At 39.7% G+C, this 61,126-nt stretch overlaps 3 protein-coding genes across 3 annotated transcripts in view; 2 read left to right on the forward strand and 1 right to left on the reverse strand.

Moving 5' to 3' along the window:
* The window catches only part of LOC128690226 (ribonuclease H1-like), a 14,540-nt gene extending 7,932 nt beyond the window's left edge, over positions 1 to 6,608 (forward strand). Inside the window, exons 4-6 of the mRNA XM_053778796.2 lie at positions 2,687 to 2,778; positions 3,365 to 3,537; positions 5,971 to 6,608. Of these exons, the coding sequence (XP_053634771.2) occupies positions 2,687 to 2,778; positions 3,365 to 3,537; positions 5,971 to 6,057 (352 nt within the window). The 3' untranslated portion in view covers positions 6,058 to 6,608. The remainder of the gene's footprint in view (positions 1 to 2,686; positions 2,779 to 3,364; positions 3,538 to 5,970) is intronic.
* A 22,128-nt stretch (positions 6,609 to 28,736) lies between these two features.
* On the forward strand, positions 28,737 to 46,775 carry LOC128690225 (ribonuclease H1). Its single transcript, XM_053778795.2, has 6 exons — positions 28,737 to 28,894; positions 32,273 to 32,472; positions 36,301 to 36,520; positions 40,475 to 40,566; positions 45,251 to 45,423; positions 45,840 to 46,775. The coding sequence occupies exons 1-6, from the start codon at positions 28,767 to 28,769 to the stop codon at positions 45,930 to 45,932; spliced, it is 906 nt and encodes a 301-aa protein (XP_053634770.2). The 5' UTR covers positions 28,737 to 28,766; the 3' UTR covers positions 45,933 to 46,775.
* A 2,419-nt stretch (positions 46,776 to 49,194) lies between these two features.
* LOC128690224 (zinc finger protein 593 homolog) lies at positions 49,195 to 57,918 on the reverse strand. Its single transcript, XM_053778793.2, has 3 exons — positions 57,690 to 57,918; positions 51,443 to 51,543; positions 49,195 to 49,854 (listed from the first exon to the last, which is right to left on the reverse strand). The coding sequence occupies exons 1-3, from the start codon at positions 57,783 to 57,785 to the stop codon at positions 49,638 to 49,640; spliced, it is 414 nt and encodes a 137-aa protein (XP_053634768.1). The 5' UTR covers positions 57,786 to 57,918; the 3' UTR covers positions 49,195 to 49,637.
* Between the last annotated feature and the right edge of the window lie 3,208 nt (positions 57,919 to 61,126).

The following is a 61,126-nucleotide window of genomic DNA, read 5'->3' on the forward strand; positions in this document are numbered from 1 at the left end:
CCCCCTCCCTCCAACCTTTCCTAGGCCGACCCCTACCCCGCCTTCCTTCCACTACAGACTGATACACTCTTGAAGTCACACTGTTTCGCTCCATTCTCTCTACATGTCCGAACCACCTCAACAACCCTTCCTCAGCCCTCTGGACAACAGTTTTGGTAATCCCGCACCTCCTCCTAACTTCCAAACTACAAATTCTCTGCATTATATTCACACCACACATTGCCCTCAGACATGACATCTCCACTGCCTCCAGCCTTCTCCTCGCTGCAACATTCATCACCCATGCTGATCAGGCATATGGTCACTGTCTTGAACACTATGTGCTTAATTGTCCACTTATTGAAGAACACAGAGACAGACAGTATAATAACCTATGTGACATGTCAAGATATCTTATTAATGAAAATAAGACACCAGATATACTAAGCAAATTTCCTAAATTTGCTTGTAACAGATAAGTGAACTATAGATATGTAGATATAAATCCATATGTATTCCTGTTAACCCTTTGGGGCCTAGTTCCTAGGCCTTTTGTGTATCCATATGCTCTCGCGCTACCGTCCACAGGATGGATATGGGGTGCACAATAAACTAGCCACTTCGGTGGCAAAATCTAAAAAATCTAATCCATGCTTCACACTCGTATAAGAGCGTTGGTAAAACTATACTCGCATACATTCCCCTCTTTGCCTCCAAGGACAAAGTTCTTTGTCTCCACAGACTCCTAAGTGCACCACTCACCCTTTTCCCCTCATCAATTCTATGATTCACCTCATCTTTCATAGACCCATCCGCTGACACGTCAACTCCCAAATATCTGAATACATTCACCTCCTCCATACTCTCTCCCTCCAATCTGATATCCAATCTTTCATCACCTAATATTTTTGTTATCCTCATAACCTTACTCTTTCCTGTATTCACTTTTAATTTTCTTCTTTTGCACACCCTACCAAATTCATCCACCAATCTCTGCAACTTCTCTTCAGAATCTCCCAAGAGCACAGTGTCATCAGCAAAGAGCAACTGTGGCAACATATATTAAACAACCACGGTGACATCACACATCCTTATCTAAGGCCTACTTTTACTGGGAAATAATTTCCCTCTTTCCTACATACTCTAACTTGAGCCTCACTATCCTCGTAAAAACTCTTCACTGCTTTCAGTAACCTACCTCCTACACCATACACCTGCAACATCTGCCACATTGCCCCCCTATCCACCCTGTCATACGCCTTTTCCAAATCCATAAATGCCACAAAGACCTCTTTAGCCTTATCTAAATACTGTTCACTTATATGTTTCACTGTAAACACCTGGTCCACACACCCCCTACCTTTCCTAAAGCCTCCTTGTTCATCTGCTATCCTATTCTCCATCTTACTCTTAATTCTTTCAATAATAACTCTACCATACACTTTACCAGGTATACTCAACAGACTTATCCCCCTATAATTTTTGCACTCTCTTTTATCCCCTTTGCCTTGATACAAAGGAACTATGCATGCTCTCTGCCAATCCCTAGGTACCTTACCCTCTTCCATGCATTTATTAAATAATTGCACCAACCACTCCAAAACTATATCCCCACCTGCTTTTAACATTTCTATCTTTATCCCATCAATCCCGGCTGCCTTACCCCCTTTCATTTTACCTACTGCCTCACGAACTTCCCCCACACTCACAACTGGCTCTTCCTCACTCCTACAAGATGTTATTCCTCCTTGCCCTATACACGAAATCACAGCTTCCCTATCTTCATCAACATTTAACAATTCCTCAAAATATTCCCTCCATCTTCCCAATACCTCTAACTCTCCATTTAATAACTCTCCTCTCATATTTTTAACTGACAAGTCCATTTGTTCTCTAGGCTTCCTTAACTTGTTAATCTCACTCCAAAACTTTTTCTTATTTTCAACAAAATTTGTTGATAACATCTCACCCACTCTCTCATTTGCTTTATATGTATATTTTTGTAAAAATGGAGTGAGAATGTACAGTATTATCATCATATCATTAATTACACTTCATCTCTCAACTCTGGCTGTCTTTCTATATATTTTCCTGTCTGACTGTAGTTAGTTTCAATGAATGTATAACATAGATTTTTATAACTAAATTATATGATTTTATTATATCATTATATCAATCATTTCTTTCTTTCTTTCTTTCAATTCACCAGTTGTATCCCACCAAAGCAGGGTGGCCCAAAAAGAAAAATGATAGTTTCTCTTCATAAATTTAGTCATGTATACTGGAGAAGGGGTTACTAGCCCCTTGCTCCCAGTATTTTAGTCACCTCTTATGACATGCATGGCTTACAGAGGAAGAATTCTGTTCCACTTCCACATGAGATAAGAGGAAATAAATAAGAGCAAGAACTAGAACTAGTAAGAAAAGAAGAAAACCCAGAGGAGTGTGTGTATAAATATACATGTATATGCTTGTACATGCATGTGTAGTGTGACCTAAGTGTAAGTAGAAGTAGCAAGATGTACCTGAAATCTTGCATGTTTATGAGACAGAAAAAAGACACCAGCAATCCTACCATCCTGTAAAACAAATTACAGGCTTCTGTTTTAAACTCACTTGGCAGGATGGAAGTACCTCCCTGGGCAATTGCTGTCTGCCAACCTACTACCTAGGATCAATCATTTCATTCTGCTTAAATTTATTTCAGTAATGTGAGTAAGCCGGTGAGGGGAAGAGCTACAAATAACACGGCAGAAATTCAGGCTGCTACATGTGCTTTAGAGTTGTCAAAAGCTTTAGGTAAGACTAAATGCAGTATATTGTATTTCTAAAACTACCTTGCTGGTAACATTTCCCCATGAGAGCATTTTTTCCTCTCATCATTTAGCATTTTCCTCTCAAACCATAAGCTGAATTGTTTACTAGTCAACAAGTTATTCCTCCCTAAGTATTTTATCACTTTTCCCTAGTGTTTTTCCAGTATTTTTGCAACTGCACCTGCAAACAAAACTGGCTTATTAATATTTTTGTTATGTATTATTAGTGTATTATATTCACATACAGCAGACATGTGTGGTTTTTGGGATTTGATGAACTGTTGGAGTGTGACCAGGGTGATATTTTGTGAAGTGATTCAGGGAAACCAGTTAACCAGACTTGAGTCCTGGAGGTTGGAAGTACATTGTCTATATTCTCAAGGACAGTGATAGTGACAGTGTGAATGGTGGTCAAAGTGATTCTTTTTCGAGTCATCTTACCTTGGTGGGAGATGGCCAGCGTGTTTTAAAAAAATCACAAAGTGCTAAGCCCATGTGGGTCATTCAACATTGCACTATGAGAGTGACTAACTTTAAAATAGCTCTTAGTATAGTATTCAAATTTACAGGGTTCAAAAAAGTGGCAGTACACACAGACTCTCTCTTCATGATTGACTGTATGACTTCCTGGCTGAAGAACTGGAAGAAAAACAACTGGGTGAAGAAGAATGGAGACCCAGTGAAGAATAAGAATGATCTCATTGTTTTAGATGCAGCCAGTGAAGGATTAGCTGTAAAATGGGTAGGTATTAACATGGTTGGACTTCTACAGCACTCAAAATCCACAGCATGTTTAAATTTGGGTATAGTAGTTTATTTGTGTGCCATTTAGTAAGTAAATGCATGTCTGATATACATTACAGTAAACCCTCCATAAAATGGACTAATAGAAAAGAGCAAGTGGCTGGTAATGGCATTTGCAGTGGATAAAGAAGAGATTGTTTTGCTGTGATTATAACAATGATGGATAAATCTGTAACCATCAATCTTCGTCTAACTTAAACCAGTTCTGTCTTAAACCAGTTCTAACTTAAACCAGTTCTGTTCTGTCTGGTAAATACAGGACTTTCTAAAATATCTTCTTTAGTCACAGTTAACAAACTCACACTCAGTATTAACAAGACCTATATAATGCTTGGGAACAAAGCAAAAGACATTCATTTAAACTTAAAGATAAACAATACACCAATTGATAGGCAGGATAAGAGTAAATTCTTGGGAATACACCTGGACAGCAAATTGAATTTCAACACATCCAGAACAAAAGTATGCTCTTATTTTCCCCCAAACGTCCCTGCTCGCCCTTTACTGTTCTTTAATCTAGCCATACCTTACCCGTGGTATTAGTGCATGAGGTCAGCCATACCTAATCACCTTAAACCTGTTGTTAGTCAGCAAAAATTAGCTCTCAGAATTATTACTCATTCAGGCTATAGGCAACACACCCCGTTGTTCAAGAGTTTAAATTTGCCTAATGTGCACAATAGTTCCATTTACTGAGTTTTTTATGTCAACAGAGTATTCAGTACAAACATTAACCCAGACCTTAAACTCTGTCTGGAGAGCTGCAACAAAACACATGGACACAATATAAGGAACAAGTATCTCTGACATTCCACATATACAGCTCAACCTATTCAAAAGCTCCCAAAAATTTTGTGCTCATTGCCTAAAAAAGCCAAAAGTTCACTATCTCTCAACATTAAAAAAATAAAGAGTAAAGATTTTATTTCTTTATAAAGGTTACAGTGTGTAATTACAATTTTGGGCTGCTAAGTACAAAGAAAGCCACTATCATGCCACTATTAAATCTGTTAAATTTCACATTGACTGTAAATTTCATAATTTGACTTCAACCACTTCATAACATACAGGTCATTGAACTGATGTACACATAATTTCAATGTAATTTATTTGTAATTACCAGTTGAGTGTTGCACTGAGGAGTCTGTGGAGTCAAAGAATGTTATCCATGGAAGCAAAGAGGGAAAAGTATGAGAGTATAGTGATACTAATGCTCTTATGTGGGTGTGAAGCATGAATTTTAAAAGTTGCAGTGAGGAAGAGGCTGGAGATATCATGTATGAGGGCAGTGTGTAGTGTGAACATTATGCTGAGAATCTGTAGCTTGGAAATTAGGAGATGCAGGGTTTCTAAAAGTATTATCCAGAAAGCAGAAGAGGGGTTGTTGAGGTGGTTTGAACATTTAGAAAGCATGGAATGGAATAGAAGGACTTGGAGGGTGTATAAATCTGCAGTGGAAGGAAGGCAGGGTAAGGGTCTTCCTAGGAATGGTTGGAGGGAGGGGGTAAAGAAGGTTTGTGTGTGAGGGGCTTAGACTTCCACCAAGCATGTGCATGGTTTTTATGACAGATGTGCTGTTGGAGTGTTAGCAAAGTACCATTTATTACCTGGAGAGAGTTCCGGGGGTCAACGCCCCCGCGGCCTGGTCTGTGACCAGGCCTCCTGGTGGATCAGAGCCTGATCAGCCAGGCTGTTACTGCTGGCTGCACGCAAACCAACGTACGAGCCACAGCCCGGCTGGTCAGGAACCGACTTTAGGTGCTTGTCCAGTGCCAGCTTGAAGACTGCCAGGGGTCTGTTGGTAATCCCCCTTATGTATGCTGGGAGGCAGTTGAACAGTCTCGGGCCCCTGACACTTATTGTATGGTCTCTTAACGTGCTAGTGACACCCCTGCTTTTCATTGAGGGGATGTTGCATCGTCTGCCAAGTCTTTTGCTTTCGTAGTGAGTGATTTTCGTGTGCAAGTTCGGTACTAGTCCCTCTAGATTCAGGGAAATTTGTTAGCTGGACTTGAGTCCTGGAGGTGGGAAGTACAGTGCCTGTCCTCTGAAGGAAGGGTGGAGGTATGTTGCAGTTTTTTAACTGTAGTGTAGGCATTCCTCTGGTAAGACAGTGATAGAGTGTGATGATGAAAGTGTTTCTTCTTTTTCGGGTCACCACGCCTGGGTGGGAAACAGCTGTGTTAATAAAAAATAAAAAAAAAATACTAATTCTTCATTTGCAACCTGTCTCATTGTACTTATGATTATATTGAATTACCCAAACTGTTCATGAAAGTGCTAAACTCATTAGGGTGAGTCAGATAATACAGAGTAGAATGAGGTAGACTAACACATTCTTTACAATGCAGCTTTTGTAATTGTTTTTCAGGTGCATGTGAAAGGCCATGCTGGCCACAAAGGTAACGAAATGGCTGACAGATTGGCAAAGCGGGGTACCCGTCTGTACAAAGCTTAACCTTGACTTCATACACTTCCATTTTTAATTACAGATTACAAATGATTGAAAGTTCAAACTACAGCACCTTCCAGGACATGTATATCTAGTATCATATTTCTTTCTTTTATGCATTGTTTTCCACTAAGAAAAGAAGGCTCAGACAGTAAATAGATTCTTCATCAGTCGGTTCCCAGAAGAGCAGACTTCACAATATATAATTAATAAATAAAGCCTTTTGTATGCAGAATTGTTTGAATGGATGAGGTCAGTTTAATGTGACTATAATTATTATACATTTTCATTTATTCCACCACTTGATAAGCTGATTTATATTTTCTTTTGTTATTTTCACTGTTAAGCATAGGAGAGACTCCTTAGAGCATTAAGTTGAGGTTGATTAATATTTTGTTTTCAATGAATGAAATTAAGGAAATTTGCTTTCAACATTTTCACATGATACATTTTTTCACGTTCTTTGTTTGTGAACGATAGGATATTAATTATATTCTGTTGTCTGACAAGATGGCAGTAGCAGTTTGGAATGCTGTCACAATAAAATTAACCCTGCACTGAAATTTATTTATTTACGTATTTGTTTATATGAAGCACTAAACCCATTCAGTACAAGGGTACTGATTATCAGACAAATGTTTCCTAACTGTTCTTCACTGAGAACATTGGTTCATTAACCAATTTATTATTTTCAAGGGGAAGTGCTAAACCCATAAGGGTCATACAGTGTTTGGGGAATAGGAGGGACTTAGGTTCAGTCCAGGGAAAAGGAGAGCAGATCCATTTCCCTGGATCAAGAGCCATTCATCAACAGCATACCTTCTTAAAGGATGATCATCATATAAGGATAAAATTTATGTACAGTGGCACCTCGGGATACTAATTTCTTTCGTTCCAGAAGGATGTTTGAGTGCTGATACCGAACGATTTTGTTCCCACAAGGAATAACATAAATCAGATTAATCCATTTCAGACCCCCAAAAATACACTTACAAAAGCACTTACATAAATACACTTACATAATTGTTCGAGTTTTGAGCTGTTTCTTTCCTGAGGTACCACTGTACAGTATTTTCTTTCAACAACAAACTGGCCGTATCCCACCAAAGCAGGGGGGTCAAAAAAAAAGAAAAAAAAATCTCTTTTTAACTTCAGTAATGTATACAAAAGGGGTTACTAGCCCCTTGCACCTGGCATATTAGTCACCTCTTATGACACATGGCTTACAGAGGTAGAATTCTGTTCCACTTTCCCCGTGGAGATAAGAGGAAATAAACGAACATGAACTAGTAAGAAAATAGAAGAAAACCCAGAGGGGGTGTGTATATATGTATATATATGCTTGTACATGCATGTGTAGTGTGACCTAAGTGTAAGTAGAAGTAGTAAGATGTAGCTGAAATCTTGCATGTTTATGAGAGAGAAAAAAGAAATCTGCAGTCCTACCATCATGTAAAACAATTACAGGCATTCATTTCACACTCACTTGGCAGGATGGTAGTACCTCCCTGAGCGGTTGCTGTCTACCATCCTACTGCCTAGGAAAATTTATATATATATTTTTTATAACGCATCGGCCGTTTCCCACCGAGGAAGGGTGACCCAAAAAGAAAGAAAAAAAGCAAAAAGAAAGAAAATACTTCACCATCACTCATACATAATCACTGTCTTTGCAGAGGCACTCAGATATGACAGTTTAGAAGTACCTCCAAACTGCCAATATCCTAAACCCCTTCTTTAAAGTGCAGGCACTTTAAAGAAGGGGTTTGGGAACTGGTTAGCCAGGACTCAAGTCTGGCTAACCAGTTTCCCTGAATCCCTTAACAAAATATTACCCTGCTCACAATCCAACAGCTCGTCAGGTCCCAAAAACCATTTGTCTCCATTCATTTCTATCTAATACGCACACACACTGGAAGTCCAAGCCCCTTGCCCACAAAACCTCCTTTACCCCCTCCCTCCAACCTTTTTGAGGATGACCCTTACCCCGCCTTCCTTCCCTTACAGATTTATGTGCTCTACAAGTCATTCTACTTTGTTCCATTCTCTCTAAATGACCAAACCACCTCAACAACCCCTCTTCAGCCCTAAGACTAATACTTTTAGTAACAATACACCTCCTCCTAACTTCCACACTTTGAATTCTCTGCATAATATTTACACAACACATTGCCCTTAGACAGGACATCTCCACTGTCTCCAACTGCATCCTCACTGCAGCATTTACAACCCAAGCTTCACACCCATATAAGAGTGTTGGTACCACTATACTTTCATACCTTTCCTTCTTTGCCTCCATGGATAACATCTTTTGTCTTCAAAGATACCTCAGTGCACCACTCACCTTTTTTCCTTCACCAGTTCTATGGTTAACCTCATCCTTCATAAACCCATCTGCTGACAAATCAACTCCCAAATATCTGAAAACATTTACTTCTTCCATGGACGGTCCTTCTCTCCAATGTGATATCCAATTTTTCTTTATCTAAATCGTTTAATACCCTCATCACCTTACTCTTATCTATGTTCACTTTCAACTTTCTACCTTTACATATCCTCCCAAACTCGTCCACTAACCTTTGCCACTTTTCTTTAGAATCTCCCGGAAGCACAGTATCATCAGCAAAAAGTAACTGTCAACTCCCATTTTGTATTTTGATTCCCCATAATTTAATCCCACCCCTCTCCCCAACACCCTAGTATTTACTTTTACAAACCTGTAAATTGAAAAGTAAGGCAAAACCCAAAAAATTGTAATAGAAGGTTTAAATAAGGATAACCCAACACATTAAAAGTGTAACTTATTTCACTATCAACTGCAGTCTGGATTCTTGATGGTGTGTGTCATCATCTTTCTTTAGTAACCAGGTTCTGAGAGAATTTATTTACAATGCTGACTTGACATACTTAAAAATTTATTCTTAAGGTGTGCTACTAGTCCACAAGAAGTGTCTTTCATTATGTGGGCAGCATTGCTTACAAGAGAGGGCATGAACTAGCACCAGAATTCTCCATCCATTGGAGCAACTATTTTCTGAACAAGCAACCATAGCAGAGGAGAGAAACAAGAACCTGGTGAATATCAGGAAGTACATTTCTCTTCAGTCTCAAGGTGGTTGAGAAGTGGAATGATCTTAGTCAAGACGTCACAGAGGGAGGCTATACATGTATATATATTTTTAAGAACAGGTTAAGCTAAGGATGAAAAGTATTTTAAGGCAAGTAAAGGTTGGAGAGAGGGGGTAAAGGAGGTTTTGTGTGCGAGGGGCTTGGACTTCCAGCAGGTATGCATGAGCGTGTTTGATAGGAGTGAATGGAGACAAATGGTTTTTAATACTTGATGTGCTGTTGGAGTGTGAGCAAAGTAACATTTATGAAGGGGTTCAGGGAAACCGGCAGGCCGGACTTGAGTCCTGGAGATGGGAAGTACAGTGCCTGCACTCTGAAGGAGGGGTGTTAATGTTGCAGTTTAAAAACTGTAGTGTAAAGCACCCTTCTGGCAAGACAGTGATGGAGTGAATGATGGTGAAAGTTTTTCTTTTTCGGGCCACCCTGCCTTGGTGGGAATCGGCCAGTGTGATAATAAAAATATAAATAAAATAATGTGTACTGTATGCGTTTTTAAGGCCCAGCTCTATTGGACACTTAATATAGTGTAAACATGTTATGCTTTTATATGGATTTGAAAGTGAAAAAGGCTATTTTTTACTTTACAGTGATTTTCGCTTTACAGTAGTAGCCCAGAACCTAGCCTGCTGTGTAAGCGGGGCCCTCCTTTGTATGAAGGTACATACAATTGAGTTCATCAGGATGCAACACAACAGCAGTCAGCCAAAACTTGGAGAGGGGTGTATATACTATGCTTGTCATTAAGGTACGTTGGCCATCTCTGTGATCAAGACAAAATAGATCATCTCGTGCACTGTATAACATCCTTCATCCTTCTAAGAAGTGATTAATTCACTTTCTTCAGGGTTTCATGGGTAAATTCTCCCATGACTCATGGATGGTGTCTTAAAGCCATGGGACCAGGGTGATATCCTTTCCCTAGTAGATCATTATCTCAGCTCATGGGTTCTCAATGAGAGTTCACATCTGGGGAGTTCCTTGGTTTTCAATGGAGGTTCATATCTGGGGAATTGCCTAGTTCTCAATGTGGTTCACGTTCTGGCTAATCATTGAAGAAGGATACTTTACAGTCATGAAGCCATTGAACAACAGATTTTGTGGTGTGACAAGGCACATTTTTGTATAAAAACTTCCACCACACTGAGTAAAAGATTTAGGCATGTGATAACACCATTTTAGGTACATTAGTATACAGTGGACCCTCGACCAGCGATGGCATCGATTAACGATACATCTGACTAGCGATACATTTTCTCGCAAAAATTTTGCCTCGATTAGCGCTAAAAAACTCGACCAACGCTATTCGTTCCGTCTGAGACGCGTCCACTTCTGGCCAGTGTTTACAAGCCAGCCAGCCACTGCGGTCGCTTCCAAGCATACAATCAGAACATTTCATTTTATCACAGCCTTTTTAGTGATTGCACCTGCAAAATAAGTCACCATGGGCCCCAAGAAAGCTTCTAGTGCCAACCCTACAGCAAAAAGGGTGAGAATTACTATGGATATGAAGAAAGAGATCATTGCTAAGTATGAAAGTGGAGTGCATGTCTCCGAGCTGGCCAGGCTGTACACAAAACCCCAATCAACCAACGCTACTATTGTGGCCAAGAAAACGGTTCTTGCCAAAGGTGCAACTATGTTTTCGAAACTGAGATTGCAAGTGATAGATGTTGAGAGACTGTTATTAGTATGGATAAACGAAAAACAGATAGCAGGAGATAGCATCTCTCAAGCGATCATATGTGAAAAGGCTAGGAAGTTGCATGACGATTTAATTAGAAAAATGCCAGCAACTAGTGGTGATGTGAGTGAATTTAAGGCCAGCAAAGGTTGGTTTGAGAGATTTAAGAATCGTAATGGCATACATAGTGTGATAAGGCATGGTGAGGCTGCCAGTTTGGACCAAAAAGCAGCTGAAAAATATGTGCAGGAATTCAAGGAGTACATAGACAGTGAAGGACTGAAACCTGAACAAGTGTTTAATGGTGACACTGACAATGTTGTGAAACACTTTAGAAATGTCATAAAGGAACGGGAGGTACAGGCCTCTATGGGCAGATATGTTGTGCTACAAGAGGTCCAGTGACTCTCAAGCTGGTCCTAGTGGCATTAAAAGAAGAAGGGAAGTAACCCCGAAAAAGGACTTGCCACCTCAAGTCCTAATGGAAGGGGATTCCCCTTCTAAACACTAAGACCATCAACACACTCCCCTCTTCCCATCCCATCAATCATCACCAGATCTTCAATAAAGGTAAGTGTCATGTAACTGTGCATGTCTTCTTCAGTTTGTCTGTATTAAAATTAATATTTCATGTGTTAAAATTTTTTTTTTTCAATACTTTTGGGTGTCTTGCATGGATTAATTTGATTTCCATTATTTCTTATGGGGAAAATTAACTTGACTAACGATTATTCTGACTAACGATGAGCTCTCAGGAACGGATTAATAGCGTTAGTCGAGGGTCCACTGTTAGTAGCAACATTTTTCGAGGCTTCCCTGAACATGTTTTATGTGTGGGCATGTCGTGAAAACACTCAGTTGTAACCAAGCCTCATTTGACAAGACCTGGGCCATGACTATGCCAGCAAATCAAATAAAAAACTAAGTCTTCACTGGATGTTCACACACATCGCAGACTGCTATTTCCTTCCTTTGATGGCCTGCCCTATAATTCAAAGAACTGTGCAATTCTTTTGAATCAGCAACTTAATTTTGCCTGTCAGTAGCCAAAAATGTCTGACAAACTAGGGCCTCAAGACCACATGATGCAGGGAAACCATGAACACAAAACAGTCCACCACACAAGCCCAGAAAGCACTTGGAATGCAGCCCCAGTAGCCACAGGAAATCCTGAGACATCCTGCTTCGAGTTAACAGGCCAGAATTTAACCTGTCTCATTGATAAATGTACCAAGGTAGGCTATTGTTGGTGGGAGCTCCATTGTTGGTGCTAGGGAGGATAGGAATAAGACAGGGAAACATGCACCAACAGGGAATACATTCACAGAAACCCAAGGCAAATGGAAACCAAGCCTGGAGTTACCTGGAGTTTACCTGGAGAGAGTTCCGGGGGTCAATGCCCCTGTGGCCCGGTCTGTGACCAGGCCTCCTGGTGGATCAGAGCCTGATCAACCAGGCTGTTGCCGCTGGCTGCACGCAAACCAACGTACGAGCCACAGCCCGGCTGGTCAGGAACCGACTTTAGGTGCTTGTCCAGTGCCAGCTTGAAGACTGCCAGGGGTCTGTTGGTAATCCCCCTTATGTATGCTGGGAGGCAGTTGAACAGTCTTAGGCCCCTGACACTTATTGTATGGTCTCTTAACGTGCTAGTGACACCCCTGCTTTTCATTGGGGGGATGTTGCATTGTCTGCCAAGTCTTTTGCTTTCGTAGTGAGTGATTTTCGTGTGCAAGTTCAGTACTAGTCCCTCTAGGATTTCCCAGGTGTATATAATCATGTATCTCTCCCGCCTGTGTTCCAAGGAATACAGGTTCAGGAACCTCAAGCGCTCCCAGTAATTGAGGTGTTTTATCTCCGTTATGCGCGCCATGAAGGTTCTCTGTACATTTTCTAGGTCAGCAATTTCACCTGCCTTGAAAGGTGCTGTTAGTGTGCAGCAATATTCCAGCCTAGATAGAACAAGTGACCTAAAGAGCGTCATCATGGGCTTGGCCTCCCTAGTTTTGAAGGTTCTCATTATCCATCCTGTCATTTTTCTAGCATAGAGACCATACAATAAGTGTCAGGGGCCCGAGACTGTTCAACTGCCTCCCAGCACACATAAGGGGGATTACCAACAGACCCCTGGCAGTCTTTAAGCTGGCACTGGACAAGCACCTAAAGTCAGTTCCTGATCAGCCGGGCTGTGGCTCGTACGTTGGTTTGCGTGCAGCCAGCAGCAACAGCCTGGTTGATCAGGCGCTGATCCACCAGGAGGCCTGGTCACAGACCGGGCCGCGGGGGCGTTGACCCCCGAAACTCTCTCCAGGTAAACTCTCCAGGTATGCGATTGATACAATGTTATGGTCCTTGAAGGTGAGATCCTCCGAGGTCTTTGACGTTGACAGTATGTGCCTACGCACATACTGTGCACTTGGTATCTGCAGACATGGGAAATCTGGAAAAACAGACGGGACGTGCAACTATGACCACCCTAGAAAATGCCATGCCCATATGACAACAGGAAAATGCAAACTCCCTGTAAGCTTTTTCACCCCGAAATGTGTACCTCTTCAGTACTGGAAAGACTGTGCTATAACTTAAATTGCCAGGCACACCATCTAAAGGGGACAAAAAGATACAAAACATCCAGGCCATGGGAAAACCTGGGTAGCCACAGCCACTCAAGAGGGAGAGGTTTTTTAGTGCCAGGAAGAAAAAAAAACTGGCAGGAAATGGCAGAAATCGTACACCAAATCCAGTCATTCCTGGAGTGGAACCACAGTCGATGGCCTCCACTCCAAACCAACAGATACAGATACTAATGCCGGAAAAAAAATCCCCCCCCAGTACCAACAATACCACCAGTCCGATGACATTCTTCTTTGCAAATATACAGGGTCTAAAGCCAGCAACAAACAACAAAATACCTTTCATTCGTGGACTGCTTGCAGAGGCAAAGGCAATGTTCGCGGCTTTCACTGAGACCCACATAAAGGATCACTTGGACAACGAAATATGGATCCCAGGTTACAACCTATACAGATGTGAGAGTGAACAGGCAAAAGGGGGGGGGGTTGGCCTGTACATTGCAGAGTCACTTGTTTGCACAGAACTGCTAAATGCCTCAAATGATGTAGTGGAATTTTTAGCAGTAAAGGTCGAGAACCAAAACCTAGTCATTGTGGTAGTCTACAAGCCTCCGGATGCAACATTCCAGCAATTCCAGGAACAGCTGTTAAAAATTGACCACTGTCTGGAAAATCTTCCAGCTCCTGCACCCAACATCTTGCTCCTGGGGGATTTCAACTTAAGGCACCTAAAATGGAGGAATATAGCAAATAATATTGTTGCAGTAATAACACCAGGAGGCAGCTCTGATGAAAACTCACACTCACACGAGCTTTTAAATCTCTGCACAAAATTCAATTTAAACCAGCAAATAATAGAGCCTACTAGACTGGAGAATACACTAGACCTCATCTTCACTAACAATGATGATCTGATAAGAAATGTCACCATATCAAAAACAATATACTCAGATCACAACATAATTGAGGTTCAGACATGTATGCGTGGAGCGCCAGACCGACATAATGAGACTAGTCACGAGGGAGCATTCACCAAATTCAACTTCAATAACAAAAACATAAAGTGGGACACACAAATAACCCGCACATAAAAGACAGAAACTTACGACGACGTTTCGGTCCGACTTGGACCATTGACAAAGTCAATGGTCCAGTGTGACTTTGTCAATGGTCCAAGTCGGACCGAAACGTCGTCGTAAGCTTCTGTCTTTTATGTGCGGGTTATTTGTGTATAAAGTGGGACCAAGTAAACCAAGTCCTAACCGATATAAGCTGGGAAGATATACTAAGCAACACAGACCTCAACTTATGCCTAGAACAGATTAACTTGGTGGCACTCGATGTATGCACAAGGCTTATTCCTCTAAGAAAAAGGAGGAGTAGATGTAAAATAGAAAGAGACAGGCGCTCCCTTTACAGGCGACGGAAAAGAATAACAGAGCGGCTAAAAGAGATCAATATATCTGAAATGCGTAGGGAGACACTGGTCAGAGAAATAGCAAGCATCGAACTCAAGCTAAAGGAATCTTATAGGAGTCAGGAATCGCGGGAAGAACTAAAAGCAATAAATGAAATCGAAAGAAACCCAAAGTATTTCTTCTCCTATGCCAAATCAAAGTCGAGAACAACATCCAGTATTGGGCCCCTACTTAAACAAGATGGGTCCTACACAGATGACAGCAAGGAAATGAGTGAGCTACTCAAGTCCCAATATGACTCAGTTTTTAGCAAGCCGCTAACCAGACTGAGAGTCGAAGATCAAAACGAATTTTTTATGAGAGAGCCACAAAATTTGGTTAACACAAGCCTATCCAATGTTATCCTGACGCCAAATGACTTCGAACAGGCGATAAATGACATGCCCATGCACTCTGCCCCAGGGCCAGACTCATGGAACTCCGTGTTCATCAAGAACTGCAAGAAGCCCCTATCACGAGCCTTTTCCATCCTATGGAGAGGGAGCATGGACACGGGGGTCGTCCCACAGTTACTAAAAACAACAGACATAGCCCCACTCCACAAAGGGGGCAGTAAAGCAACAGCAAATAACTACAGACCGATAGCACTAACATCCCATATCATAAAAATCTTTGAAAGGGTCCTAAGAAGCAAGATCACCACCCATCTAGAAACCCATCAGTTACACAACCCAGGGCAACATGGGTTTAGAACAGGTCGCTCCTGTCTGTCTCAACTATTGGATCACTACGACAAGGTCCTAGATGCACTAGAAGACAAAAAGAATGCAGATGTAATATACACAGACTTTGCAAAAGCCTTCGACAAGTGTGACCATGGCGTAATAGCGCACAAAATGCGTGCTAAAGGAATAACAGGAAAAGTCGGTCGATGGATCTATAATTTCCTCACTAACAGAACACAGAGAGTAATAGTCAACAGAGTAAAGTCCGAGGCAGCTACGGTGAAAAGCTCTGTTCCACAAGGCACAGTACTCGCTCCCATCTTGTTCCTCATCCTCATATCCGACATAGACAAGGATGTCAGCCACAGCACCGTGTCTTCCTTTGCAGATGACACCCGAATCTGCATGACAGTGTCTTCCATTGCAGACACTGCAAAGCTCCAGGCGGACATCAACCAAATCTTTCAATAGGCTGCAGAAAACAATATGAAGTTCAACGATGAGAAATTTCAATTACTCAGATATGGTAAACACGAGGAAATTAAATCTTCATCAGAGTACAAAACAAATTCTGGCCACAAAATAGAGCAAAACACCAACGTCAAAGACCTGGGAGTGATCATGTTGGAGGATCTCACCTTCAAGGACCATAACATTGTATCAATCGCATCTGCTAGAAAAATGACAGGATGGATAATGAGAACCTTCAAAACTAGGGAGGCCAAGCCCATGATGACACTCTTCAGGTCACTTGTTCTATCTAGGCTGGAATATTGCTGCACACTAACAGCACCTTTCAAGGCAGGTGAAATTGCTGACCTAGAAAATGTACAGAGAACCTTCACGGCGCGCATAACGGAGATAAAACACCTCAATTACTGGGAGCGCTTGAGGTTCCTAAACCTGTATTCCCTGGAACGCAGGCGGGAGAGATACATGATTATATACACCTGGAAAATCCTAGAGGGACTAGTACCGAACTTGCACACGAAAATCACTCACTACGAAAGCAAAAGACTTGGCAGACGATGCAACATCCCCCCAATGAAAAGCAGGGGTGTCACTAGCACGTTAAGAGACCATACAATAAGTGTCAGGGGCCCGAGACTGTTCAACACGTTAAGAAACCATACAATAAGTGTCAGGGGCCCGAGACTGTTCAACTGCCTCCCCTCAAGGAAGGTTCCTTGATGTTGGTGAGGGGCTCTTGATTTAGGGAATTGGATCTGTGCTCCAGTTCCCCGAATTAAGCCTGAATGCCTTCCACATCCCCCCCCCAGGCGCTGTATAATCCTCCGGGTTTAGCGCTTCCCCCTTGATTATAATAATAATGTTCAACTGCCTCCCAGCATACATAAGGGGGATTACCAACAGACCCCTGGCAGTCTTCAAGTTGGCACTGGACAAGCACCTAAAGTCGGTTCCTGACCAGCCGGGCTGTGGCTCGTACGTTGGTTTGCTTGCAGCCAGCAGTAACAGCCTGGTTGATCAGGCTCTGATCCACCAGGAGGCCTGGTCACAGACCAGGCCGCGGGGGCGTTGACCCCCGGAACTCTCTCCAGGTAAACTCCAGGTAAAACCTGGGATGCCTTCCACGGTTTCACCTGTCATACATTAATGATAAGCATACTGTGTGTGTGTGTGTGTGTGTGTCTTTGTCTGCCTCTGGCTCTCTCTTTTTAATTCCTCAGCCATCTCCCACTCAGACATGGTGACTCTAAGAAGAAAGAGCATTCACTCAATCACCGTTTTTCCAAGTGTACTGATATCCCAGTCAGATTACCTGTACCCTCCAACTGCTACATCCCCATACCTTCTTCATAGTGCAGGCACTGCCAGTCACACCTCCAAGACTCAAGTCCGGGTAACCAGATTTCCTAAATCCTATCGTAAGTTACCTTCCTTACACTCCAACAGCAGGGCTGTTAAAAAAAAAATTGTCTCCATTCACTCCTCACTAACAAGCCTGCTGGATTTAAGCTTACACTCCTAAAAACTCAAAGCCTCTTTTACCCCTTCCCTTCCACTGTTCCTGGAACGACCCTTTCCCATCCTACCTTCCGCCCGACAATTCCCAGATATAAGCGCTTCCTTGAAATATAATAATAATAAAGTTTCTTTTGGGGTAACAGGTTAATTAACTCCCTCGAATCATACAGCTACAGAACTGTATCCAGCTAAAACTTCAAAAATACATTCAGTTTATTTGAATTAGGTAAAGATATGTTAAAAGCACTCTTATTTCCTTTTTTTTTTTTTTTTGTAAGTTGGGTATAATAAACGCTGACGCATGTCTCAAGGACTGCATGACCTCTAATGGTTAGAATTTTTTTTTTTTTTTTTTTTTATATTTTATTTAAAAACTGCATATACATAATACATTGTATTACTTACAAAACAAACCACAGTGAAAATAAATAAAAAGTACATACAGTGACCTTCATACCTCTCCGAACATGAAATTAAACACCAACATTACAAAATAGTCAATAAACCAACCACATCCACTGTAACTTTATAGAAGTACTTAGTATTGATGACAATACATACATACACATACATATATTTACTCATATATATATATATATATATATATACATATATATATATACACATACACACACACACACATACATATATGTTAATTAAATTAATATACAACTCAGATCGGTATACAGAACAAATACATATAGTTTACTTCCATGTCACAAGTACTTGGCTAAACAGGAGCACCATACCTAACACATACACCAGAATATTGAAAACCCAACCTTCCACATCCTTACAATACAGAATTTTATAAACAGAGCAAATACAATAATGAATATAGTATAAAATTAAAAACCATACTAGGTATTACAAAACCTCTAGTACACAATCCCGGTACATTTTAAGAACACCATAGATCAAGGCCATATTACAACCATATACATAACCCCACAACCATATACATAACCTATAAACCCTCCTTTTATAATAATCATTATTACCAGTGCAGACACAGCTGACACTTCTACCCCCCTCTCCCCGTTTGTACAGTCCCCGTTCTAAATAACATACATTGAATTATCCTAATGAAAGGTCATACCCTGACCTCATCAAACCTAAAAGTTGGTAGGGCTTGAACAAGACAAAAACACAAAATTCACAGACTAAAACAGATATGAAACATTACATTCCTAGACACATACACTGTAATAAGTAGAATTATATACACCACCAATATGATATCAAATATTAATGTTAACCATGAATTACAAACATTCAAAACATTTGCCTATAGTGTAGTTCACACTCAAATTACAAGATAATACACCACATGCCATAGTAGCGGTACAATACTAGGCTATGTAAATAATTTAAAGAACCCGAGACTTAAATAAAACCAGAGTAGTTATAAGACTAAGGCTGCTGTAATGTGCCAGTCCCAAAAGAACTGACACGTATCTCAGAAAAATTTTGTGTTGATACCAACGTGTCAATCTAATTACTTAAAAACGAGATCCTAAGGGCTCGGTATCCTGGCTTTCAAGGAAATTTTAAACCCAGTGAACATAACCATCAGGCTTAGAAAAGTAACCCTGGAAACCACACTTATATCTCACTATGACAAACATTCTCTTGAAACATGGCTTACCATCCATACCTAATTCTCACTACCTTCCTCTTACACACATCAGTTCCAGATAAACCAAAAACAACCCCCCCCCCTTTACATCCCCCCATAAGGAGACCACTCCTTTGTCCATCCTCAGGGACCCCGCCCAAGGGAACCCACAGTGAGATTCCTATAACCTTCCGGGAAACTTTTTTCCCAAGACGCCCCATAAACCAACTTATTCCTACACTTCGTCCTATAGAATCTGGCCGCCAACGCTTTTATCCTCATATCACCCCTTAATCCCCTCATTCCCCATGAAATGTCCAGATAATCCACTATGATATACATTATAGCCCTTCCTACATCCCTAGACACTCCCCCTACATCCAGTAGTAAAGCCCTTAAAAGCGACAAACGACCCCCCCCCAACAGTCTGATAACCCCACCCATCCATGATCTCACCCCCTCCAAGGAGGTACAAAAAAAAACCACATGAAACGCCGTTTCAACATCACCACAAAACTGACAAAAAGCCTCTTCCACAAATCCCATACTACGTAACACCTCCTTGGAAGCCAGAATCCCCATGATAAACCTATATACTAATTCTCTTACTCTAGCCGGTATCCGCAGCTTACTAAAATCTTTCCAAATAACCCCCCAATCATACGTTGGATACACGGCTACCCCTTGCATAATTCCTTGACCTTTCACTACCCTCACCAACCGTTTCACTTTGATTTTATCCACCTGTTGCACTGTCAATAAAAATCTCAACATATCTTCACAAACCCTCAATTCCTTCCCACTCCACCATTTACGTGCCTCCTCCATAACTCTTCCTACTTTGACGCCCCTCACACCCCCTTCCCTCATATACCTCCCCTTGATATATACAGCCATGACTCTCAGTCCTAAAGTCAACAAACCTAAACCCCCTCTCCGCACATCCGTCATAACTACCTCCTTACTTAACCATGCCCTCCCAAATCCCCACACAAACTTCAGCACCCTCCTCTGCATTTCCACAATATCTCGTACCTCTAAGGGAAAAACCTCTGCCACCCCCCATACCTTGCTATAGACAAGTGAATTTACCACCACTACCCTCTGATGTAAAGCTAAGTCCCTCGCACTTAAACCTCCTAGTCTACTTAAAACCTTACCCTTGACAGACTCCGAATTTACCCTTCTGCATGCCTGCACTTCTGCCAAATACCATATCCCACATACCTTGATTCTGTCAACCACTGTCCATCCTAACCCTATCCCCAAGCCCCCCCCTATCCAATTACCGACCTCTAGTAACCTTGATTTCACCGTATTAACTCTCATTCCGGTATTCATACCAAACATCTGAATCACTCTTCCCACCCTCCTTAACTCCTCCTTACCCCTTAGCATAACAGTAGTATCATCCACATACCCAACGATGCCCCCTTTGCACCCCCCTTCCATCTCCTGATTGTTCATTACCCTCTCAACAGACTCATAAAAAGGATTCTGCACACACGCAAAGAGCAGCTGTGACATCGGACAGCCCTGTCTCAAACCTCTCTCCATTGGTACACTTTCACCCAACCTCCCATTGACCTGTACCCTCACCTTAGCCCCATCATACAGGGTGTTCACCCACCTCACTACCCCCTCCCGAAAACCCAACCTCTCTAAGCAAACCCCTAAGAAATCTCTGTCCACGCAATCATAAGCATTCACCCAATCTAAACCTAGTATTCCCCCTCCCGAACATCTCTCTAGAAAATCCCTAATCACACCATGTCCATCCCTCATCCTTCTTCCCGGAATTCCCAACTGTCCCCTATGTAACACTAAACCCAACACTTTCCTCATTCTGTTGCCCAAAACCTTAGCAAAAATCTTGTAATCCGAGCACATTAACGTAATCGCACGATAATCATTCAAAACTCGGCATTCCTTCTTTTTGGGCACTAAAACCGTGACACCCGTTCTTTGTGATTTCCCCATCCTCCCACTATTTAACATACAATTCAAAACCCCCACCAAACAATGCCGTACACTCCCCCAATGATACCTATAAAAATCGTTTGGTAGTCCGTCTATGCCTGGGGTTTTACCCTGGCACATCCCAAAAACTGCCTCCTCCACCTCCTCTACAGTAATACTACCCTCGATTCTGTTACTGTCCTGCTCACTTAATACTCTATTAAACCCTTCATCCCCAAACCGTCCCTCACCCACTCCCCTGCCATCCCTCCTCCACTTCTCCCTAAACCAAAAATCTGCATACAAACTAATATTTTCCGTGGTGGATAGGCCTTGACCCTCCTCAAAGCCACCCCCCCCTGTACCTACCTCAATATACGCCAAGGTGGTCTTCGCCTGCCGTTCCTTAAACCTCCTTAATACAAAACCCGATGGCCTATCTCCCCTTAAGACATCCTCCAACCCTGCCCTAACTCGAATTGCCTCAAATTTTTCATTGTGAATTTCCGCCAACCTATTTCGCAAACGTTCCATGTCCTCACTCCGCCCCACACGTTCCTCTGCATAACAGTCATTTAACTGACCCTCAAGATAATTTTGTAGGCCATAGCTCCACCTAGCCATCTCCTTACCCCGTACTTTAAAAAATTTCCCTATTTCAACTTTAGCCCTCATTTCCCACCAATCCAGCAAATCCATTTCCATATTCCTAGTCTCCCACAAGGATTTCCACCAATCTTCAAACCCCGTAGGTTCATCCTTTTCCCTAAGTAGCCTCACATTTAATTTCCAATATCCTGCATAAACCCTCACTATGCCATCTACCCTCAAATCTGCTATAACAGCACGATGATCAGAAAAACCCACATCGATAGTCCTCACCCTCTCCACACCTATGCCCTGCCTAACATAAATCCTATCTAACCTTGCCTCATATCCCCTACGAATAAAAGTGTGCTCCACTCCATATCCCCTACTTCCCACCACATCTACTGCTCCAACATCTCGCAAAACATCCCGCAGGACCCCCAAAACACAACCCGCCCCCCTCGGAACCACATCACCCTTCCTAATGACACAATTCCAATCCCCACCAATCACCGTAAAAGCAGGTAAACCTCTCAAGTGATATACCAGAACCTCGCGTACAAAATCCACCTTCACTCTAGTGTTACTAGTTGCTGGCATGTACACACCTACAAAACTAACCCTCCTGGCCCCCCAAAACCCATCCACCCTGACAACCCTCCCACCCCCCCCCCTCCTCCCAACCCAGGATACGCAAAGGACTGGTCTCCTTTACCGCCACAGCCACACCTCCTTTCAACCTCAAAGCATCACATGTAAACAACCTATAACCTTTCAACAACAGCTCACATCCTAACCTATGGTTATGTTCCTGCAAAAAACAGACATCAATGCTAAATCTCCTCAAAACCCACTCTAACCATACCCTCTTGACCTCGTTTTTAAGACCGTTTACATTGAAAGTTACACACCTGAATTTTACAAGAAAGGCGGCTTACCCCTGTGCCGCTGAGGCTTACTTGGTCCTCCTTTCATAGGTCTCGGTTCTTCTCTATCAATCCCTCGTTCCTGCCCTCCAACCCCTCCCTGTCCCTTCCCACCTAGCTTCACATTGCCCCCCCCCTCCTCCCTGACTTGCCTTTGCAACCACAGCTGCCCACATCTTCTTCCCAGGCCTCTGCGCTGGTGTGAGGACCTCGTCCATGTCTGATGCCCCCGCTGATCTCTTGCGGGAGCTACCCTCTACATACATTTCTTCTTCAACCACATCTTCTTGATGGACCTCCACCACCACATTGCTCTCCTTTCGAACCTCACTCAAGTCTTCCTTACCCTGCTTCTGTTCATCCATCACCTTGTCATCACCTGACCTCACATCACTTTCCACACCAAGCACCGACTCTTCCAAAAAATCCTTCAGCACAGCCTCCAAAATCCCGTCCTGAGCTGACTCTGCATTATCTAACGGCCTGTCTGACGGCGATATTCCCTCCCCTCCCGTTTCCACTGGTAGTGTAACACACGTCTCCAAAACCACCTCTGCCCTGTCGACCTCCTCACTCCATAGGCCTGTACCCCGTCTTTCCACTTCATCCGTCATAACATCCGTGGCTTCTAATGGCGTATCCACAGCAGCTGTCTCCTGACGTCTAGGCTCCTGTCTCCTGGGGCATTGTGCCACCATGTGCTCATAAGAGTCACATAAACGGCACGTCTTCCTCTGCCCCGCATAGTGAACAAAAACCTGTGTTCTATGGTTACGCAATGTAACATATGATGGTATCGGTCTCCTCAGGGTCATTTTCAGTGTGCATGATCCTTCCGGCATCCCCTCATAAGGGCCGTCCCTCCACATTCCCATGCTCGTCGAGTGTACAGTTCCATAACCACTGAACACATCTTGGATGCTGTATGCTGTTGCCTCAAAAGGTACATTCCTTACCTTCACCCAAGTAAAATACTTAGACACATCATGCAAGCATACTTCCACTGCCGAATTGATACTCATCCGTCGTTCTTGAAATTCATCTACGATGGTAGAGTAGAAGTCAGCCCTCATGAACTTCACGAAGACCCTTGACATTCCATTCAGTGCCACACCATACAGCTCTTCGTTGGGGATGCCATAACAGTCCCTGATAATGCTTGGCAGGAGAACGTTCATCGTGTCGTTGCTTAAAGTTCCTCTAACCAGCTGAATGCAGACAGTATTAATGCGCCGGTACAGTCGGTCCGCCATCTTGGCGCTAATACTATGTTTTCCTCACCAGGTGGCGTGCAAGAGAACCAGTAGAAGCGTCCTCTCTCCCCGCAGGTCGAGAGACGAAATGTAGTGGTTAGAATTAGTTGTTGAGACTTCTCTAGCATTATACACTGCAGGTACATATTTTAGCTTTCCATCTATTTCTCTACCAGCTGTATGACCCTTATTGGTTTAGCGTTTCTTTTTTATTATAATATTAATATTCCTCTACCAAGATTTCCTTAATATTTGTTCTGCCACTGATATATATATATATATTTTTTTTTCAACAAGTCGGCCGTCTCCCACCGAGGCAGGGTGACCCAAAAAAGAAAAAAAATCCCCAAAAAGAAAATACTTTCATCATCATTCAACACTTTCACCACACTTGCACATTATCACTGCTTTTGCAGAGGTGCTCAGAATACAACAGTTTAGAAGCATATACATATAAAGATACACAACATATCCCTCCAAACTGCCAATATCCCAAACCCCTCCTTTAAAGTGCAGGCATTGTACTTCCCATTTCCAGGACTCAAGTTCGACTATATGAAAATAACCGGTTTCCCTGAATCCCTTCACTAAATATTACCCTGCTCACACTCCAACAGATCGTCAGGTCCCAAGTACCATTCGTCTCCATTCACTCCTATCTAACACGCTCATGCACGCTTGCTGGAAGTCCAAGCCCCTCGCCCACAAAACCTCCTTTACCCCCTCTTTCCAACCCTTTCGAGGACGACCCCTACCCCGCCTTCCTTCCCCTATAGACTTATATGCTTTCCATGTCATTCTACTTTGATCCATTCTCTCTAAATGACCAAACCACCTCAACAACCCCTCTTCTGCCCTCTGACTAATGCTTTTATTAACTCCACACCTTCTCCTAATTTCCACACTCCGAATTTTCTGCATAATATTTACACCACACATTGCCTTTAGACAGGACATATATATATATATATATATATATATATATATATATATATATATATATATATATATATATATATATATATATATATATATATGTCGTGCCGAATATGTAAAACTGGTCAATTAGCAAGAACTCATTTAAAATTAAGTCCTTTCTAAAATTTTCTCTTATACGTTTAAAGATATATATTTTTCATTAATGTTAATGTAAAAAATTTTAATTTTGCACCAAAAGAATCTTAGAAAACTTACCTAACCTTATTATAACAAGAACAATTTATTTTAGCCTAACCCAAATAAATATATTTTAGATTTGTTTACAATAATTTAACACTAAACAAACACAGTGAAATATATTTTTTTCGTTAGGTTCAGAATGATTTTGGCGAAATTATTGCATACACAAATTTTCGCTTGTCCTATATGGCAAGATGAGCGTTGCTATTTAAGCCAAGATCGCAAGTTCTGCCTATTCGGCACGACATATATATATATATATATATATATATATATATATATATATATATATATATATATATATATATATATATATATATGGCAGAATTTGCGATCTTGGCTTAAACGGCAACGCTCATCTTGCCATATAGGACAAGCGAAAATTTGTGTATGCAATAATTTCGCCAAAATCATTCTGAACCTAACGAAAAAAATATATTTCACTGTGTTTGTTTAGTATTAAATTATTGTAAACAAATCTAAAATATATATAGTTGGGTTAGGCTAAAATAAATTGTTCCTGTTATAATAAGGTTAGGTAAGTTTTCTAAGATTCTTTTGGTGCAAAATTAAAATTTTTTACATTAACATTATTGAAAAAAAATATATCTTTAAACGTATAAGAGAAAATTTTAGAAAGGACTTAATTTTAAATGAGTTCTTGCTAATTGACCAGTTTTACATATTCGGCACGACATATATATATATATATATATATATATATATATATATATATATATATATATATATATATATATATATATATATATATATATATATATATATATATATATATATATACTATATATATATATATATATATATATATATATATATATATACACACACACACGCACGGTATATGAGGTCCAATGACTTAAAGTTTGTAGAGGTTGGTGCTTGTGCCCTTGCGCATGTGAAAGTCAGGAATGGAGGACAAGGCAATGAATGCTAAGAATCTTACATCTGCTGGCTGCTATATTGTGCAGGGAGGGTTGCAGTAGACAGGTGCGAGAGCCAGGGACTGCTGAATTTTGCAAACGGTTATTGAACAATGAAACTTTTCCTTCAATACTGTGTTGCTAACCAACTCCCACTCATTTTCTCTGCTTTTTGTTTTTCTTCATTTTTATGTTCAATTTTTAGGAGTTAGTTTAATATGTTTATTATGCACCCCATACCCATCCAGTGGGCGGTAGTCAAAAGATTACAGAGGTACATAATGGGTCCAGGGACTGGACCTCAAAGTTTTGATAGCTGAGCAAGTTACAGAGGTAATGAACTCACAATTTACAAAGGTAATGAACTCACAATTTACAAAGGTAATGAACTCACAATTTACAAAGGTAATGAACTCACAATTTACAAAGGTAATGAACTCCAGGTAGGTCTAGTCACAATCATGACAAGTTACAAAGGTATTTACAGATTACAGAGGTACACAATGGGTCCAGGGACCGGGCTAGGAGCGATTCCATTTTGCATCATTCACAATCATATATGAATAGTATGTCATACATTTTATTAATACTGTGTGTGTATGTAGTCGCCTATTTTTGGTTGCAGGGGTTGATTCTCAGCTCCTGACCGCTACTGGGCTCGTTTATGGATGCATGAGCCGTATGACTCACGAAATCGTAATGACACGATTGCAAACAAACCATACCACGGGCGGGATTTGAACCCGGAGTTTTGAGACTCTGACCGCGGGTTCAAATCCCACCCGTGGTAAGGTTTATGAGCCCTATCATACCTATTCTTAAAGTTATGTATGAATACCATCTCTACCATTTCACTGTGTTTTCATGTATGGTTGCAGATGTGTGGGTGTGGGAGGGGGGGCAGTTGTGGGTATGCTTGCGTGGGAGCAGGTGTGAGTATACGGAAGTGGGGGACAAGTGTGGGTATGAGTGCGTGGAGCAGGTGTAAGATGCCCCCACGTGCGAGGGGACAGTTGTGGGCGTGGGACCAGGTGTAGGTATGTGTGCGTGGGAGTTGTGGATATATATGGGGGCAGGTGTGGGTATACGTGCAGAGGGCAAATGTGGGGATGTGTCCGAGGGGAACAAGTGTGGGTATATGTGCGAGTGTGTAACCAACCAACAAATAGCAGTTAACTTGTAGCAACCTTAACTCTTACTTTATTATTAATGGCACTAAACAGCCTTCCTTCCCCTCACCTGACAAACTTACAAATACAAGCCCACTTGTTTGTTAGTAAGTTTATTCGGATATACACAAATACAGTTACATAGATTATCACACATAGCAGCATATGTGTAGAGAACCTAGGATATCCTCAAAAAGTCAGAGTGACTTATTTCCATTGGGGTCCTGTAATTTCCATTGAGGTCCATATACAACCATATACAAACAAAAACAGTCGCTTGTTTGCACATTATGTAGTATAATATACACTTGTGAGATATATATTAAGATATACATTATGGAATATTGAGTGGGTGTAGCACAGGTGGCAGCACTTCCGTGAGGGTTTATAACTATGACATCAGCGCTGTTACATGTAAATGCTTGTACATTATATTGTACATCTCTCTCTACACACTTGTACACATTATAATTTTGTACGATGCTGGGGCCGACATTTTTTTTTGCTCATTGTTGTGCCATTTGTATGCGTGGTGTATCACTGTCTTATGCAGATATTCTGTTTTTTCAAGAAATGCTTTCATGAATTCACATGCCTGGCTGAGCGGCCACTAGTGACGTCATTGTTGATTTTAACGTCCTTTTCGAAGTGACGTCACAGCTTTCTAACTGTCCGTATGTTCGAGTGCTTCTTAACATGGAACTTTTTAGCTATAGATGAACTAGACAAGATTTCCGGTATAAGGAGACTTGAAATTAGCTATTGTTGGTGAAATAAGGATTTAGAAGTTTTGTGTATGACATTGAGGTTAAGATAGTCAAGTCCAACTGGGTATGTTTATTTATAATAATAATAATAATAATAATATATTTGTATCTACAAGTATATGATGTACAAGGTATACAGACCTAGCTGATATCAATGACATGCTACTACATAAAAAGACCCTTCTTATACAAAGCATTTCGGGCAAATTAGGCGAGTTTTGTCCCAGGATGCGACCCACCCAGGTACCCATTTTACTGATGAGGAACGTAGACAACCGGTGTAAAGAAACACCCAATGTTCCTTCCCTTGCCGTGTAAATTGCCTAGGATAACCTAGAAAATGTCATCGGTTAATTTCCATTGGAGTCCTTGGCTTATTTCCATTGGTGTCCTATAGCACCTGGAGAAGGTCAGAGGTTGAAAGGGGGTGGAGGATAATTATTTTAGATGAAGAAGACGAGGGTCAGATCCAGTTGCCTGAACCAAAACCCCATCATTAATTGTAGTTGACTGGATAATAAAACCTACTTAATAGTCTATTTCTAATTCTTAAGAAGTCTTCAATCATTAGGACTATTATATTAGGAATAGTTTGCCCGAAATGCATTGCCTACTAGTGGCTTTCTTTTGTGTCAAACAATGTTTTATTACATGTAAACTACATTATCTTTGTACAGCATAACAAAGAAATATAAAAAAAAATTAATTTGAATGGAGGGTTGAGTTGGACTAAGCCAGAGTTGTGTTGGAGTGTTGAAAGAATTTGTTGGTTGCTGGTGTTGACATCATCAACCACACATGGTATGAGGCGCCTCTCAGCACTGCTCTGTCTCACTCGAGCTCTATCCTCCACGCACCTCATCACAGCCTCCTCCAAGATGCCCTTCTATGCTGTTGCTAGGGGGCATAAACCAGGCATCTATGAGAAATGGTGAGAAGTTCGTGCAATTATTTATGTTCGAGATTACTCTTGGACTGTTGAGTTATCCTAAGTTAAAGCTGCGTTAGTTTGTATATCTTTATTATGAGCCCTATACCCATGCTGTGGACGGAAGTCGAAAGGTTATAATCAAATACCATTGTGTGTTTAGCGCTTGGTTTTTATTGTAATAATAATGGTCATAATGGGTCCAGGGACTGCTAAACCATAGACAGTAGTAATGCGCTATTAACAAATTAATGATTAGTAACAGGTGTTTATTTTTTTTTTATCACACTGGCCGATTCCCACCAAGGCAGGGTGGCCCGAGAAAGAAAAACTTTCACCATCATTCACTCCATCACTGTCTTGCCAGAAGGGTGCTTTACACTACAGTTTTTAAACTGCAACATTAACACCCCTCCTTCAGAGTGCAGGCACTGTACTTCCCATCTCCAGGACTCAAGTCCGGCCTGCCGGTTTCCCTGAACCCCTTCATAAATGTTACTTTGCTCACACTCCAACAGCACGTCAAGTATTAAAAACCATTTGTCTCCATTCACTCCTATCAAACACGCTCACGCATGCCTGCTGGAAGTCCAAGCCCCTCGCACACAAAACCTCCTTTACCTCCTCCCTCCAACCTTTCCTAGGCCGACCCCTACCCCGCCTTCCTTCCACTACAGACTGATACACTCTTGAAGTTATTCTGTTTCGCTCCATTCTCTCCACATGTCCGAACCACCTCAACAACCCTTCCTCAGCCCTCTGGACAACAGTTTTGGTAATCCCGCACCTCCTCCTAACTTCCAAACTACGAATTCTCTGCATTATATTCACACCACACATTGCTCTCAGACATGACATCTCCACTGCCTCCAGCCTTCTCCTCGCTGCAACATTCATCACCCATGCTTCACACCCATATAAGAGCGTTGGTAAAACTATACTCGCATACATTCCCCTCTTTGCCTCCAAGGACAAAGTTCTTTGTCTCCAGAGACTTCTAAGTGCACCACTCACCCTTTTCCCCTCATCAATTCTATGATTCACCTCATCTTTCATAGACCCATCCGCTGACACGTCCACTCCCAAATATCTGAATACATTCACCTCCTCCATACTCTCTCCCTCCAATCTGATATCCAATCTTTCATCACCTAATCTTTTTGTTATCCTCATAACCTTACTCTTTCCTGTATTCACTTTCAATTTTCTTCTTTTGCACACCCTGCCAAATTCATCCACCAATCTCTGCAACTTCTCTTCAGAATCTCCCAAGAGCACAGTGTCATCAGCAAAGAGCAACTGTGACAACTCCCACTTTATGTGTGATTCTTTATCTTTTAACTCCACGCCTCTTGCCAAGACCCTCGCATTTACTTCTCTTACAACCCCATCTATAAATATATTAAACAACCACGGTTGTTTAATATATAGACATGAATTCAACAAAAATATTACAGCATTAATTATTTTCATAGGGGGTCATCATTAGATACAGGCGAGTACAAATAGGAAGCGCGTCTGTCTGGCGCTCAGCAGACAGAGGATCGAGCCTCTATTACATCTTGCGCTGAATGACCCACATGGGTCTAGCGCTTAACATGAATTAAATAAAAAAAAAAATAACATAGGGGGTCATCGTTCATCATTTTCTGCATAGATTTTAGCGCAAATATTTCAAAACTTAAAGGTGTCCAGGGACGCACTGCCGTGGGACTGACATGGAAGACTTATTTTACACTGACAAGATTACTGATATTTCCTTTCATAGCTCGTAGCCCAGTTGGTAGTTATGTGTCTCACAACTGTAGTACCTGGGAAGAGTGGAGAAGATGGACTTGTTGCTTTACACCTCTTGCTCCTGGTCACTTAACAAGTAGTTACATGGGTGTTAGCTGACTTGTGGGCTGCATCCAGGGGAAGAGGGCCGAAAAAAAAGGGGAAAGGAATAAGCCAGACTGAATGGCTTTTTGGGGATTATTCAGGGTTACTAAACCTTCCGGATTTATCTGCCAATGTACATTTTCTTGGCGACTTCATTTGAATTATTAGCCTGAATGAAATTTTCATTGGAACATGTATAGTGACAGATAAGTCTTAAAAACTTACATTCATTATGTACTTTCTTTTATTTTCTTGTGTTTCTTAGCATGTTATTCTAATTCTTATATTTCATTTTTAGGTCATAAGGCCTGGCCTGAGTTTGAGTCTGCGTGGCAAACACAGTGATCACTTTACCAGTAACGAATATTTAGATATGGACTATAGTATATGTATATGGTTTCTTTTTCTTAATAGTATTTAATAAGCGTGTAACAACAGCATTGGGGGAAAGTGGGAAATGGCTGATTTTAATGGTATTAGTATTGTCCTGTAAGCAGATCTCTGTATCATTAGGTATAGACCAGTATTAATGGTATTGGCAAAAGTCAGTATTTAACTAGACATTAGAATTTATCCATTGCTAGACTTAGGAAACTGAAAGTGCTTTACTAAAAGTCTTTCCTAATCTTATTATTTTAATTGTTCTATGCTACTGTTGAATGAATTATGACTGTGAATTATACATAATATGACCTCTACATTGTTATTTTTAACTCTACTGTTTTGGTTCTTTAAGAAAGTAATGCAAAAATATTCAAGATTTTCAACTGAACTATTATGGGCTCATTGCATCACGTGTAGTTAGATAAAATGTTGCACATATTATTTACAGTATATTGAAATACTTTATTTTTATTTTAGCTAGCCTCTGTATTGCATTATTTTTATATTACTGTAATATATATAGTATATCATTGGATTAATGAGGCCATTATCTTGATGGAAAATTATATGCTGATGTAATTTCATATTATTATTGTTCATATTCTTTAATGAAAGGATCTTCAGAAAACATTGCTATGATTATTCATCTGTAATATATATTCTTAAGTATAAATGGTTTGCTTGCTCTGCAAGTGCAAGCCCCTTAGACTTCTGTCCAACTAGCTAACCCCCAAGTCCCACCCCTCAATTAAAAAAAAATCCTGGCATTGCCCGTTGTACATATACAGTGGACCCCCGGTTAACGATATTTTTTCACTCCAGAAGTATGTTCAGGTGCCAGTACTGACCGAATTTATTCCCATAAGGAATATTGTGAAGTAGATTAGTCCATTTCAGACCCCCAAACATACACGTACAAACGCACTTACATAAATACACTTACATAATTGGTCGCATTCGGAGGTAATCGTTATGCGGGGGTCCACTGTACTGTTAGTATAACATCATTGTGAAAAAAAATTGTGTTTACTCAAGACTTGCCATCAAATGTGAATTTTTTTTATTTCATATTGTAATTTACAGTATAGTATTATAATGTGTTAACCCTGTTTGCAGGTCTGATTGTCAAGAACAAATTCAGGGTTATCGCTGTGCTCGATACAAAAAGTTTGCTACCATGGATGAAGCAAAGGAATTTGTCCAAGAAAATTCTCTTACAAACCCAATTGTAGATCGTCGGGAAAAAGCAGCATCAGACGCTGAGACAGAGAGTGCAGTAAAAGATGCTCCACAAAAGAGCACAGAAGATACTAGTCGTGAGTACCAGTTGACTGGTAATTACTGTATTTTAATGAGTCTTTCATCAGTATTATAAATATTTTCATGTTTATCTGTTTTATATTTTTTTTTCATCTGTACTGAATTTAATTTTTCATCTGTACTGAATTTAATTTTTCATCTGTCCTCTATTGCATTTTTCATTTGTGCTTCATTTCATTTTCATCTGCATTGACAAGATTACTAATATTAATATTTAATTTGGGAATACTGTTTTTTATTTGACCAATATTTTGAAATTGCTCATCTAACCATGTTTTCCAATGAACCAGTTTTGAAAAATTGACCTTCCACTACTCTGTTCATAAATACAGCACATAAACAGTTCCAGGTAGGTACATTTCACACATTTCATTATATTTGTTGATATTCATATACATTACTGTATGTGAGTATTTTTTGTATTAGTGATTTTAAAATGTTTACCTCAACTTTGTTTTCAGACATTAATGATTATACCTCCTGGAGGCGATAAGTATGTGGGGTTTTAATTTTTCCTCTGGCATTTTTATTGAATTGTATTTATTTCTTAAAAAGCAGCTTTCATACTTTTTTTGTTTTGCTGTGGGGGTTACTTTGCATAACTTTACAATACTGTTAGATTATTTTATATTTTAACCCTTAAATTGTCCAAACATAGATCTACGTTTGCACCGCTACGCTCCGAACATAAATCCATTTTTTTTTTTTTTTTTTTTTTACATTTGAAAGCGTGTTAAAAAACTTAGATCTACGTTTGGACAGTATAAGGGTTAACTGTTTTATGGAGGGGGGGGATCATCCTACCTCAGTGGAAGGCAGTGTTACTGTTTCACAGTAATATGGTATTTATTTCTTTGATTTATTTGTAATTATTTTACGTAGTCATTCTATATAACCATGGAATATTTTTTTCATATTTAGTAGTTTCCATATACTTAACCATGCTTTTCCTTTTTCCCATTAAAACACCTGCTTATCAGATCCTCTACATACTGTAGTCTCCAGCTATATCAGGGGTATTATCATCTCATATATAGGTTTACAAGTTACAAATCTCTATTTTCTATAATCTTCCCTTTATATTTCACTTGTCCCATTACAGTGATGCTGCCTTGTTGATACTACCAGTATCCATTTTTGCCAGTACTAATGTGATGGTCTATTTTCTTGGCAACATTCTTTATTGTGGTATTTCTGCATGGCATGATGTATTAAACAACATAGATAATAGGAAAAAAAAATTTCGTTTTAAATCCTGTACTCTCAACTTCAAACTTGCCTCAGCCTGTCGTACTTGATTATATAATATCTCCCAAGTCATGGATTAACTAAAGGATATATATAAAGACCACAAACTTTATCCTTTAACTTACCTGTAATATCTTTGGAGTACTGCATGCATATTCTTCCATGTAATTTAATGTACCTGATTAACTCTTTTACAGTCCAAAGCTCAGAAATTAAAAGTGCTCACAGTCACAAACCAATATGGTTTTCATTGCAAGTCTTAAAATTTTTTTTTTCAATATGACTAGCATTTACAGTTTTTTGTATTCAAATTTTCTTGCACTAACAAATACTTAAGCATTTTACAGTGGACCCCCAGTTTTTGGCCGGTATGGAAATCGTACAATTCAGATTTCGAGCACTTTTTTTGGCAAAATTTCCCCCCGGGTTTCATACATCCCCTCCGAAATCGTTGGTACCAGACGCGTGCGTCTGGGCCACTCATACGTTTGTGACCCACCCATGGGCACATTAAATGTTTTATTTTAGGTTAATGTAGACATTTTCATTAATCTATCTATGACATTTTCTTCAAAATTATGTAAGAAACGTGTTACACAGCATATAAACATGCAATGTTTATATGCTGTGGAGGGTAAACATTACGTTTTCTCTGGTCTAGCGTTAGAGAAAACGGTATGAATCTGCTTTGGCCCAGTAACCACCCTTAATACATAAGCTTTTGTTTACAATTCTTGGCATGAATTATTCATTACTTCTCCCTTTGTTTATGATGGCATTTAACCCTTTGACTGTTTCGGTCGTATATATACGTCTTACGAGGTACCATGTTTGACATATATATACTAGTAAATTCTAGCTGCTTCAAATCGAGCAGGAGAAAGCTGGTAGGCCCACATGTTAGAGAATGGGTCTGTGTGGTCAGTGTGCACCATATAAAAAAATCCTGGAGCACGCAGTGCATAATGAGAAAAAAAAACTCCGACCGTTATTTTTTTTTTTTTTTTTTATTAAAATGCCGCCTTTGTGGTCTCTCTTCGTATAGCATTTATGGTTGTATTCTCGTTTTCTTGGTCTCATTTGATAGAATGGAAAACACACAGAAATAGAGGTGATTTTTATTGGTTTTACTATAAAAAGAACCTGGAAATGGAGCTCAAAGTAGGGGAAATGTTTGATTTTTACCGATGTTCAAAAGTAAACAAATGATGTCATTGTCCAATAAATGTCCAACTAGCCATTCTAATATGCAGTCATGAATGGATTGACATTATTTGTACAATTATTACAATATTGCAGTAGTCTGCATAACAATAAATCTTCTATTTTTTGCTTGAATAAAAATTCAAAATAGAAAGCAAGAGTAATATCAGAGGGGCCTGGAGACGTGACTGATGAACAAAGAAAATGTTATTTTAGAGCCAGGAATGCCTGCATTGTTCATTCTGGACCTTATTTTGAAATTGTCATATTTTTTAATTTTCGTGAAATTGGCCAAATTGCAAATTTCTGACCACGTTATTGGGTAGCCGAAATCGGTAAATGGGCAGTTTCTTGTACTCGATTGATAGAAAAAACGGAGTTCTAAAGAAATAGCTATGAGTTTGGTCGACTGGAACAATGGAATTAGCCGAAAATAGGGCTGAAAGTGGGCGAAATCGCCGATTTGTAAATTTCGACGAGGTCACTAACTTCGTGAGAGCGTAATTCCGTCAGTTTTCCCTCTTTTTTTTTTTTTTTTTTGTGTGTGTGTGTGTGTGTGTGTATTACAATCGGGAAAAGATTCTCTATCATTTCATAAGAATTTTTTTTTTTTTTTTTTTAATTTTGCAACACCAGGAGACGACACAGGATTGGGGGTTGCGACAGTCAAGGGGTTAAAGGTAGTTGGTAGAAACGATTAAACTCGGTGAACATTGTACAGTATGTCGATGGTAATAATATGGCTGTAGGCCGCAGTGTATGTAGCCGGTAGGTATACACTGGGATGTAGTCTGCCTGGGACTACAGATACGTACTACTCGCCAACAAGTCTTCAATAAAGGTATTTAATGTTCATTTATCATTAAAATTAGTCATTTATATTTATTTCTCATTGTTTTCTGTATGTAAAACTATAGTTATTCTCTATAAAATGTATTTTTTGTTGATATTTTTAGGTGTCTGAAACGGATTAATTGGACTTAAATTATTTCTTGTGGGAAATATTACTTCGGTTTTCGGCCATTTCAGATTTTGGCCAACCTTCTGGAATGGATTAATTACGAAAACCGGGGGTCTACTGTATTAATATAAATTTCTGCTTGCTAATAAACTATATGTAATGGCAATGCCTGTTTGCTTTGTACTAATTTCTGTTCTAACATCAGTCACACATGGAAAAAAAATTACTTTCACAGGCAGTAATGACAATAGAAGCTTAAGTCCAACCCTCACGGAGATGAAGAAACAAATGAAGAGACTGCAGAAAGAATTATCGGAACTAAGGTCAAAGTTTGACATTTATATAGCTCACAAATCTGGTGTTGACACCAGCATCTCAGGGATACAACGCTCACATAAATATTCCTTCGCAGCTGACAAGAGGAAGCGAGATGATGACGATAATTCATCTGAGGAATCTAGTGAAAAGACCGTGAAAAAGCTGAACATGGGTGATTCTGCTGAAGACAAGACCAAATTTTCCACTGACAGCAATGGATTTCTCATCGTTTATACTGATGGTGCATGTGAATTTAATGGAAGAAATGGTGCCAGAGCTGGCATTGGTGTATACTTTGGACCAGACCATCCTCTGTAAGTATGACTTGTTGCTTGTATAGTGTATGTACTTTCTGGATTTTTGAAATCACTAGACAGTCATAATTTCATCCGAAAAGATTTGAAAAGTACGATAATTTATATGTTTCTTTTTTTAGACAAATAAGTAAATAATTATTGAATTGGTCATTAGCTGCTACTTTATTTTTGCCCGTACAGATATTAATTTGAGAATTATTGTACATACATTATCCCAGAAATTTCTGATGTTGGTTAATAGTAATCATGGTTGACAGTAACATATGGTTTTTCATTGACACACTCAAGATTAGTTTTATATAAGAAGTTGCTTACAGGAAAATAAAGAGATAAACATCTTTGTTCCATACCAGTTTCCACTATATTCTTTAATATTCCTTTGATATATTGGTATAAAAGAGAGAAAAAATTGAAAGATAGAATTCAGAGACCAGGAAGTTGGAAATGGTGGACAGTGGGACACTGTTATTAAAAATTAATAGTACTATGCAGGATCTGGAATAGAGCAAGTTATGTAAGCAGGTAATGAGAGAGAAGAAACTGGAAATAATGTAACTTAGCATCTAACTGAGCAAGATCTCTCTAAGATTATCACCTTTAGTGAGAGATAACTGGAGGTTCATGGATATTCATGGAAGAGGAAGAATCAACATAGCAATTACCATACATGCTTATTGACCCAGTATCCTGAAAAAAGAACAATGCTGCAAACCATAACATGGGTAAGGATAGAACACGTGATCAAAGTCATAAAATTCCAGACCGACATGGGTTCTATCCCCGCCCGTGGTGTGGTTTGTTTCCAATTGTGTCATTACAATTTTGAGAGTAATGCTGTAAGATGAGATACAGAGGGTTCAACACAAGATTCTTGAGGCATATGCATCAACTTCATTAACCATTATCAGTATATTCATGGAGTGTTAGACAGAGATCATTCAACACTTGTGTTTGTTCACTGGTGGGCAGGTATAAACTTATGGTTTAAAGTACATGTATATCATATTCAGTTAAAGTTTGTGCACCATAATATTTATGCTTTTTTGGCATTTGTAAATCTTAGTTGTACATGCTCATTTACTTTAAAATTGAAGTGAAATTGTTGTTCATTATCAGTAATCTCGGCCTTTTGGCTAAGATCAAAGTGTGGTGTGTTATCGGTAATAAGTAGAGCTTTGAGATGTACAGTGGACCCACGATAATCGTAAGGCTCGAAAGTTGCAATTTTAAAAAATCGTAACATTATTTTCGTCAAAACATTGACTCTGGAATCGTTGTTTGATTCGAAAATAGTCGTTCATCTGGGACGAATACACTCGGCTCCGAGATGACTCACACTCCATTCCCAGCCAGTGTGCCATTGTTTATCAGTGAGTGAGGATGATCCCACGAGTTCATACGATACATTTCATAATCCATTTGCAACTGCTAAATAAGTCACCATGGCTCCAAAGAAAGCTTCTAGTGCCAGCCCTTTGGTAAAGAATGTGAGAAAAACACATAATTTAACAAAAAGTTTGTAGAAAAATACGGTGGTGGTGGTAGAGTGGTAGCAGATGTGATAGTGGTAGAGGGTGCTAGCAGTTGTGATAGTGGTAGATAGTAGTAGAGATGGTGATAGCAGTTGTGATAGTGGTAGAAGGTGGTAGTGATGGTTGTAGAGGGTGGTAGTGGTTATGTTAGTGGTAGAAGGTGGTAGTGATGGTGGTAGCAGTTGTGATAGGGGTAGAAGGTGGTAGTGATGGTGGTAGAGGGTGCCTTCTTCAGTGATTCAGCGATTCTACCAACTCCTCGCTTCATGCTCCTCCCGCTTCACACACTGAGGGCCTGGGTTCGATTCCCGGCGGGTGGAAACATTTCGACACGTTTCCTTACACCTGTTGTCCTGTTCACCTAGCAGCAAATAGGTACCTGGGTGTTAGTCGACTGGTGTGGGTCGCATCCTGGGGGACAAGATTAAGGACCCCAATGGAAATAAGTTAGACAGTCCTCGATGACGCACTGACTTTCTTGGGTTATCCTGGATGGCTAACCCTCCGGGGTTAAAAATCCGAACGAAATCTTATCTTATCTTATATAGAGCTACAGAAAACACCGTTGCCTTAGCTGCTGCTTCACCACCATTATGGACTGCTTATGCTCTCAGTGGCCATTATACACCCAACAACAACACAACACCTCTTGTGACATTCATAATGACTTATTTTATTCATTCTAGAGTATATTCCATGTTTCTATGTTATATTGTTTATTATGTCATATTAGTTGTATTGTGATAGATAAATAAGCCATAGAGTTGATATTAGTGTCATATTCTCCAACAATAAACTCGCTTCCCCTCCCCTCCCTCTGCCATACACCAACAAAAGTCTTCAATAAAGGTAAGTATGATGTTAAATTTTCATTTGTAAGTTTTATTAGTGCTTTACATTTATTTGGCATTCTTTTCTGCATGTAAATCTATATTTAAGCTAGGGAAGTGACTCCTGAAGAGTCCTTATGGAGGGAGATTCCCCTTCAAACAATAACCTCTCTTCCATCTCTCCTCCTCCCTGTCTTCCATTCATCAACAACAACAGCCTTCAATAAAGGTAAGTGTCGTGTTGAATATTCATTCTTTTGTGCATGTAAATCTATCTCTAAGGTAAAAAAAAAAAATTGTTGATACTTCTGGGTGTCTGGAATGAATTAATTGCATTTACATTATTTCCTATGGGGAAAATGGATTCGCAAATTTTACGATTTCAGTAATAGTCATGCTCTCTGGAATGGATTAATTACGAAAGACGAGGGTTCAGTGTATGTAGTTTTTCAGTTCTGACAGTCTGGCTGTATATTTTCAGTGAAATCATAACATGGGTAGTTAAAACTTTAACCCTTTGACTGTCTTGGTCGTTTAATATGTCTTACGAGCCAGTGTTTTTACGTATTAATATGCCAAAATTATGGCAGCTTCAAATAGAGCGGGAGAAAGTTGGTGGGCCCACATGTGAGAGAATAGGTCTGTGTGGTCAGTGTGAGCAGTATAAAAAAAATCCTGCAGCACACAGTGCATAATGAGAAAGAAAAAAAAGACTGCGTTCTTGGATTAAAACGCCGAAATGAGGTGTATTTTCGTATAGTATTTATGGTTGTGGAATGGAAGACATTTTACAGAAACAGAGATAATTTTGATGGTTTCATGATGAAAAGAACCTTGAAATTGAGCTCAAATTAACGGAAATGTTTGATTTTTGCTTATGTTCAAGAGTAAACAAATGACATCACTGTCCAATACATGTCCAACTACCCATTCTGATATGCAGTCATGAATGGGTTGACATTATTTATACAGTTATTACAATAATGCAGTAGTCTGCACAACAGTAAATCTAGTTTTTGTGAATAAAAATTCAAAATAGAAAGCAAAAATAATATAAGAGGGGCCTGGAGATGTGACCAGTGACCAGAGAAGATGTTATTTTAGTGCCAGGAATGTCTGCATTGTTTATTGTGGACCCTATTTTGAAATTGGTATCTTTTAATTTGTGTGAAATTGGCCAAATTGCCAATTTCTGACTACTTTTTTGGGTAGTTGAAATCGGTAAATGGGCATTTCTTGTACTCATTCGATAGAAAAAAAATGGAGTTCTAAAGAAATAGCTGAGTTTGTTTGACTGGAACAATGGAATTGGCTGAAAATAGGGCTCAAAATGGGCTAAATCGCCAATGCGTATATATCGCCAAGATCGCTAACTTTGCAAGAGAATCATTCTGTAAGTTTTCCATCAAATTTCGTACTTTTGGTGTCACTATCATCGGGAAAAGATTCTCTATCATTTTGTAGGATTTTTTTTTTTTTTTTTAATGTGACAGAGACACTTCTGGATTTGGGGTTGTGACAGTCAAAGGGTTAAAGTCCTAATTTTCTTACTTTTATCAAGCATTTCATTCTGGTTTATCTTGTTTCAGTAATGTGAGTGAGCCAGTGAAGGGAAAAGCTACAAATAATACAGCAGAAATTCAGGCTGCTACATATGCTTTGGAGTTGACAAAAGCTTCAGGTAAGATCAAATGAAAAGCAGCATACTACCCCTTTGTCTTTTATGAGTAGCTTTTTCATGGGGCTTGAGCAGCAACCATGGCCCAGATAGAAATATTGCCAGAATAAATATAGAAGTCTTGAAAGAGAAATGGATCACTACCACTGCAGTCACAGATCACCAGTCTGCAATTGCCCATTTGTAGTGACTAGAGCACAACTATGCTCATGGTGTCCTCAGTTCATTAGCTTTTTCAATACTGATATCTAATTTTTTTAAATTTATAATGGTTTTAGCACTTATTACCTCCACTTTCAGTTCATTACATTATTACAACACTATAAAGAAAAGGCTGGAGGCAGTGGAGATGTCATGTCTGAGGGCAATGTGTGGTGTGAATATAATGCAGAGAATTCGTAGTTTGGAAGTTAGGAGGAGGTGCGGGATTACCAAAACTGTTGTCCAGAGGGCTGAGGAAGGGTTGTTGAGGTGGTTCGGACATGTAGAGAGAATGGAGCGAAACAGAATGACTTCAAGAGTGTATCAGTCTGTAGTGGAAGGAAGGCGGGGTAGGGGTCGGCCTAGGAAGGGTTGGAGGGAGGGGGTAAAGGAGGTTTTGTGTGCGAGGGGCTTGGACTTCCAGCAGGCATGCGTGAGCGTGTTTGATAGGAGTGAATGGAGACAAATGGTTTTTAATACTTGACGTGCTGTTGGAGTGTGAGCAAAGTAACATTTATGAAGGGATTCAGGGAAACCGGCAGGCCGGACTTGAGTCCTGGAGATGGGAAGTACAGTGCCTGCACTCTGAAGGAGGGGTGTTAATGTTGCAGTTTAAAAACTGTAGTGTAAAGCACCCTTCTGGCAAGACAGTGATGGAGTGAATGATGGTGAAAGTTTTTCTTTTTCGGGCCACCCTGCCTTGGTGGGAATCGGCCGGTGTGATAATAAAAAAAAAAAAAAAAAAAAATATAAAGAAAATTTTCCCAATATCGTTTCTGCTCCACTTTTTCTCAGTGTTTGTGGCCTCTTGTTATCCAAGTTAAAGGTACTTAAAAATGTATTTTTTCATATAATTTTATAACCCTATATGTTAGCATGATTTTTTTTCCTCCAGTCAGCCATCCTGGGCCTCCTAAGTGATTTTAACCTTTCATAACCTTTTTTTTTCTCTCTCTCTCTCTCTCTTTTTCTAGACTCCATTTTTTAGCTCTAGACTTTTTCTCTCTGGTCCACAGGTTTTTGTGTGTGGACACAGCATAACAGCTGCATAATTTCAATTTTGGCCTATTTTTTATTTTTATTATCACACTGGCCGATTCCCACCAAGGCAGGGTGGCCCGAAAAAGAAAAACTTTCACCATCATTCACTCCATCACTGTCTTGCCAGAAGGGTGCTTTACACTACAGTTTTTAAACTGCAACATTAACACCCCTCCTTCAGAGTGCAGGCACTGTACTTCCCATCTCCAGGACTCAAGTCCGGCCTGCCGGTTTCCCTGAACCCCTTCATAAATGTTACTTTGCTCACACTCCAACAGCACGTCAAGTATTAAAAACCATTCGTCTCCATTCACTCCTATCAAACACGCTCACGCACGCCTGCTGGAAGTCCAAGCCCCTCGCACACAAAACCTCCTTTACCCCCTCCCTCCAACCTTTCCTAGGCCGACCCCTACCCCGCCTTCCTTCCACTACAGACTGATACACTCTTGAAGTCATTCTGTTTCGCTCCATTCTCTCTACATGTCCGAACCACCTCAACATCCCTTCCTCAGCCCTCTGGACAACAGTTTTGGTAATCCCGCACCTCCTCCTAACTTCCAAACTACGAATTCTCTGCATTATATTCACACCACACATTGCCCTCAGACATAACATCTCCACTGCCTCCAGCCTTCTCCTCGCTGCAACATTCATCACCCATGCTTCACACCCATATAAGAGCGTTGGTAAAACTATACTCTCATACATTCCCCTCTTTGCCTCCAAGGACAAAGTTCTTTGTCTCCACAGACTCCTAAGTGCACCACTCACCCTTTGGCCTAATATAAGTAAAAAGCTTTTTCAGCATTTTATCATCAGTGTATTATTTGAAAGGTGTAGTTAGCCTGTGTAGCATATGTATTCTGAGTAACAATTCTATATTAATAACTCCTAGATCTTTTCTTCTGTGTGATACGCCTAAAATTTTGTCACCCATTCTATATTCTTTGTGATCTGATTTTTCTTTCTGCCATTTCCATAACATGCTACAGTGGACATCTGGATTTCATCCGGTGCGGATATCGTACAATTCGGATTTCAACGACTTTTTTGGGGGGAGAAATTTTACCCCAGGTTTCGTACCTCCGCTTGGAAATTGTCCTTATCGGATGTGCCCACCCGCCCAGGATGCGGCTGCTCACGCATGTGACTCAGTCTGCCTCTGTCACTGGTTCAGTGAGCAATACTCCGTGCATTCATCTGAAACATTGGTGGTTGTGATGGCAAACAATCGAAGATGTTGAGAAACTGTTGCTAGTGTGGAGCAACGAAAAACAGTTAGCTGGAGATAGTGTTGTGGAGCCGATAATTTGCGAAAAGGCAAGGCAGTTGCATGCGGATCTCGTAAAGAATATGCCAACAAGAGTCTTCGATGAAGGTAAAAGTGATTTAAATGTTCATTTATCCATTAAAATTGTTTTCTGTATGTAAAACTATAGTTATTCTCTATAAAATGTATTTTTTGTTAATATTTTTGGATGTCTGGAATGGATTAATTGGGTTTACATTATTTCTTATGGGAAATATTACTTCGGTTTTCGTCCATTTCGGATTTTGACAGACCTTCTGGAACGGATTAAGGACGAAAACCGGGGGCCCACTGTATTTATGAACATTAAATTACGTTATCCATCTGTCACTGCATTTGCACAATTTATTCAGATCACCTTGTGAAGATTTAAAGTTATTTGGCACAAGATTTTTTCTCAAGTGAATTAATGTTTTATTTGTAATGGTCAGTCATTTATATAAGGTAAAAGCATAATAGATGGGAGGAAACAGTCACGTCTCGTTACAAATTTTAGGGATTAAGTCCCTGAAGGAGGTAGGGCAGGAGATATAATTTGAAAATATTTAAAGGAAGGCAATTAAAAGTGAACATAGAAAAGAGCAAGGTGAGGAGAGTAACAAACTGGCAAGACAGCGATGGGATAAATCATGGTGAATGCATTTCTATTTTGATCATCCTACCTTGGTGGGAGATGGCCACTGTTAAAAGAAAAATATTATTATTATTTTTATTGTTATTACAGTGGACCCCCGCCTTACGATCTTAATCCGTTCCTGAGAGCTCATTGTGAGCTGAAATTATCGTAAGACGAATTAATTTTCCCCATAAGAAATAATGGAAATCAAATTAATCCATGCAAGACACCCAAAAGTCTGAAAAAAAAAATTACCACATGAAATATTAATTTTAATACACACAAACTTAAGAAGACATGCACAATTAATACTCTACTAAGAATAGAATACGACACTTACCTTTATTGAAGATCTGGTAATGATTAATGGGATGGGAGGAGGGGGAGAGTGTGGAAGTTGTTATTGTTTAGAAGGGGAATTGCCTTCCTTTAGAACTTGAGGTATCAAGTCCTTTTCTGGGGTTACTTCCCTTCTTTTAATGCCACTAGGACCAGCTTGAGTCACTGGACCTCTGTCGCACAACAAACCTGTCCATAGAGGTCTGTACCTCCCGTTCCTTAAAGATTTGCCTAAAATGGGCCACAACATTGTCATTGTAATAGTCACCAGCACGGCTTGCAGTTTAACCCACTTTGCACACATTTCCTTAATCTTTGAAGTAGGCACAATGGATTCCACAACTGGCATAGGCTTCTCAGGGTTATCCCCAAACCCTTCAAAATCATTCTTAATTTCCATACTAATTCTCACCCTTTTTACCACAAGGTTGGCACTAGAAGCTTTCTTGGGGCCCATGGTGACTTACTTTGCAGTTAAAAGCACAAAAAACACTGGAATAAGGTGAAATGTACCGAATGTATGCATGGATGCGACCGCACTGGCTGGCTTGTAAACACTGGTGTTGAGGCCACACGTGGGACGCATCCCAGGCGAATCGCGTGAGGCGAGGCAAAATTTTTGCGTTCAAATGTATCGTATGGCAGATTTAACGTAACGCAATGCCATCGTAAGGCAGGGGTCCACTGTATTACCATCATCAAATTGAGTGCTAAACTTGAAGGGAAAGTGCCAGGTACAGACCCTTTTGGGACCCAGCAGGTAACATTTCCCCACGAGGACCATTTTCCTGTAATCGTTGTTGGCATTTTCCTCTTAAGAATGCTATAAAAAATCCTATTAGCCTTAAATAAAATCTGCCTATCCCTTTTTTCTTGACCAATTTTTATGACATAGTAATATAATAAATTTGATGTACACGAATTTTCAGACCCGAAAGCCAATTTTTTATTGGGCATGGATTATTCCTCTGTGTTTTAGGTGCTTTTCATTAATTTTTTTTTTTTCTCATTTTCCAATATTTTTACAATGCTTGTCAGTGAACCTAATCTATTACTATTATTATTAATGTACTATATTCATAGAAAATGCTAAACCCAAGGGGGTTCACCACTGTAAAATGAAGGGGATACTGACATTAAAAAAATGACATGTTAGTTCTTAGTATTCACATTTACAGGATTCAGCAAAGTGGCAGTGCACACAGATTCTCAGTTCATGATTAACTGTATGACTTCCTGGCTTAAGAACTGGAAGAAAAAGAACTGGGTGAAGAGCGATGGAGAGCCAGTGAAGAACAAGGAAGACCTCATCACTTTAGATGCAGCCAGTGAAGGATTAGCTGTAAAGTGGGTAGGTATTAACATGGTTACACATGTAGTGCCCAATATCCACAGATTTAGTGTTGAACACAGTAGTTATTATATTCATGGGTATAGTGTCTGGAAAATGGAAAGTAATTGCATTTGATCTAAGGAATGGGAGGGTTGACCTAATTTTGATCAAGAGCCCATTAATAGCATCAAGGCACCTATAAATTGTGTACAGTACTATATTAGGTATACAATAGAGTACTTTAGTGTATTTTATTGCTATTTTTTAACATCCTGATTTAATGGACACTTGGAAATATCTCCCTATTAGTTCATTATATCAAGTGTTTACTGTAAAATTTCCTTGATGAATTTTGCCCATTGAGGATTTACTGTATAGTTAGTATAATGTAGCAGACTAACAAACTTGGTTAAAAATGCAGTATTTTTTTTCAGGTGCATGTAAAAGGCCATGATGGCCTTGAAGGTAATGAAATGGCTGACAAACTGGCAAGACAAGGCGCCAAGCTGTACAAGGCTGATCCTTGACTTCCATACACTACTACCAGATTTAATTACCTATTACTAATGACTATATTTAGTTCAAAGTACTGCACCTTCTGGGACCTGTACACTTTTTTTTTTTTTTTTTTTTTTTTTTTTGCATAGTTTCTTACCAAGAAAAGGAGATGGAAAACATATTCACCATCACTGAATTTCTAAATATTTTCCAAAAAAACAGAAATCACAGTATATAATTTGCTCTTTGTTTGTGCATAATTTTATGAACGGTTAGGGTCAGGTAAATGTAAATACTGTATTGTATGTTTATGTATTTGTACTTATTCTATCACTGTTGATTGTAAATTATCTATTTTATTATTTTTTCCCTAAGGATAGGATAGATTCCCCAGATATATACTAGGCTGGGGATCATTAATCTAATTTTGTTTCCAGTGAATGACTAAGAAATAAAAACATTTTTAATGTATTCACATTGACATTATTTCACATGCTACCTATGTGAACTACCTTAGAATATTGATTACTTTATATGCCAGAGTATTATTCTAGGAGTCGCTGGCCGTTTCCCACCATAGCAGGGGTGGCCTGAAAACAGAAAAACTTTCATCATTCACTCCATCACTGTCTTGCCAGAGGTGTGCTTACACTCCAGTTACAAAATTGCAACATTAACACCCCTTCAGACTGCAGGCACTAATTCATCTCCAGGACTCAAGTCCAGCCTGCCAGTTTCTCTGAATCCCTTCATAAATGTTACCTTGCTCATGCTCCAACAGCATGTCAAGTCCTAAAAATCATTTGTCTCCAATCTAACATGCTCATGCATGCTGTATGCTGACATGTCAAAAAAATAAATTATACATGCGATTAATCTTTTACTTCTCACATGATGGCAACAACAATTAAGAATGATACTTTAACAATGTTATAAACTCTCTACTTCAATAAGAACATAGGTAGACTGATCAGCATATTTTTATGAGGAAGTGCCAAACCCATAGGGGTTATACAATGCCTGGGAAGGTAATTAGGTTTACTGACTTTGAGGTACCCCCATAAAAAAAAAAAAATATTTATTATTTATTATCACACTGGCCGATTTCCACCAAGGCAGGGTGGCCCGAAAAAGAAAAACTTTCACCATCATTCACTCCATCACTGTCTTGCCAGAAGGGTGCTTTACACTACAGTTTTTAAACTGCAACATTAACACCCCTCCTTCAGAGTGCAGGCACTGTACTTCCCATCTCCAGGACTCAAGTCCGGCCTGCCGGTTTCCCTGAACCCCTTCATAAATGTTACTTTGCTCACACTCCAACAGCACGTCAAGTATTAAAAACCATTTGTCTCCATTCACTCCTACCAAACACGCTCACGCATGCCTGCTGGAAGTCCAAGCCCCTCGCACACAAAACCTCCTTTACCCCCTCCCTCCAACCTTTCCTAGGCCGACCCCTACCCCGCCTTCCTTCCACTACAGACTGATACACTCTTGAAGTTATTCTGTTTCGCTCCATTCTCTCCACATGTCCGAACCACCTCAACAACCCTTCCTCAGCCCTCTGGACAACAGTTTTGGTAATCCCGCACCTCCTCCTAACTTCCAAACTACGAATTCTCTGCATTATATTCACACCACACATTGCTCTCAGACATGACATCTCCACTGCCTCCAGCCTTCTCCTCGCTGCAACATTCATCACCCATGCTTCACACCCATATAAGAGTGTTGGTAAAACTATACTCTCATACATTCCCCTCTTTGCCTCCAAGGACAAAGTTCTTTGTCTCCACAGACTCCTAAGTGCACCACTCACCCTTTTCCCCTCATCAGTTCTATGATTCACCTCATCTTTCATAGACCCATCCGCTGACACGTCCACTCCCAAATATCTGAATACATTCACCTCCTCCAATCTGATATCCAATCTTTCATCACCTAATCTTTTTGTTATCCTCATAACCTTACTCTTTCCTGTATTCACTTTCAATTTTCTTCTTTTGCACACCCTACCAAATTCATCCACCAATCTCTGCAACTTCTCTTCAGAATCTCCCAAGAGCACAGTGTCATCAGCAAAGAGCAACTGTGACAACTCCCACTTTGTGTGATTCTTTATCTTTTAACTCCACGCCTCTTGCCAAGACCCTCGCATTTACTTCTCTTACAACCCCATCTATAAATAAATTAAACAACCACGGTGACATCACACATCCTTGTCTAAGGCCTACTTTTACTGGGAAATAATTTCCCCCTTTCCTACATACTCTAACTTGAGCCTCAATATCCTCGTAAAAACTCTTCACTGCTTTCAGTAACCTACCTCCTACACCATACACCTGCAACATCTGCCACATTGCCCCCCTATCCACCCTGTCATACGCCTTTTCCAAATCCATAAATGCCACAAAGACCTCTTTAGCCTTATCTAAATACTGTTCACTTATATGTTTCACTGTAAACACCTGGTCCACACACCCCCTACCTTTCCTAAAGCCTCCTTGTTCATCTGCTATCCTATTCTCTGTCTTACTCTTAATTCTTTCAATAATAACTCTACCATACACTTTGCCAGGTATACTCAACAGACTTATCCCCCTATAATTTTTGCACTCTCTTTTATCCCCTTTGCCTTTATACAAAGGAACTATGCATGCTCTCTGCCAATCCCTAGGTACCTTACCCTCTTCCATACATTTATTAAATAATTGCACCAACCACTCCAAAACTATATCCCCACCTGCTTTTAACATTTCTATCTTTATCCCATCAATCCCGGCTGCCTTACCCCCTTTCATTTTACCTACTGCCTCACGAACTTCCCCCACACTCACAACTGGCTCTTCCTCACTCCTACAAGATGTTGTTCCTCCTTGCCCTATACACGAAATCACAGCTTCCCTATCTTCATCAACATTTAACAATTTCTCCAAATATTCCCTCCATCTTCCCAATACCTCTAACTCTCCATTTTATAACTCTCCTCTCCTATTTTTAACTGACAAATCCATTTGTTCTCTAGGCTTTCTTAACTTGTTAATCTCACTCCAAAACTTTTTCTTATTTTCAACAAAATTTGTTGATAACATCTCACCCACTCTCTCATTTGCTCTCTTTTTACATTGCTTCACCACTCTCTTAACCTCTCTCTTTTTCTCCATATACTCTTCCCTCCTTGTATCACTTCTACTTTGTAAAAACTTCTCATATGCTAACTTTTTCTCCCTTACTCTACTCTCTTCACATCATCATTCCTCTTAATACAGATGATTAAAAAACATACAGTAAAGGCTATAATTTTAATGTCTGCACAAAATAGTATCATACACGATACAAACCTTGGTAACTCGTACCAACAAAGTGGTTTTAAATGACTGAAGAAACACTGGGACATATTAAAAAGTTTTGATCCTGGGCACCTTGATCACTTTTGGCTCCAGGACCAAAACATTTTCTGATAAATGTGTTCTGGTGTTTGTTCACTATCTTTAAACCAGTACCATACATGGTATATATTATTTTTGAATTTGCATTTTTTTTTTTTTTTATCTCCCAAGGCAGGGTTCCTTGTAAAAAGAACAAAAGTTTTTATTACATTTAGCAATTTATACAGAAGGGGTTATTAGCCTGTTGCTCCCAGTGTTTTAATCACCTCTTATGACATGCATAGATTACAAAGGAAGAATTCTTCTCCATCTCCTCATGGAGAATTTGCAATGTACACTACGTTATTTCATATCGACATCCTTACTGGGGTCAAAAGTTTCATCATCTACAGGCTGCGTCTCCATCGTGCGTTTCTTGGGGTGAATGTATGACCCAAGGCCACCTGCCCTCTGAGACTCCTCAATTGTGTAAGGTTCAATTTCCAAAGCCTTAAGTCGTCGCTTGTGAACTTTAGTTCGGAAGTGGCTTTTAAGAGCTTCTGAAGTAATAAAGTACCGACTGAAAAAAAAAGAAAAAATGTTACATGTACATTTACTTTTTTTTTTTTTTTTCCCTCAGTGGCCATCTCCTGCCAAGGTAACCCAAATAAGAACATAAATTCACCTTAATTCATTCAATCACTGTCTTGCTAGAACTCTGCTGATGTCGCAAGTCACATTACCATCTGATACAAGCCTGCTGGTGCTCAGCCCCATCCAACTCAAAGCTTCCTATCCCACCCCCACAATTGTTCCTAGGGGTGACCTCTATCCCTCTTATCTTTCACCCCATTCATCATCCCATCCTTCTCCATACCCAAACTACCTCAACATTTCATCAGCCCTCTTGGATTACATCCTTGGGGACCCAGTATAGTGGTATCTTGAGTTACAAGCTTAATTCATTCCAGAAGGCTGTTCGAGTGCCGATACCGAACGAATTTGTTATAAGGAATAATAAAAACTAGATTAATCCGTTTCAGACCCCCAAAAATACACTTACACATAATTGTTAGAGTTGGGAGCTGCTCGTAACTCAAGGTACCACTGTATTACCTTTTCTTAATTTCTACACTGAATTCTATGGATGATATTCACACCATACATTGCTCTCCAATGTGACATCACTGCTTCTAGCCGCCTTGTTGCACCATTCCAAACCTATTCCTCACACCTGTGTGTGTTCATACCACTATGCTTTGGTACATTACCTTTTCTTGCCTCCATAAATTTCTTTCCAGAAATACCTCACTACACCACCTTTTTTTCTCTCCTCTATTCTTTGGTTCACTTCAACTTTCATAGACCCATCTGCTGGCATGTTCACTTCCATATAGTATCTAAATGCATCCACTTCTCCACACTTCCTACTCCTCTTCAATCTATTATTGCCCAAATTTTTTGTAACCCTCATCACCTTGCTCTTTTCTATACAGGCTGACCCCACTTTACAGCATTTCGTTAATACAGTGGTTTTTCAGTTATACCCATTCTTTATTTATTCATACTTCCTACAATAAATACATATGCACCACTCTCTATAAGCTAAGGATGAAAATATTTTAAGAGTAGTGTGTGTAATGTATATGTATATTTAGGCCTAGCTCTACTGCTCCTTATTTTTCTAACATGTATATACTATCATGATTTTATATGCATTTGAAAGTGAAAAAAAGGTTCTGCTTTACAGCAGTAGCCCCAGAATCTAACCTGCTCTATAAGTGGAACCCTCCTGTATTCAAACTCAAACTTAAGATAAACAATGACAAGCTGATAAATATGACTTGTGTAACATCTGGGTATCCCAGGTATTGCACGTCATAATCATGCATGTGTCTTGTTTGCTCTGGTATTTCTGCACTGTGCTCTATTATACTGAGGTTTGCTTTTATTTCCACAGGTGATTTTTCTGTATGTTATGTTACTTACACAGTACCTTACTCCTTGCCCTCTGTCCTTAGATCAGAGGACTGACCCTCCATATTATTTGACTGACTCACATAGGTTTATGACTTTACTATCTGAAGGGCTATCTGTCCTTTGATGACCTTAATACATCATCCAATCAAGAAATTAGCTTTGATCTTGTCCACTTTCATACTACTTACGCACAATGAAGACAATAGTGTTGTCCTGATCCTGGTTTATCATCATCAATTTCTTGGTGCAATAACTTGGATGCATTTTCAATTTGAAGATCCTCATCAATCTAAGAAGCAAACAAGAACACACATCAGAAAATCTTAAATTGCCAAAGTTAAAAGTGCCACCAAGTTACTCCTGCTCATCATGGTACACCCATCTATGGAGACTTATTGATGTTGGTGAGGGGCTCTTGATTCAAGGAATTATAAGTGTTGTACCCTTCCCTGGACCAAACCTGACTCTTTTCCATTCTGCATTTGCTTTATGGACCCCCTTATGGGTTTAGTGCTTCTCCTAAATACAATAATAATAAGCTTAATAAATTCTGTATACAATATTTTATATACAATATACAATGTTGCTTTGTAATTTTAACATCCTTTACTGTTTGAATACCTACAGTATTATTATTCGTTCAACACAAGAATGGCATATATGCCTCAATACAAAAGGACCCATCAAAAAATAAATCATCTTATTTGGGTTGAATTGTATATTCCTGTATATTCTTGTATATCACTAATCAGCACTGTCGGACTAAGATTTGCATGTCACAAGGAATAAAGCAAAATTTTAAATACAGTGTACTGTAGCAAGTCAAGTCCTTGACTGGGTACAGTACTCTTAAGTACCTAGGATTATATTCACACACAAAAAAAAAATGAGGTAATACTATGTAAATTTTCCAGTATTAAGAGGGTTGTACAATAGAGTTACAGTACACAGTTATATTCTAGGCAAATAGGAGTGGAGTTGCTGTGCATGTTAGCAAAAATTTAATCTCGGCATCAGCAACAACAAAGAGGAGGAGAGGACTGACACAGAATCTGTTTGGCTGCAAGGGGATGGAAAAAATCTTAAGTGTGATATAAGAAATTTCTAGAAATAGTCCAGGGTTGTTTTCTTTTAACCCTTTGAGGGTCGACAGGCCCTCTCCGAAACTCGTTCTCAGGGTCGGCCAAATTTAAAAAAAAAAAAAAATTATTTTCTCTTATGAAAAGATAGAGAATCTTTTCCCGATCATAAAGACACCAAAAGTTTGAAATTTGATAGAAAACTTACGGAATTATGCTCTCGCAAAGTTAGCGGTCTCAGCGATGTTTACGCATCGGCGATTTTGCCCACTTTGAGCCCCATTTTCGGCCAATTTCACTGTACTAGTCGACAAAAAACATGAATATTTCGCTAGAACTCCATTTTTTCTATCGAATGGATGCAAGAAACCACTCATTTATGAAATTCAACTATCCAGTACAGTGGTCAGAATTTAGCAATTTTGCCAATTTCACACAAATTTCAAAAGATGCCAATTTCGGAATAGGGTCCAGAATAAACAAGAAAGACATTCCTGGCACTAAAATGACATTTCCTCTAGTCATTAGTCATGTCTCAAGTCCCCTCTTATATTCTTTTGCTTTCCACTTTGAATTTTTATTTTCACAAAAAATATAAGATTTACTGTTATGCAGACTACTGCATTAGTGTAAAAAATGGTATAAATATTATTGGTGCACTTGTGAAAGAATATTAGACTCACCAGTTGACGTGTATTGCACGCTTGGCACGATTTGTTTACTTTTGAAGTTTGGTAAAAATCGAACATTTCTGCTACTTTGAGCTCAATTTCAAGGCACCTTTCTTTGTAAAACCAGTCAAAATCATCTCAATTTCTGTAATATGTATTCCATTCTATAAAATGAGACCAAGAAAACTAGAATACAACAATAAATACCATACGAAAATACACTGCAAAGTCGCTGATTTATTAAAAAAAAATGGTCAAAGTTTTTTTTTCTCATTATGCACTGTGTGCTGCAGGATTTTTTTTAGACTGTGCACACTGACCACATAGACCCATTCTTTCATATGAAGGCCTACCAGCTTTCTCCCACTAGATTTGAGGCCGCTAGAATTTATGAGTACGTACTAGTACGTCAAAAACCCCTACGCGTAAAACGTACTAGTACGACGAAAACCCTCAAAGGGTTAATACAGTTTGTGTCAGAGCTTACTAGAGAAATAACCTGCTGAACCCAGACTGGACCGAGGGGGCATTGACCCCTGAAACCCTCTCCAGGTAAACTTGATTCTGTCAAACAAGGATTCTCTAATAAATGATCCTTAAGAGCGTGGAGAATGCTATCACAAATCACTTAGTTTTAATATATTATGGAATTCCCTTGTCAATGGTAAGTCAAGGTTCCTAATTTTTGCACAAAGGGATTATGTAAATATGTAGACTAGTGTAACCTGGCTACAGGTTATCATGAGAGAGGCCACATAGTTGGTGGTGATGAATGTCAATATGATTTTTTTTTTTTTTTTTTTTTTTGCAAATGTACAAGCTGTCCTTGCTGTATAGCCCTTGTGGCTTAGCGCTTCTTTTTGATTATAATAATAATAATAATACAAGCTGTCCAATTTGCATATATTCCTAATAGAGAAATTAGATCAAATAGAAAAAGCCATAAATGGATGAAGAATGAAAAGGCACAATACTGTGACTGGAAGAATACACAAATAACCCACACATAAAAGAATGAATTTTATGACTGTTTCAGTCCAATTTGGACCATTAACTAGTCACAGTAAGCTAAAACATCTGTTAGGTAAAAAAAAAAAAAAAGCACTTACAGGAGAATCAAAAAGAGGAAAGGGTCACTGTACTGACCAAGAGAAGTAAAAATAAAAAAAAAATAAAGAAAGCCAAAAGATATGAAATTTAGGTTGTGAGGGAATCAACGACCAACCCACACGAGTTTCTTCAAATACAGTGGAAACCCGGTTTTTCGTCCTTAATCTGTTCCAGAAGGTAGGTCGAAATCCAAAATGGATGAAAACTGAAGTAATATTTCTCATAAGAAATAATATAAACCCAATTAATCCGTTCCACACACCCAAAAATATTAACAAAAAATACATTTTATAGAGAATAACTATAGTTTTACGTACAGAAAACAATGAGATATAATTATATATAACTAATTTTAATGGATAAATGAACATTTAAATAATTTTTACCTTTATTGAAGAGACTTATTGGCATATGGAAGACAGCGAGGAGGGGAGAGGTTATTGCTTGGAAGGAGAATCCCCCTCCATAAGGACAAAGAATCAAAGCCCTATCCGGGGTTACTTCCCTCTTTGTCTTTTACTGGCACTAGGACCAGCTTGAGTCACTGGACCATGCAGACACAGCTTGCAACAGCTTTGTTAAAGTGATATTTCTCCACCAACTCTTCCATATCCTAGCTACATGATACACCTACCATCCGACTTACGACCTGCTCGACTTACGACCACTCGACTTACGACCGTGTTTTTTATGCCAAATTTCTGGGAAATAAACAACTATTTGTGTTGTACACAGTGTTTATCCTAAACCTTACAGTATAAAATACAGTACTAACAGCATAAAAAGTAAAGTAAAATATGAAATACCAAAATAAAACAATAAAATAAAGTCATTACAAAAACGTGATGTTGATATTCAGTAGTAAAGTTCGACTTACGACCATTTCGACTTACGACCAGTTTCTCGGAACCGAACTCGGTCGTAAGTCGGATGGTAGGTGTATTTAATGCGGCCCAGAGCCATATTATTACCATCGACCTACCATGTTCACTGAGTTTTATAATTTCTAACAACTACTTTTAGATGCCATCATAAACAAAGGTAGAAGTAATGAATTATTCATGCCGAGAATTGTAAACAAAAGCGTTATGTATTAAGGGCAGTGACTAGGCCAACACAGATTCATACGCATTTTCTCTGATACTGGACCAGAGAAAAGGTAATGTTTTCCCTCTGCCTGGCTAGCACACCTCCATAGCATATAAACACTGCATGTTTATATGCTATGTAACGTGTTTCTTATATAATTTTAAAGAAAATATCACAGATGGATTAATGAAAATGTCTATATTAACTTAAAATAAGACATTTAATGTGCACAAGAGCGATTATTATTATGTATTAGTAACACAAACGTATGAGCGGCCCATGCGGACGTGTCTGGTACAGACAATTTCCGAGTGGATGTACGAAACCTGGGGTAAAAATTTGCCAGAAAAAGTGGTCGAAATCCGAATTGTAGGATATTTGAACAGGATGAAAACTGGGGTTCCACTGTATATAGGGCTGAGGGACTGATTACCTCAAACTCCTCCTCTCCTTACACCTTTCTACTTTGTACTGGACTGATGAAGCCACTGTGTGGCAAAACATTTCCTGAATAAAGATTCCCATATGTTGTATAAGTGTCTCAATCTTCAACTTGTCAGTTTTTCAAACCATTCATCACACACATTCCCAGTAGAGTGTTCGAGGCTAGGACCTTGGGTGGCTTTAAAAAAAGATTGGACAAATATATGAGTGGGAGGGGCTGGGTTTGATTGGTGTCATTGGGTACAGGAGCATGTTCTTGGGTAGAGGTCATTTTGACAAGGACCTGCCTTGCATGGGCCAGTAGGCCTTCTGCAGTGTTCCTCCATTCTTATGTTCTTATGTTCTTAAATGTAAATCAAGTCTGCTTACTGTTAGTGATGAAGAACCATGGACAAGAGGATAATATTGAAATTACCGGACATCAATAATTACACAGGACAGGATGAGAATAAATTTAGCAAGATCAAAGTCACAAGGGGCATGGTCTTAAGACAACTAAATACAGCAGATTGAAACCAAAGCCACTTGGCCCTAATGAGACATTTTCAACAGTTGTAAAGAAATGTAAAGAGAACTAGTCTCTGTAACAGGTTACTATAGATGGGTATCATACTGGTAAGTGGAAAATGGCAAATGCGATACCCATTCACAAGGTGGTAAATATGCTCTTAGGTTCATATTATATGTTAATCAGCTTAACCTCAATTGTGAGAAAGCTGGTGAAATTAATAACTGCAGATGCAATTCAAAGCTACCTTTGTCCTTAAAAGATATAATTTGATCAACAAATCTCATAGTTTTACAAAGGGGTGGTCTTGCTGTATAAATTTACTGGTCTCTCACTTCAGTGCAGTTTATCAAGAAAAAGAATGCAATATTGTGTATATGACCTTTAACAGAGTTCCACATAGGAAACTAATGAAGAAAGAAGTGGCACATGATACAGGAGGAGATCCTGTGGCTCACTTGAAAGTGTCCACAGCTCAAACACTGAGGAACTGTAGTTTGATCCCTGACATGGGTGGAAACACTGGGCATGTTTCCTTACACCTGCTGTCCCTTTTCACCTAGAAGTAGGTACAGTACCTGGGTGTTACACAACTGTTGTGGATTGCATACCAATGGGTGTTAGTGTACTCTATATATAGTTGGACTTTGAAATGAGATGAGGTAGAATAAGAGCTCTTGGCCTGCAAATTTGTTTGTGTAATAAAAAATATCTCCTGGGTTATGTCATGGATGATCAATAGGTAACAGAGAGAGTGCATAAGTGGGGAGAAAACAGTGGTGTTCCACAGGGGTCAGTACTGGGACCCTTGTTGCTCACAATCTACATAAATGACATAGATGACAGAATAAATTACACCAAAAATAGATCTGCTATTAACATTACTAAAAATGGGTCATCACATATCCGAAGAAGATACTAGAAAGTTATAAGATCATCTGGTTGAAGATGATGATGTGGTAAGAGAAGTGGTAGATGCAGGTCAATGCAGACACATGTGAGGTTCTAGTCCTAGAAAAAGAAAATAACTACGGGATTTATAAGATTAATTATGTAGAGTTTAGTCAGACCAAATGTGAAAAAGATTTAGGAGTTCTAAGAACATAAGAAAGAAGGAACACTGTAGAAGGCCTACTGGCCCATACAAGGCAGGTCCAAGTCTCCTACCGGCTAAAGCCAATGCCCAAACCTAGTCAGGTCAGGTCACATTCACTTAAAGAAGGAGCACGGCATCTGACCTAGTAGCACAAGCCAAAATTAACAGCCAAGGCAACAGTGCATAAATGCTTGCAATAAAGATACTAAATTCTTGGTTTCATACCAAAGAGTATAAATAAGACATCCTAAAGTTATACTTCAATTTTTAAATATCTTTGGATTGCCCTGTTCTGTTCTGACCTCCATATTACAAAATGGACCTAAATGTGCTGGAAAATATGCAGAGATAACGAGGTTGATCTCACATATTAGAAACCTTTCCTACAAAACAGGCTGAAGACACGGAATTTGCACTCTGGAACAGAACATGTCGAACCTGGTCCAGATCCTTGGTGCGTCTTCTAGTCCTCCATCTTTTTTTAAGGTGAGTGTCACCTTTGTGGTGCCTCTTTCTTTTCTGTGGACCTGCCATGCTTCCTTACAACACTTGCAGTTTCTGCTTCAGGATGCCTACAGTTTGCCCAGAGGTTTCTTCTCTTCAACGTGTCCCACAGACTTCTTTCTTTTTCTTGTTGGGTTTATCAGGGTCACTGACGGCTTACGCAGTATCGAGTCCGGTTTCCCGATGTACTCAGATTCAGATTCAGATTTTTATTTCCTTGCAAGTTTACAATGTGGTTGACATAATGTAGGAAGTATATATACATAGGTAGTTTACAGTTAGGGTTTACAATGATATGTAGTGCAAAGAGAGCCACTATCATGCCTTGGCATTACGGGCAGTCTAAACTTAACAGATTACAAAAACATACTGCGAAGATTTGTTGCCCAAACCTGGGCCATGAAAGAAAAAGGAACAAGGATTCCTTTGTAAATAGAAATAGAAACTAGAAGTTCCCAATTAGATCAGGTGGACCACCTTGCCAAGCACCAGCAGAGCGCGATGCCCACACCCACACCTGAGTTTAGTAACCGGCTTCCCATCAAAATCGTTAGAGAATTATCCGCAGAGTGGACAAAATGGAGCTAGCTAAAAGTAAGCCGATAACCGGTACCCCTCCTGCTACGTGCCCGGCAGGCAAAGTAGATGAGGACAAGTATCCTAGTGAGAACGGACATTTGTCAAGCTGGTGCAGAAGTGGACCTCTTGTCTTGTCTTGGTGTTATTTGGGTTGTTAAGGGCAACATGACCACCAATATACAAGCTGTATTGAGCCTTAACTTCCAGCTCCCAGGGATGAGGCAGTTATTTTGTAACTTTATTTAACTACAGGTACACAGAAATACAATTACCATACCTAGTAACATATGTGTAGATTACCCACGATAACCCCAAAAAATCAGACAAAATAACTTATTTTCATTGGGGTCTCATGTTAAAACATGTAAATAATTCATTATCACTGTAACTTGTTTAGCTATCAAAACTTTGTGTCCCAGTTCCTGGACAAGATAAGAGATAAGATAAGATTTCGTTCGGATTTTTAACCCCGGAGGGTTAGCCACCCAGGATAACCCAAGAAAGTCGGTGCGTCATCGAGGACTGTCTAACTTATTTCCATTGGGGTCCTTAATCTTGTCCCCCAGGATGCGACCCACACCAGTCGACTAACACCCAGGTACCTATTTGCTGCTAGGTGAACAGGACAACAGGTGTAAGGAAACGTGTCGAAATGTTTCCACCCCGCCGGGAATCGAACCCGGGCCCTCCGTGTGTGAAGCGGGAGCTTTAGCCACCAGGCCACCGGGCCACATAGTAAGTAAGTTTGTTTATTCAGGTACATATAAATACAGTTATATAAATTATCATATATAGCAGCATATGTGTAGAGTATCAAGGATAATAAAAAAAAAAGTCAAAGTGACTTATTTCCACTGGGGTTCTTATGTGCCTATGTAATCTTTTGACTACCACCCACAGGATGGGTATCAGGTACATAATAAAGATAAACTAACTATTGTTCTTTGTGTTAGGTGACACGTTGGAACCTCCACACTAAATGTATTAAATACCTATGTACCTGCCAACCTTCACCAGTATCCTAATCTTCCTAACCTTATTTATTCCGAACTCACTGTTTTAGTTGGTGACTTAAATCCTAGACACGAGAAGTTGGGTGATCCCACCACAAATACCAATGGATGATATTAAATCTTAATCTTAGAAGCACATGATGATGTCCAAATTTTTAGTAAAAATCAGTCAGCTTATATCTATGGAAAATTTTTTAGCAGATATATTCCAGGTATATAACTTTCAATGTCGTATACTAACGTATTACTCTGATATTGTTGATGATTGATGTCAGACCATTCATTTATAACGACCACTATGCATAGCTAATGTCACCTTACCTGGCTAGAGAATAAGGTTTGCAGTATATTAATTGACTGTAATATATGCAAGTATGTCTGGTGGGGTCTGATAAAGACCTATTGTGACCTCTCTAATCAAGTTTTTTTTTTTTTTTGCGCCACCGCAGAAAAGTTCCCAGAGCGGGATACTTATGTCCTCACCTGAGTCTAATGACCGGCTTTTTATTAACACCGTAAAATATCCGAAGAGCGGAGAAATGGAGCTGATAAATGGTGTCCTGTACTTGCCCAGCAGTCAGAATAAGATGGTGACAAGCGTCCCAGGAAGAATGAGGAGACTTCGTCACTGATGCTCGGGTAAGAGAGAGATGTCCACATACAACCAGGGCTGGTGCAGAAGTCACTCTGTCTGACTTTTTTGGGTTATCCTATGTTCTTTACACATATGCTGCTATGTATGATAATCTATGTAACTGTATTTGTGTATACCTGAATAAACTTACTCTGGTGAAGGTCACTGCAGCCAGAGTCGTATTAAGCCCTGCCGCCTGGTGTCCAGGGAGGACATACTGCGCTAATCTGGTTTAAAAAGAAACAATATTTCCCTTCAAAATATATAGGCCGAGGTATACAGTGAACACTTAAATCCCTATTTTAGTATTCTTGATTGATGATGCTCGTTGCTCAGTTGATAGTGTCCTCAGCTCACTCACTGAGGGACCGGGATTGCTTCCGGCACGGGTGAAAAGTTGGACATGTATCCTTCTACCCGCTGCCCTGTTCACCTTGCAATGAGTAGATACCTGGGTGATACTCGACGGTTGTGGACCGCACCATGGGCGAGAAGATTAAAGGATCCCAATGGAAATAAGATAGACAGTTCCCGATGACGCATTGACTTGATGGGGTTTCCTGGTTGGCTAACCCTCCCGGTTAAAAATCTAATTTTTTTTTATCATAAGATAAGATAAGATTTCGTTCGGATTTTTAATTCTGGAGGGTTATCCACCCAGGATAACCCAAGAAAGGCAGTGCATCATTTAGGGACTGTCTATCTTACATCCACTGGGGTCCTCAATCTTGTCCCCCCAGGATGCGACCCACACCAGTCGACTAACACTCAGGTACCTACTTGCTTGCTAGATGAACGGCACGACAGGTGTAAGGAAACACGCCCAATGTTTTCACCCTTGCCAGGGATCGAACCACGGACACTCAGCATGTTAGTTAGGCGAGAGCGTTGCCTACCAGGCAACAGGTTACATACAATTTTAATGAACTTCGTGTGGTAAACAAGCTTTAATCAATTTCTTTAGAAAATAGAAAAAAAAGGAATTCAGAAACATTGAAGATAGATCTCCCCACGTAAGACCCGAGCAGAGAGAAAGATTCTCACACACTACGACTTAAGAAATCATAACACGATTGCAAACAAACCACAGTACGGGCGGGGACTGAGCTCGCGGTGTGTCGTGGCAAACGCGTCAGTCTGGAGTT

The sequence above is a fragment of the Cherax quadricarinatus genome, chromosome 32 (genome assembly GCF_038502225.1).
Source record: "Cherax quadricarinatus isolate ZL_2023a chromosome 32, ASM3850222v1, whole genome shotgun sequence".
NCBI lineage: Eukaryota > Metazoa > Arthropoda > Malacostraca > Decapoda > Parastacidae > Cherax > Cherax quadricarinatus.

Coding starts and splice junctions, on each gene's coding strand:
- LOC128690225 (XM_053778795.2), top strand. CDS start 28,767: ATGAGGCGCCTCTCAGCACTGCTCTGTCTCACTCGAGCTCTATCCTCC. Junction 32,473..36,300: donor GAGCACAGAAGATACTAGTC/GTGAGTACCAGT, acceptor ATTCCTTCGCAG/CTGACAAGAGGAAGCGAGAT. Junction 40,567..45,250: donor GGAGTTGACAAAAGCTTCAG/GTAAGATCAAAT, acceptor TCACATTTACAG/GATTCAGCAAAGTGGCAGTG.
- LOC128690224 (XM_053778793.2), bottom strand. CDS start 57,785: ATGGCAGGTCCACAGAAAAGAAAGAGGCACCACAAAGGTGACACTCAC. Junction 51,544..57,689: donor GCACCAAGGATCTGGACCAG/GTTCGACATGTT, acceptor TTTGCTTCTTAG/ATTGATGAGGATCTTCAAAT. Junction 49,855..51,442: donor CACTATTGTCTTCATTGTGC/GTAAGTAGTATG, acceptor TTTTTTTTTCAG/TCGGTACTTTATTACTTCAG.